At 42.9% G+C, this 67,033-nt stretch overlaps 5 protein-coding genes, 1 long non-coding RNA gene, 3 other non-coding genes and 1 pseudogene across 12 annotated transcripts; 4 read left to right on the forward strand and 6 right to left on the reverse strand.

Moving 5' to 3' along the window:
- Positions 1–2,318: 2,318 nt before the first annotated feature.
- On the reverse strand, positions 2,319–7,594 carry LOC127753146 (polyamine oxidase 1-like). Its single transcript, XM_052278615.1, has 10 exons — positions 7,415–7,594; positions 6,863–7,115; positions 6,026–6,172; positions 4,810–5,068; positions 4,022–4,165; positions 3,693–3,842; positions 3,054–3,311; positions 2,753–2,834; positions 2,565–2,657; positions 2,319–2,483 (listed from the first exon to the last, which is right to left on the reverse strand). Exons 1-9 carry the CDS (start codon positions 7,527–7,529, stop codon positions 2,578–2,580), a joined length of 1,488 nt encoding a protein of 495 aa, XP_052134575.1. The 5' UTR covers positions 7,530–7,594; the 3' UTR covers positions 2,319–2,483; positions 2,565–2,577.
- An 18,237-nt stretch (positions 7,595–25,831) lies between these two features.
- Positions 25,832–29,852, reverse strand: LOC127753367 (pentatricopeptide repeat-containing protein At5g64320, mitochondrial-like). Of its 3 annotated transcripts, none has more exons than XM_052278845.1 (4): positions 27,631–29,852; positions 27,474–27,558; positions 26,223–26,315; positions 25,832–26,137 (listed from the first exon to the last, which is right to left on the reverse strand). In XM_052278845.1, exon 1 carries the CDS (start codon positions 29,822–29,824, stop codon positions 27,764–27,766), a length of 2,061 nt encoding a protein of 686 aa, XP_052134805.1. In that variant the 5' UTR covers positions 29,825–29,852; the 3' UTR covers positions 25,832–26,137; positions 26,223–26,315; positions 27,474–27,558; positions 27,631–27,763. The 3 variants fall into 3 exon arrangements, with proteins under 3 accessions (XP_052134805.1, XP_052134803.1, XP_052134804.1); XM_052278843.1 differs by having other exon boundaries at positions 26,223–26,350; XM_052278844.1 differs by having other exon boundaries at positions 25,832–26,315.
- Positions 29,853–32,860: 3,008 nt separating this feature from the next.
- Positions 32,861–32,959, forward strand: LOC127753556 (small nucleolar RNA SNORD96 family). Its single transcript, XR_008012613.1, has one exon. It is a non-coding gene; the product is annotated as a small nucleolar RNA SNORD96 family (small nucleolar RNA).
- Positions 32,960–33,094: 135 nt separating this feature from the next.
- On the forward strand, positions 33,095–33,190 carry LOC127753599 (small nucleolar RNA SNORD96 family). Its single transcript, XR_008012654.1, has one exon. It is a non-coding gene; the product is annotated as a small nucleolar RNA SNORD96 family (small nucleolar RNA).
- An 88-nt stretch (positions 33,191–33,278) lies between these two features.
- LOC127753555 (small nucleolar RNA SNORD96 family) lies at positions 33,279–33,372 on the forward strand. The gene has a single exon (XR_008012612.1). It is a non-coding gene; the product is annotated as a small nucleolar RNA SNORD96 family (small nucleolar RNA).
- Positions 33,373–34,712: 1,340 nt separating this feature from the next.
- LOC127752434 (glutamate--tRNA ligase, cytoplasmic-like) lies at positions 34,713–38,564 on the reverse strand. Its single transcript, XM_052277776.1, has 7 exons — positions 38,387–38,564; positions 37,972–38,116; positions 37,466–37,556; positions 37,224–37,377; positions 36,057–37,132; positions 35,503–35,967; positions 34,713–35,206 (listed from the first exon to the last, which is right to left on the reverse strand). The coding sequence occupies exons 2-7, from the start codon at positions 38,106–38,108 to the stop codon at positions 34,988–34,990; spliced, it is 2,142 nt and encodes a 713-aa protein (XP_052133736.1). The 5' UTR covers positions 38,109–38,116; positions 38,387–38,564; the 3' UTR covers positions 34,713–34,987.
- A 4,870-nt stretch (positions 38,565–43,434) lies between these two features.
- Positions 43,435–46,193, reverse strand: LOC127752936 (uncharacterized). 2 transcript variants are annotated; one of them, XR_008012446.1, is made up of 3 exons: positions 46,099–46,193; positions 45,199–45,311; positions 43,435–43,715 (listed from the first exon to the last, which is right to left on the reverse strand). It is a non-coding gene; the product is annotated as an uncharacterized LOC127752936 (long non-coding RNA). The 2 variants fall into 2 exon arrangements; XR_008012447.1 differs by lacking the exon at positions 46,099–46,193 and adding an exon at positions 45,903–45,985.
- Positions 46,062–48,781, forward strand: LOC127752934 (uncharacterized; annotated as a pseudogene).
- Positions 48,782–49,681: 900 nt separating this feature from the next.
- On the reverse strand, positions 49,682–53,151 carry LOC127752935 (putative yippee-like protein Os10g0369500). The gene is made up of 3 exons (XM_052278387.1): positions 52,842–53,151; positions 51,837–51,945; positions 49,682–50,233 (listed from the first exon to the last, which is right to left on the reverse strand). Exons 1-3 carry the CDS (start codon positions 53,006–53,008, stop codon positions 50,150–50,152), a joined length of 360 nt encoding a protein of 119 aa, XP_052134347.1. The 5' UTR covers positions 53,009–53,151; the 3' UTR covers positions 49,682–50,149.
- Positions 53,152–58,394: 5,243 nt separating this feature from the next.
- LOC127752449 (scarecrow-like protein 21) lies at positions 58,395–62,266 on the reverse strand. The gene is made up of 3 exons (XM_052277818.1): positions 62,074–62,266; positions 58,957–60,695; positions 58,395–58,836 (listed from the first exon to the last, which is right to left on the reverse strand). Exon 2 carries the CDS (start codon positions 60,605–60,607, stop codon positions 58,982–58,984), a length of 1,626 nt encoding a protein of 541 aa, XP_052133778.1. The 5' UTR covers positions 60,608–60,695; positions 62,074–62,266; the 3' UTR covers positions 58,395–58,836; positions 58,957–58,981.
- Between the last annotated feature and the right edge of the window lie 4,767 nt (positions 62,267–67,033).

The raw sequence follows: 67,033 nt of genomic DNA on the forward strand, positions 1-67,033 counted from the left end.
AAAGACATCTTAGGTGGAGATGTGAGACCACTAAGACAATAAATCTGGACTAATCTGGACACATATGTAGATTCATTGTTTGAGTAAATTGTATTGCCGGTACACAAATTTATCAGGTGGGTGCAATCCAATGCACGAACATGTAAAATGCTCGTTTTGGCGCATGAACTTGTCTGATGCGTGCGGAGGAAGGCGAAAAGAACACTACATGGCTAATCTTATTGATTTAGGGGCTGATTAGGATATACTACGTAAATTTATATCTGAGAAGGTTGCTATCAGACATACACCTCTCCAATAAAAAATATAATGGGATGTAGTGATAGTAGAAAAAAGATAAAAAAAAAACTGAGCAATGATATGAGGGTTAGAAATATATGAAATTCATCATTTCCATGATGAAGGACAAAGTAGAGACCAAATTTATACGTATTGCATATCTTATGCATACTCACTACACGGATGCACGTCACATCCTAATCAACATTAGCTTCGTAAAATTAACATTATCAAGTTATTTTAGTCCTCGTTCGCACGAACTAGACATGTTCATGTACTGAAACGAGCATTTTACAAATTTATGTATTAAATCACACCCACCTAATAAGTTTATGTACCACCAATGTAATTTACTCTTTATTATTTTATGTGGTGTCACATCCTCACTTTTTTTTTTCGGAGGGAGTAGGCAAGCAAGTGTGACCTGATATGACTTTTGTGAGGGTCCACCAGTTGTGTTTATCTCTAACCTCCATGTGCTGGCCATGTTATTATGGAGATATATATAGTATATATTTCCAGCTGTGTACGATGATAACTAATTAAGCTTCAACCTCTCTTTAATTCCGAGGCATAAGTTGTATGGCCCCAATGAGTTTCCGTCACAGGATAGCAATTATTCTGACCAGCAGATCAGAAATGTCAGGAAAATAGCCCGGCGAATTTTATTTTTAGCCCGCGAAAAAACAATATCATGGAATACATCTGTACTTAATGCATCGGCCTGATTAGTGAGCAGCAAATTTCAAAAGTTCAAATCTAAAACTTAATCCTATAATTAATTTAAGGTTTTTTTAACTTTAATTAGCTTTTTGAGCCTCTAAGAATTATTTTATTTATTAACTACTCTCGTGTCCTTACCATGTGAAAAGCGCAACCTCATTGATGCGGCCTCTGTATATATATTGTCTGACCAGGTAGACTGAGCTGGATTACAGAGGAATGATGTTCAGATGCCATGTGCCAGTGACTAAGCCAAGCCATGCATATGCAAGTTTTACACCACATAATCTATTTTTAAATTGTTGATAATTAATTAATTAATTAATATTCCTGTTTATATATCAGGTACTTACTCCGTTTCATAATATAATACTTTCTAGCATTGCCTATATTCATATAGATATTGTCTAGATTTATTAACATCTTTATAAATGTGGACAATGCTAGAAAGTTTTACATTATGAAGTAGAGGGAGTAGTATCTATCGATAGATACGTAATGTACTCTTTATCGATTATTTCTCTTTTCTTTTCGAAATTATATTAATTACTTTTCATCCAAAGTGCTGCACAAATATATTATAGTTATATATCACTCTATAGGTGTTGTTGGGAACGAAGAGGTGCCGTAGAGCGGGTAGGTAAAGGCGCCAGCGAGGAGGGTAATGCACGGGCCAAGGAGGTTGTGGGTGGCACTAATGAGGATGCTGAAGATGGCGTCATGGCGAAGCAGGCATAGAGCATGGGTGTAGGTGGATAAGGATGCGTGGGTGCCCCGTTAGCTCGACTCGGTTTTATGGGTATCAGTTTTTTAACAAAATGTACCTATTATGGGTTCGTTGGAACATCTAGCTATGACAGCAGCAGCGTTTGCAGCTACAGGAGTCAGCAAGCTAGAAGGGCTGCAGCGCTACTACTGTGCAGCCACAGCCCAGCTAAACCGATCAGCCCCGTTAGATCAAATATACTGGTAGCATATACTTGCAGTACAATGTACCGTAAAAATCCTCTTTTCAAAAAGCCAGTACTTATAAGACTGGTGTCAGATTTATGGAACCAACACCTATAGTTGCTAAAGAGTATCGGTTTTTTTTTCATCCCGTGAAGATGTGAAATGATCAATAAATTCCGGTTTTAAATGAACCAGTATCTAAATACCTATTAGGGTTTTGCAGTAGTACGTGTGCCCTTCAGATCGGCTGATCAAGGCGATGGAGGTTCATATAGCTATTTCAAAACAGATAAAAGGTAGAATTATTGAAATATTTGTTAATTTTAAAAGAGAGATTCTGAACTAGTACAAATTCCCTACAATAATCTGCAACATCATGAGCAAGTACATATTATGGGCGCCTCTGAAAACAGCAAACAATCACTAGCTACCAGCTGATTGCTCAACAAAATAATATAACAACAGGCAACAAATATAAATGAAGAGGCATGTGTCATATCAGGCGACTCCTTATTACCCATATATATAACCTGTAACACAAAATGCAAAAGCTTTACAAAAACATATACCAAATAATTAAAAGTGGATGAATTGGGAACAGAAAATCATACCTTTGGATCTAAATTATTTATACTTTCCCTGGACAATGTATTTACATATCTTCTTCTGCGCACATTTGATCAAGATGTCTGCAGAGTCAATACCTAGAAAAAAAACAATAGCATTCACGTGAAAAAGTGCTGCAGATAAAATTTAAAAAGTCTAAAAAATCTAGAGCAAGAAATAACTTATAAATCACCTGCAAGATATGCTCCATGAACATAGCCATTATAGTGTTCGCTTGTGTGCTCACCGGTGAAATAAACCCTTCCAACAGGAGCCTTCAAAATTACAATGATACAAAACCAACATTTGTATTTCAGAAAATGGAATAATTGAGTACTCCTACTAAACAAGAAACTTTGCCAATGCCCGTGTCTGTGTGTCCAAGAAGATTTATGTGTCATCAGTAAAAATAATAAATTTGACATGAGAATTTGTTTCGATGCATGTCTAGTGGAGTAAAAATTTCTGAGCTGAGTTTGAACAGCTATATATACCCGAATTTGGTCGTATTCGTAGCGATTAACGCCAATGGGCCAGTTGGAGAAGGTGCCCTTGAAGAACCTGTTAGACCACCACCTTGGGACAAGAATGTCCGTCGCATCCGGCACTTGCTTTCCCGGGAACATCTTCCTTAGGACCTCCACTGCTTCGGCCCTAGTCTGGTTATCGGACTGTTGCTCGATCCTCCTTGACTCCTCGTCGGTGACAGTGACGAGCAGCACGTTTGATCCTGGATACTGCTTCTCGAATTGCTGAAATTCAAGCAACACATGCATATATACGTATGCATCATATATCGATCAGTTACAATATTATTTTACGTGATTAATCAGTTGTTCGATATACTCCCTCCCTCCAGATAATTAGTAATACTTATCGTTTTGAATAATGACATAACCTTCAAAGAGCAGTTTTTGACCACTATTTTTTACTATAGCATATATAGAAATATTAGCAAATATATATGATTTCATGGAAGTATATTTTTTAAGACTTAATTATCTACACATATGCATGGTCTCTATATTTCTAAAAAAACATTAGTTAAGAATTAAATTACTAAAGCATTGACTAACAACCTGTAGAAAGTAGCAAGTTGGTGCCTCATACATATCATTTCACTTTTTTAGTACCTGCCACACAGGGTAGTATCCTCTCCTGCCACTTGCGTAAAGGAAGAACTCCGTGCCTGGTCCTTCAGGCCAGAATCTCTTGGGGAACTTCAGGAAGATCTTGGTATAAACCGACATGTCGAATTGGTAGATAGAGACGATCTTCCATGCCTGAGTTATTAGCAAAATCATAAGTCCCATGTTTGTTTGGAAAACAACAGGCGAAATTAAGATTATTAATTATCGGATCAAGTTGGATCTGTTTAGAATAAAAGTAAGCAAGAAAATTAGCAGTCAAATAATTTTGGGACAAAGCTAATTAGCGGAGGGTGAGCTGATTGAGGACTAACGGGTAATTGTGGCTTGAACCGTATGAGATCCGTTTGCAAGACTCCAAGGCTGACCGACAACATAACATAGTCAGCCCTGTAGATCTGCCCATCCTCCGTCTTCACCGTGACGCCTCTCGGCAAGTATGTGATATCCCTCACTACCTAATAAAACATATATTGAAAATTTAATGAAATTAAAGCACGCACTTGCAAGACTGCATATGCATAACCCTTTTCTTTTTTGTTGGGACTAGTTCCATTAATTACCTTTTGAAATTAATATATAAAAATATATCAAAGTTGGGCTGCTTAATTTGGAGTAATCTATATTAAAAATTAACGTACGGATGCTGATATATACTCCCTCCATCCCTAAATGTTTAACGCCGTTGACTTTTTAAAACATGTTTGACTGTTCATCTTATTGAAAAAATTTAAGTAATTATTAATTCTTTTCCTCTCACTTGATTCATCGTTAAATATACTTTTATGTATACATATATATATATTTTTACATAAAAACAAAAGTTTGAATAAGATGAATATTTAAATATGTTTTAAAAAGTCAACGATGTCAAACATTTAGGAAGGAGGGATAATATATAGATAATATATATAATATATATATATATATATATATATATATATAATATATATATAGATAATATATATATATATATATATATAGATATATAATATATATATATATATATATATATATATATATATATATATATAGATATATATATATATATATATCTATATATATATATATAATATATATATATATATATATATATATATACCTTGTTGAGCTTAAGCCTTGGATCCACTATGGCACCGGATGATTTGTCAGTCCTAAGGTACTTCCCGGCGACGTGATAGACGACGGACTCGTAACCCCGCTGGTCGGCGACGAAGTGCACCTCATCGCCGAAGTTGTTGAACGTCGGTAGCGGCTTTGTGTTCTGCAGGCTCGTCACGCGCGGTGGCTCCGCGAACTCATAGTCGTATTTGCAATAATCTATCACCATGTCCACTGCCGCCGATGGACCCCAAGGCATGCTGTTACGTACGTACCATGCAATATAATTAATTAATATTTGTTCGGTAAATATTAATTAGCGCCAATATAATATGCAGCGAGTTAAAAAGAAAACAGAAAACTTAGACCTAGCTAGATGACGTATTCGTATTCGTAGGTGTCATGATTCGTCATGTGTACCGTGTATATACTCTCTCTCAGTTCCAAAATAACTTAACCTTGAGTATATAGAACGATAATGAATCTATAAGTGCTAAAGCTTTTCCAGATTCGATCGGTGTCTTATATATAGCATATATCACATGTTATCTTTTTTTTTTAGCAAGCATTTTGCTTGTGACCGTGTGTCGTTGTGCATTTGCGTACGTAGTCCGTTAATTAATTGCTGCGTGGATGCATATTAATTACTAGTACATTAGAGCAAGGATAATAATACAGCTAACTGCTTACTTATAGCCTATCTATCAGCTCACTCATATAGTGGTTAACTCTTCACTATAAATATATGGTCCACATGTCTATCTCACAGATTTTTTTATTCCTGTGTAGCCGGCTGTAAACTTACAGCCCGCTTCTCATCTCTCTCCTCTTTTCTCCCATCCACCTCAGCATTCAGCCTTTTTATAGCCCACTATTATACTTGCTCTTATACTCCCTCCGTACTCGTAAAGGAAGTCGTTTAGGACAGCGGCACGGTCTCTAAAACATAACTTTGACATCTTATTTTTATAAAAATATTTATTGAAAAGTGATATATGTATACTTTTATGAAAGTATTTTTCAAGACAAATCTATTTATATAATTTTTATATTTTTAAACTCAACAATTTGAGAGTTATTTATGATTTATATTTCCAAGGTTTGACTTAAACATTGTCCTAAACGACTTACTTTACGAGTATGGAGGGAGTATGTATGGAGATCCATGCATTTAATTTAGGCGCTGGCGTGTAGTACATGTTAGTTAATATACGTACTGGTCATTGAGACGCTGCATGGCCATGACGGACATGTCCTCGCTGCCGCTGGCGTGCAGTGATGCCGACAGCTTGCCGCCGCTCTCCTCCACCTCGTCCGCCCTATCAATGATCTTCTGCACAAACGGCTCCTCGTACAGCCCACCGCTGCACTTTTTTGTTTGTTTTGGCATTGCATTGTATGTTAATGAACGAATACGTACTCATCTTTTTTTTTCTGAAAACTCTTTTTAATCACTAAGTAAAAAAATAATTATTGTTTTGAACAGTACACTGTCTTCAAAAAATAATTTTAAACATTATTTTATACTATATATATAAATATCAATGTACTAGCCGAATACCTGTGCTTTGCTACGAATATAAGAAAATATATTATAAAATTTGAAATAAATAAAAAAATATGTTTTTCATAAAATATATTAATTAGCCATACTCCTTTTGCTATAGGGAATATTAAACTCAATTTTATTTTTTTTAATATAGCTGTCCATATAAATTTGATTGTTTTTTAATATTAAGACGTTTAAGAGGCAACTTACAACGTTTTAGTGTGAGTAGTTAGGATAGCAGATTCACTGTCACCACTATTTTTTTTAAAGTAGTACAGATATATCATTTTGTTGAAATATACTATAAAATTAATCTATACATATGGTCTCCATGTTTCTAAATCAAATATTTTAGAAGTTATTTGTTGGTAAAAAAATTTAAAAGTTTGACATCAGATTTACATATCAAAACAATAATCATTTTCAATATATATATATATATATATATATATATATATATATATATATTCCCCGACGGCAGATATGGCGCAGTGATTTAACCCACTTTTGCTTGTAGGTGTTGTTGGCGAGGTGGTCGTAGTCGGAGTTGAAAGTCCTGAGCTTTAGCTCGTCGTTGACAATGGTCCAGATGGGGTTCATCTCCTTGCCGGTGACACCCTCCACCCAGTTTGCCCCCATCTCCACGTCGACGCCGGCGAAGTTTGTCTTGTGGATGCGACCGCCGATGCGGTCCGTCGCCTCCAGGATCACGAAGTCGCTGATCCCGGCGTCCGACAGCCTCTTACCCGCCGAGATCCCTGCATATATATACATATACATATATACATGCCGTGCAAAAAAAAAAAGTTGCATGATATATATACCATCAAGTTTTTAGGTTTTCGAAATAGTGTAACGAAAAAATGAGTACTTCGAATCATTGCTATTTGACTCGGACTTATTCCGAAAAAATCGAGGTATTAATTTGTTCTTTTGAAACCGATGAGCGATGATAGAGTATATCGCTGCGGCCGGTTCAAAAAAAAAGACACTAGGAAGGTAGTAATATTGCATTAACATATAGAGCTAGCTATAGTTTGGAAGTGTAGCTTTTTACCGGACATGCCGGCGCCGACGATGATAACCCGAGGGCCACCGGCGGCGGCGGCGGCGAGGGACGAGGCATACTGTGCTACGAGAAGCACTAGAGCTATGGCTACGGAGAGCTTCATCTCTCTATCTCTCTCTCTCTCTAGATCTCTCGCTCTTAACACAGTTGCTTGCTAGTAAGCCTAGTTAGGACTGACGAGGACTGAGCATTAGGTGTAACACATGGGATCTATTTAAGGACGCATAAAGTTGCATAGGAATTGAATAGTTATTAATATACTAGAAAAAATACCTGTGCGTTGTAACGGGTGAATGCTATTTTAATTTTATTATTGTTTTATGGTTTAGCTAAGATGAAAAAAATGTCCGTGTGTTACAACGGGTGAATGCTATTTTAATCTTATTATTGTTATAGATTTAGCTATGATATAAAAATCACTGTGGGAATTTGCTTAGATATTATTTAGAAGATCATGATATGTAATTAGGAGTTTGGCTTTCATGCGAGTTATTCTAAACACATTTCTTATACGACTCTTTTTTATTTCCAAAAGCAAACGAACATAAAATTCGACTAAAAACGGATATATATATATATATATATATATATATATATATATAATTAATGTTTATAATGTCTTCAAGTGGCCACCTACATGTGTTTGCTGGCCTGCTTAATTATCCTTAATGCGTATGGTCAGTTTTGGGTGGCTTAAAGTCAGTCGCCGGAGACAAAACACATGTGTGCATGCATCCACATGCATGGATGCAGCAGTTTAATCCCATCGAATCGATCACCGCATCTCTTGGGTCTTATATATATATACACTCTCGTTTCAGTTTATTGTTGACAGCGGCCCATGCAGTCGCTCATTAGTTAATTCCTCCGTTTCACGATGTAAAACTTTATAGCATTACATATATTTATATAGATATTAATGAATCTAAACATATATATGTGTCTACATTCATTAATATTTATTTGAATGTGGACAATACTAGAAAGTCTTATATTGTGAAACGGAGGGAGTAGCTTTACATATTGCTAATGCTACGGATACCCATAAAATTATCAGTGCTACTCGTTGTAATTCATATACCGATAGGAAACCAAACTCTCGCAATTAGGTCGTACCGTCCTATAGTACCACAACACGCTGGAAAGGCTACCTGTCTGCTGCTTCTGATCCCAATTAAATACATACTTGTTCCATTTCAAGATATATATAAGACGCTATTATCACTAATATAAAGATCAAAAAAAGTTATCATTCATGAAGAAGCCAGTTTTGCACGTGCTATAGATGAATGATTAAAATAGAGAAGTAAAGAGAGATGGAAATAAAGACGACATTATAGTTAACGTTAACTCAAATTATACAATATAGTTAACAATTGTACATACATATTAACTTATATATCTTTAAATGCCCTTAGCATCACCAACAGACCACCAAAATTCAATCCCCCTAGACCTTTTTTTTTCATTTCTAATAGGATTTAAGGGAGAAAAATATCACCCCCTTTAATAAATAGTCTAATTTAACTTCCGAAAATTAGATGAACCACAAATAATTAAACTTCCAAACAAAATCGATCCTCTTTTCGTACTCCCGCATACAGCTTCTCCTCCTAACGCACGTACGGCGGCACGGGTGAACTCGGCAATTAGAAGCGAGGGCTGCTCTCGATACTGTACAATGAGTATGCGAGGCACTATATAATCTACGACTACAATGGTAATACTAAAAATATATGCTCCTACTTTCCCTGTAAATTTTACAACTTACCGCTCGAACTTCTTAAGAACCAATCAAATCTAAATAAAAATCAAATTAAGGTGAACATTTCCAATAGAAAAAATGTGTAACCCACACTATTATGGTAAATTTTATTTTACCAGTAGGAAAACACGGGTATTCAGCTAGTTACATGCACATAGATTATGTGATGTAATAACCATTTATTTTCTTTAGTTTTTTGGAAGATTATTGTCGGAGGGTGAACTCCTCGAGCGGGGGACCATGAGACCCCTCCTTTGTTAGTTCGACCAGGGGCAGCGGGTGAAAGTTGAAGAGATGGAAGGATTGGAAGGAATCGAGGGGGTCGGGCCCTCGATGAAGGTCAGACACTAGGGATTTATTTAGGTTCAGGCCGCTAAGAAGCGTAATACTCTACTCCCGTGTATGATGATTTTTCTGAGCTTACAAAGTCTCTGAATCTCTGGTGTACAAGCTAGGGCTAAGCCTTTTACCTTTCGAACCCCCTCTTCACTGGATATGGACCTCCTTTTATACTCTAAGGGGTTCCCACATGCACTGTGAGTGCCACCTCGTGAAGAGGGAAAATATTCTCTACATTAAATACATGTCTTGTGCCTTAACCCGAAAGTCGTCTGCATGTCGGCTGCTGTGCGGGGCCCTTTAAATCATGCCGGCTGACACGGGTGACGTAGGCTGACACGGGGAGAGCCCTCGTCATTTACCATTTAATGGAGGAGGACTTGGGGACGCGCATGCACCATGAACACGATATCAGGCACGTACAGAGTGGTCAAGATGATTCCGGACGGTTGAGAGGCGCAGAGCCTCTCATCATCGTGATGGGACGGGGCATACCTGCCGCACGCCGCCTGACATACGGCTAGAGCGTGCGTGGCTTGCCACCATCCCATCTGTCATTCGGCCGGTCACGTACTGGTCACAGGCTGGTCAGACGCGTAACACGCCACATTTAATGCGACGTTGTGCGCTCGTTCTGCCTGCGTTAAATGCAGTTAGGTGGGCGCTGGGGAGTGTCCACCTAACCTCACTTGCATGGTGGCCACGTGGTGACCGCTAGGAGGGGTCGGGGCAGCCCGACCCCTTGGGCTCGGAAGGGATAGCTGCCACCCATCCACAGGCCCGACCCCCTAGGGGGAACGCCACATGGATGTTGGGTGCGGCTTCTTCCCTTTAAGCTTGGTACCCCAGGCTCACACTCACCGACAATTATGTACTCGTATTATGTACTCTGTCGGTGCCCTTCATCTAATTAAACTAGAGAATGATGTAGATTTGGACGATATTATACATTTGTCTGTGCTTTGTCCGTGTGTCGGGGCATGATTCAAAAGTTTTTTTAGAGTATTTAATTATCATTTTGGAAAGATAGCGTCTCAATGGTTATATAAAATGCATTCACTGCAGGCAGCTGACAGTAGGAACACAATCGAGATGCCATCTGCTATGGAACAAAAAAGAAAAGCGTGCTCTCATATATATGATTAAAACCAAAATACAATGTTTAAAAAAAATACAAAATAACCACGTACTACTAAGTACTCTTGATCCATTATAAAATAAATTTATTTTGTGATAACTTAGGTTATCCAGATTCATAACTATAAAATGTGTTGCATCCTATATATTTTAGGTTTATCCTATTTCAAGGTTTGTGTTTTATAAAAGAGAAAGAGTATAGTTATTGATTGATTGATTGATGTGACTTGCTAAATCATGTGCAACGTTCTGGGTCGCGTTTTCTTAGCTAGGGGTATGTTTAGTTCACGGTAAAATTAAAAGTTTGGTTGAAATTGGAATGATGTGATGAAAAAGTTGAAAATTTATGTGCGTAGAAAAGTTTTGATGTGATAGAAAAGTTAAAAGTTTGAAAAAAAAAGATTGGAACTAAACTCGGCCTATGCAATGAGATCGGGCACATTTTCTTCGGCGACACGCCGTTCCAGTGCGTACTCGATCTCGTGAGTTGGCGCATATATACCTTACAAACTCGCCATGAGTTCATATCTTTACTCGAACAAACTACGGTATACTTCTGCTAATTTTTGAACATGTGTATATTCCTTTAAAACCGGTAAAGAAAAAGCATATTTTACTTTTTTGTTTCAGAAAAACAACACATATATATCCCCTTTCAACCGCACGAGCACGACGGTCAGCCAAATGAATATGATATTATATTCCCAGCAAGTAGAAAAGCAAAGATCTTGATGATTACGCATAGTGGCAAAACAGATCTCCGCCGGCCTCTTCAGTTTAATTAATGACCATTATTCATTTTGTTTATTTTTTAGGAGATTATTTACTCGTATTATTAATTGAATTCAGCTTGCGCAATGTGCACTAGCTGGCCCACTTTTCTACTATACCAGTGACCTTTGATCTAATTAAACTAGAGAATGAAGTAGATTTGGACGATCCTTTGTATTCTCTGTGTTGTGTCCCTCTACTGTCGGGGCATGATTCAAAAGTTTTATTTTTTCGAAAGATAATGTTGCAAAATTTAAATAAGCTGTATTAATTAAATCTATACGTCGCACTGCTGGCAGTGTGTGCCCACGTTGGATGCATGCCATCTGCACTGCAAGGAAACAAATTAATTTTTACTTCTCAGTTCTAAACAAACTTAACCTAGAAAAAGATGTAACTCTTTATAGTACAATGAATCTTTACACTGCGGATCACATCTCTTACTAAGTTAAGATTTTCCTGGGACGGATGCATGGAGTATAGGTCACAAGGGAACAAATTAATCAAAGCACAAATAGAATGTACAAGACGTAAAGGCACATAACAGCATATCAAGATCTTTTGTGAAATAATGAAAGAAGTAGGAAAATACAAATTAAGATGCATGCAGACGCATCATGCATAATTATGGATGTAAATAGCTAACTTGCGAATTCAGTTATAGATTAAAAATAGTGTATAAGTGAATTTGTGGGTTAGCCACTTTCCTAATCGCTTGGTTGAATTGCTGGCCAGCCTGGCCTGGAGCCTGTGAAGTCTTCATTACAGATTAATTAACAGAGTTATCAGTCGTACTTTGGTATCGTCTTTTTGCCATAATTAACTGGCTCGTGCATAGATCGATATTAATTAAATTAGCCGATCCCGTGGCATGTCCTTTCGCTCTCCGCTAGTTAACCACGTACGTGAGTTCATTGGCTAATGCCTCCAGTTTTATTTTAATTGACGTTTTGGACAATTACACGGTTTACAATATATATCTTTAACCCTTATTTTTCTATTATAATATACATAATAAATAAATGCATATTTACTTTTATTATAGTGCTTTAAAAGATAAATCTATATATGTTGTTCTAGTTTCTTTAAACTAAATATTTTTAAAGTTACTGATGGTTAAAGTTATAAAAGTTTGACCTCAACCTTGTTCAAAATGTCAATTAATATGGAACCAGAGGGAATATGCCCAACGCGGTGATTTGGGGAGTGGTCTCACCTGTCCGAGTTAACTCGATACTATCCGAATCCGAGTTTGAATTTGAATCCGTAAAAAATAATATGGGTTAGGATACGAAAATATTTATACACATCCATATGTTCCATATCTCTACTATTATAAAAATTAAATATGTTTCCGCGGTCCGTCATCCGTCTTTGAGTCGATTATAAAAATTGAAGATGTTTCCACAGTTCGTTATCCGTGTTTAAGTCGGTTTTAATTTTATGTTTTTATTTTAATCTATATCTCTTCTCTACAATTATAAAAATTGAAGATGTTTTTAACGGTATTTTGGTACGTCATCCGTGTATGAGTCAGTTTTTAAGTCCGCTTGCTTTTGAAAGTAGATATCCATATTTGAGTCAGTTATTAAGATCGTTCACTTTTGGTAATACATAAGGAATCATAGAAGAAATCTGTTAAAAAAAACTCGCATGCTAACTTGAGACGATCGGACCCCTAATTATAGCTCATGATTTTCTAAAAATATATATATATCGAAGCGAACTCCCACAGTGAATTTCATCTTAATTAAACCATATAACAATAATAAGATTAAAATAGACTTCATCCGTTGCAACGCACGGGCATTTTTTCTAGTTATAAAACATATATAAAAATCTATTATAAATATACCCACAAACATAGTTAAAGATTGGTATTTACGAGCTCACATGTAATATATTTTTTTCCTTGATGTATCTCTTTTAACACTTTAATTGTCTATTTATATTTAATATTTATGAATTAGAAATACAAATAGATATCTGTTTCCGAATCCGATTCAATGAAATATGGGATGACCGGATAAGTGATATATTATCTGGAACTGCCCGTACCTAATTCCAATTTTAAAGGAAAATATAGGTTAGGATATGAAAATGTCATGCATAATAAGACCGTACCCACCTGTTTTCACCCTGTGGAGGATCACGATCACCGTGCGGCTGATTTGGCCGGGAGAGGACTCAGGCGAGTAGATCCATCAGCAGGGAAAGCAAATCAAGCCATAGCCACCACGTGATCCTCGATGCGATGAGGCATTGAGGCCGCGAATGAAGAAGAGATAGCCGCCGCCGTGGTTTCCTCTCTGACGTTGCGACCTCCTCAATCGTCGCCACCACAACTTTTTCTCCCGTCGTCACTGTGGCCTCCTCGAGCAAGGGAGCTAGCAGCAACCAGATCAGATCTGGAGGAGGGGAGAGCAAGAAAGGACGGCAGTGGTATCTAGTCGATTACCGGGCAGCCAGGGGCGGAGAGTGAAATGGACCAAATTTAAGTTCATTTTGGTGCCTTAGTTTATATTGAAAGAGTACATATATGGTGAAAATAGATAAACTATAGTTGAAAAATTTTCTTGACTGGTTCCTGGGCACCCCCTCTCTAACATGTAGCTCCGACCCTGCTAGCAGCAGCAACAATCTGGAGAAGGCCGAGACGCCGCTGTGGGCAAATAACACTACTAAAAATGATTTTTGAGGACAAACCCTCCTTTGTCTTCAGCCGGACTAAAAAGAGTTCTCAAGAGGCTCGCATGTAAAAGGAGTTGATAGCGATTCGGTAAAGACATGCATGTGAAATTGAATTTTTGAAGGCGGACCTCTTAATAGGCCCGCATCACCCAACTATATTTTTTTTCCTTCTCCTCTATCTCCATCCTACCTTTTTCTCTTCCCCTTAAGTCTCTCGGTCCCTTTTCCTCCCCTTTTGTTGCCCCTCCTCACACATTCCACTCACACCCGATGACCGGCGACATGGGAGATGTCGCCGGGCGATGACAACGACGAGGAGAGGTGTAGTAGGAGGCCACCAACCTCGAGCGGATCCGGCAGCAGCGGCAGGTGAGGTGCCAATTCGCTGCCACCAACCTCCCCATCCTTCATGGATCCGGTGAACATGTAACATCCCGATTTTTGCTACATTTTAAAAACCCAATTTAAATACAAAATCTATTTTCAAAAGTTGGTTCTTATTTGAATTTTGGTTTGTGCCATTGAAGATCTCAAATCATTCATCCAAATGTGGCCATACACAATCCTAGAATTATTGGAGTCCACGGTCCAATTACAATCTATTTACAATTCCAACAATACTCTCCAAAATTCAAACTCTGATATTCCTAGAAATTGAGAAATATCATTGTTCCGTTGGGCTGCCCCTTTCTTTTTTCTTCGCTTAGGCCAGCCCCTTCCCTCACCTAGGCCAGCCCACCTCCCTCTCCCATTCCTGGACGGCCCAACTCAGCCCAGCTGCCCCCTCTTTCTTCCCCAGAATAAGTTCACCGGAGGTCTCTCAACTTAACAACGAGATTTTTTGAGATCTCTTAACCACAAAACCAGAAATCCCCACCCTTAAACTATACAAAACCGTTCACTCAAGGTCCCTAGACAGTATATATGGGTGGTTTCGTTGACGTGGCATCCTAGTCAGTAAAAAAAATATTAAACAAAGCACATGGGACCCACATGTCAACTGCATATCTTATTTTCTTCTCTTTTCTTCACCCTGTTGTTGCTGCTCCCGTCCCTGCCCCGACCGCGGTACACTAGATCCGCCGCCGCTGTCGGAGTCCTCGTCGTTGCTGCCGGCTGGAGAGCGTGCTGTTGGGGGAGGTCGCGTCGGACTCCTCGTGTCCTCCTCGCTACAGATGCCCCCCTCGTCGTCGTCGTCTCCGCCGCTGGCGCTGGCCGGTTCACGTCGATCCCCCGCAGGAACGGCATCTCGACGTCGTGGCACTCCATCATCGCCGTCATCCCCTGACCTTCATAAGATCCATGCACGAAACTGAGACGCCAAGGTTGCAGCATGCATGCATGCACGACGTTGACGTAGTCCGTCCATCTATACTCACCGGAGAAGAAGAGGCCGGCGCCGCCGTTCAAGCCGCATAGCTGCTGCGGCTGCGGGCGGCACCACAGCGCGGCGGCGGCTCGTCGGCTGCACACAAAGGAAGGCTCGGGCGAACCTGAGCCCGGGAAGCGCGCACGGGTGAGGTCCCACGCCAGGTCGACGCGGCGGTCGCCGGTGGCGCAAAACCGCCTCGTCCCGCGCTGCCGCCAGAGGAGTTAGGGACGGACGCGGAAGGCCAGTGCCTCCTCGTCGGGTGCGGGTGCTGGTCCACGAGGGCACGGTTCCTGGAGTCCGACTCCGAGCACGAAATTGTCGTCGCGCTGGATGGCGAGGCGGAGGCATCAATGCTGCTGCTGCTTTTCGCTCAATCAGATGATTCGATCACATTCACTGCTACTCGAGATCAAGACTTGGTACTACTCATCGATTAATTAACTTGTACTCAAGACACTGATACTGATCAATCAATCAATCAGTGGTTAGTGCTCGTTCGATATAGAAAGGAAAAAAGCGCAGGCAAGAACGAGGAGAGGACGGACAGGAGGTTGCGTAGCCATTAGAAAAGGAAAAGAGACGGGAGAGAGAGAGATTGCGGTGATGGCCAGAGATGCGGAGGATGGCGATGGCGAGAGGGTGCGGCTGTTCATCGGCCAGGTGCCCTGCAGCATGGCGGAGGAGGAGATCCTTGCCGTGGACCGTGTCGCTGCTCGCGCCAATGACGCCACCGTCATCCGCTACTGCGCCGCCGTACGTGTTCACATTCCAAAGGTGCCTCCGAAAGTCCGGATGACGACTTGGACCGCCCCGCCATTGCCGCGGAGCCTCGAAGGCGGCCACCGCGTTGTGCACGGCGACGGATAGCGCCGTCCTGTCGGGAGAAAGGTGGCTGGGCCCCACGGGAGGAAGCATGCCGCCATCGCCGCTCTGCCCGCCGCTGGCCTCCTCACTGAAGAAGAGAAGAGGGAAGAGAGAAAAGAGAATAGAAGGAGAAGAAAAAAATGTGCAGCTGACATGTTGGTCCCACATACTTTTTAAAAAAATTTTGCTGACTAAGATGCCATGTCAGCGAAACCACCTATATATACTGCCTAGAGACCTTGAGTGAAGGGTTTTGTATAGTTTAGGGGTGGAGATTTCTAGTTAAGGGACCTCAAAAAATCTCGCTGTTAAGTTGAGGACCTCCGGTGAACTTATTCCTTCTTTCCCACACAGGCAGCTTCACATGCCCGCCACTTGTTCGTCGAAATGTTGAGGCGGGCGAGCGACGCACCGAGTCGCGCTGCACAGGGCACACAGCGTAATGCACTGCCCGAGTTGTGCTGCATGACGTCATGCCGCTCCACGACGAATCCCGGACACACCTCCACCTTCCCGCCCGCAAAATCCGACTTCCTCGCCTCCTAGTACACCACTCATGTTGGCTGATGTGGCTGGCATCATCACGCCGGCCCCACTCCGATGCCGCCCAAACTGTAGCCGCACGACACCTCGCCCTCGCCCTGTCTTTTTCCCCGTTGTCCGTGCCGCACCAACGCCGATGCACTCGGTGAACCGCCTCGCGTTCTCGTGCTCCAGCTCCCGCAGTCACGCGTCCACGCCGAAAGTGTGAGCCGAGCTCATGCCACTGTCGCCGCCCCTATGCCACCATGCCCACTTCCTTCCCCTAGAAGCCACCCCATCTCCAGCCCATTCCAACAAGGATTTTGGCCAAAAAATTCATCTCTAGGTCACCCACCCCACAGTGCTGGTACCCCACGCCTTGCTCCTCAATCTAATCCCCACGCCGCTTTTCTCGACTTTTCATCCCCACGCGCTGATTCTCGTCAGGCCGCCTCTTTCCTCTCCCCTCTCCCCTCTCCACCTCTCCCGCGGTGGCGGCGTCCTCGACGGCGGAGGCGGCGCGATGGCCTCGGCGGCGGAGGTCCTCAAGGTGGCGGACTCATATCTAGACGGACGGCGACGCGACGGCCCACGCGGCGGCTCGGCCACCACCGACGTCGACGTGAGGCAGCTCCAACCGACGGCGACGCGGCAGCCCACGTGGCGGCGGCAGCGGCTCGGCCGACGACGGCAACCTCGGCGGTTGCCTCGTCGTCCTCCGTGGATCTGGAGCAGTGGCACAACGTCCTCGGGCTCGTCTTCGGCCGGCGCGGCGTCCACGGCAATCTCGAGCGGCGCGGCGTCCTCGGGCTTGTCTCTGGCCGGCGCGGTGGCCTCGGCGGCGGAGGTCCTCGAGGCAGCGGCTTCCTCGGGGCCGAGCGGCGGCGGTGGCGTCCTCGGCACTCCCTCCGCCGTCCGCTATGCCCTCGCCTTCCCTCTGCTCCAACCGACGGCGATGCGGCGGCCCACATGGGGAACAAGCGAGGGAACGACCTCCACAGTGCAAGAAACGGCAACACGCGCCCTCGATTTCGACGAGATAACTCGTCGCCCAGTTAGGGGGCGAGCAACCAAACAGAGCTCCGCGTCCTAGTGCCATGCAAGCTCGAATCCGATGTGTCGAGCTGAAGCACCGTCCATGGTGTTGCACTGTGAAGGGCCTTAGATCCACCTCGAACCACCCAATCCTCCACCCTTCGCCCTTCCAAACATCGCCGCCACCCTCGTACTCCCAAGTCGGTCCGTAGCGCGCGGACGAGCACATTGTGTGCGCTCGACGCTGCGCCGCTCGGACCCACGCTACGACCGCTCCGCCCTGTACGCGACCGCCGCCGTCTCTGCTCCACCCTCCTGACCCAGCTGACCGCCCTCAACTCCACCGCCGTCAAAGCGAGGCCAAGCCAGCCCGTGCGAACTCCCACGGCCGCCTCTGCCTCCGTCTGGCTAGACAGTCACTGAGGCTGCCGCTGCCGCCCTTGCCCTGGCCCGAACCGCCATTGCACCAAGTCGGGCTCCCGCGTGGCCGTCTCCTCGAACGCCTCCTCTAGGACGCCGACAGCCAGCCCGCGTCAACTCCTCCCCACACCTCCTCTGCCCCGCTGCCTCCCTCCATCGCTGCGCCGACCACTGTCCACCGCCCTCTATCTCGACCTCGGTGGAATAAAAGAAGGGGATCTAGAGAGAGACAAGGACTCAAGGAGAGATCGAGAAGGAGAGGAGAGAAGAGAACAAAAGGGAAAGAGGAGAGGAATAGGACATTGACAGGTGGCATCCCGTTGGCCCCATAATCTTGCACAATAATTACCTCCCTTTTTCTTAATTAATCTTGCACAATAATTACCTCCCTAATCCCTCTCTATTGTATCACTGACAAGTGGGCTCCACCATGGTTAATTTCTGTTTAAACTCTCTTAATCTTTGAGTCACTTACAAGTGGGACCCCACCTTATCCACCCGGTCGACACGCACCCAGTCACCGACTGCCAAATCCGATGCGCACTGGCAGGCGGCCATGGACCGGTTCCACCACCACCACCTCACCGCTCCGCACAGCGGGTTCCACCACACCGACCTCTCCCAGCTGTTGAAAGCGGGCCCCGCAAGGAATATTCCTTTCCAATAAAAGAAACTTATTTTCCTTCCTACAAAAAATCAATGAAACTTCAAAAATTCATATCTTGCAAACCGTAACTCCATTTGACTCCGTTCAACTTTCATATTTTTTATAAAAATGATATCTATCTAATGGAAGTTCTATCTCTCACTGTTTTAGCTACTTTATTAGCTTTTGTGTTGATTTTCTCCTTTTACGCGTATAGTTGCCAAACCCGAGAACGGTCCGAAAGTTGTTCTCGATGAGGAAGAACCACCGCAGGACCAAGGCAAGCCACCTTTGACAATATTGCCTCCAATAGGTGGAAAATTATGTTGTTTGCATAGGTTACACATTAAATTGTTTGGCCTAGGTTGGCGAACGCCACCGGTGGACCTACCTATTAGTCGCACATATATTTTGTAGGTTATGGGAATAACATACCTTTGTTAGCCCTACAAATGATGCACTGACGTCTTACCCTACGGGTATGATCGCCAAGGTAGTTTTGTTTAGCCCTGCTGCGATTGTATTGTCATGTGGGCACAGCCTAGGTGGCGGCGGGGGTGGCCTCAGCTGCTGGCAGCGATGACGTCGCGCCCACCCGAACCAGGCGACGCCTTGAGGGGTAGGAAAGGTTAGGGTTTGCCTAACCGCACCCCGCCTCCCCTACCTTAAGTCGGCTGGGCCAGGCCGGCCCATTAGCCGCCCACGCTAATGGGCCACCACACCCCCCCTCCCCCAAACCTGCCGATGGGCCAGGCCGCGCCCGCACCTCCCCACCTCGCCTCCATGGACTGACAGTGGTGGTGGGCTGAAACCCACCACCCAATTAGCGTTCATGGAGGCGAGGTGGGGACGCGCGGGAACGGCCTGGTCCATCAATAGGCGTGGGGGGGGGGGGGTGGCGGCCCATTAGCGTGGGCTGCTAATGGGCCGGCCTGGCCCAGCCGACTTAAGGGAGGGGAGAGGGTGTGGTTAGGCAAACCCTAACCATTCCTCCTCCTCGAGCCGCCGCCGCCGCCTGGCTTGGGTGGGCGCGACGCCGAAGACGAATGCAGCCGAGGACGCCCCCAATGCCATAGTGTCGCCGACGCCGCCACCCTGCACACCCCTCCCCCCCTCCTCCTGGACTTCATTGCTCCCTTTGCTCAGACCTCCCCCTCACTCGAGGATGGGGAACGGCTAGGCTTGCCACCGCCGCTTGTCTTGGCCGGGACATTGTGGACCCCCGTTTCTATAACAGGAATCATTCGTGTAAACAGTACCATTTCCCTGGATCAAGTAGTCTGGTACACACGAGTTCATAGCTGAAATACCAAAAGCACATACACGAGAGTCTAGTGCTAATTATTACATCATAAGCCCGCAGGCATTCTCTTAAATCATCGAACCGAGCAATCCGGAATACATCCAAAAGCAGAAATAGATGAGGCAGCGGAATTCAGGCAGCGGCATGCCATTGCCACAGGCAACGACCGTAACTAAGACCTACTGAGCGCCATCGTCTTCTTCTCCCTCCTGGTAGTAGGCATAGGGATCCTCCGAAGCTTCATCTCCCACTTCTGATTAATTTTATATTTGCAAGGGTGAGTACCAACCGTACTCAGCAAGCCACCACAGCAAGAAATGCACATGATAGGGGTATTCAAAGGATAGCTATGGTTCCTTTGCGCAAAGCCAGTTTTGTAATTCTTTTCGCAAGCCTAAGACCTAGCACAGACTAATCAAATTTTAGTACCAGTGTTCATATTAAACAATGACGGTTCTGTCCACCATCCATTGTGATCCCAAGGATAGCTTCCCGCCATCGAGTCGTTATGGTTTTCTGAGGACGTCCACATTCCCACCTCTCAGGAAGTGGCTCCATCAGCATAAAAATCATCATGCAATATCCCATCCCACACAAGTTAAGAATTTAGAGTCTAGCCAAGTGTAATACATGTCCCGGTGCTCAATAACCGCGAGCACGGCTATTCGAATAGATTTGGTTTACTCACACTGCAGTGGATGTATACTTTACCCGCACTCCGCAACTGCCCAACACATGAGCCTCGTCCCAACACATGAGACGCGTCACGGCAAAGCTTTTCGATAACCTCGCATTGGCAGTACCCGCTCCATGAACTTAAATCCTCATGCACTCTAGGTGTCCATGTTTCTAGCAGTGAGAGGAGTTCTGGCGCTCCCGGGAAAGAGAAGTCTCACACACATATTAAATTATAGTTCAAATTAAGTTCTCTCTCACACACACTCTTGGCAGTCCTACCAATGGCGACACCGATGTAGGGCACGCCTCTCGGCCCTACCTCAACGGCTGTCCCATCGTAGCGCACCTGCCTCACTCAGGGGTGAACCATCTATGCAGGGATACTGCCTCCGCTCGGCTATCTAATCCGCTAGGTCTATACCCATTCGAGAAGTACGGTTGTACGGGGGTCGTTTCATGCTTAACTTCATGGCTCGGTCCTTAATTGACCGGGGACGGTACTAGCCTTTTCCAGATACCACCCAAATCCTCCGTCCGCCCCAGTCGAAAATAGTTGTTTAGTTTTATTTTTTTTTCTTTCACAAATCATGTCATCAATATCATGGCAATGTGGCGCTCCTGTCTCCACATGCCGCATCTCAATTACCTTCCCAAAGGTAATTGCCCAAGCATATAGCATTTGATAAATATGAGTATGCATAATTCTAGAATAGCATTTCTAAGCAATTGTCATAATTGACTAGGGACTCATACGTAAACATGGTTACGAAGGAATAAGGGCAAACAATAATCAAGGCATGGCATAATCACAAGTAGGATGTTCATCATTGCATGCAATTTTATTTGTAAACAAAATAATTTCGCAATTGGGATCAACATGTTCAAGGAATAGTGATGACTTGCCTTGCTCAAGGTCTTGCGGGTCTTGGTCCTCGCTTGGATCCGCAACTCCCTCGGGCTCTACAAGTACGTGCGAAGAATCGATTTTGAATTCGGTTAGAATTCAAGTAAAATCCAAATAAATCCAAGTGGGAGTCGAACGCGTAAGTCAATTCTTTTATATTAACTTTACTATTCGCGAACTAAGGCAAACCCAATTTCAATTTTTATATCCTAAACTATTTTGCGGGTATAAATATTTTGTTGTCATAAGTTTTTAATTTAATCTAACCGAGCATTATATCCATATAATAGGTTAGAAATTTCTATCGCGAGCTAAATATCGGACGGAATCCTAGAAATATTATACGATTTAATTTAGCCTATGACTAAATGATTAAATATAATACACGGGTAAAATCCCTAGTAGTTAAATCCGAATTTCTACCGTGAATCGATTACTTATAGGGATTACCCAAAAATAATCTATAATAATCTATAAGAATTCATCTATTTGTTTAGTTATTATCTACATCTAAATTATTACCGTGAATTGATTTCTTATAGAAATTGCCAAGAATAATCCATAATTTATATTAAATTTTGCAATTCTACGACTATAATTAATCTATAATTAAATTCTAATTATTTTAAATTTTCTAAACTTCCCTAATCTCCCTCTAATTTCCTATTTATTTCCTTTTCCTTTTTCTCCCTTTCTTTTCCTTTCTTTTTTTTTCTTTCTTTTTTTTTCTCTTTTTCTCTCTTCCCCCTTTTCCTTTTCTTTTCTTTCTCTCCTCCCTCCCGGCTTCTCTCTCTCTTCCTCGGCTTCTCCCTTTCTCTCTCTCTCTCTCGGCTCCCTGCTACCCGGGGCGGCGACGGCGACCGGGCAAGGGGAGGAGGCGGCGGCTTACCGACGGCGGTAGCGGCGACGGCGGCGCGACGACGACACACGGCGCGGCGGCACGAAGGCGACGGTGCGGCGGCGCGAGGGCGGCGCGACGGCGACGGTGGCGCAAGGCGGCGACGCACGGCGCGGCTGCTCCGGGGCGACGGCGCGGCGGCTGCGAAGGTGGCGGCGCGGCGGCACGACAACGGCGGCGCGGCGGCGCGACGACAGCGGCGTGTGGAGAAGGGGAAAAGGGAGGGGAAGGGGGAGATGGAGTGGGGAAAATGGGGAGAGGGTGGAGTTTTATAGGGGAGAGGAGGGGAAAGAAAGAGAAGGGAAGGGGCGACGCGACGGCGGCGCGGCGGCGCGGGGCGCGAGGCGGCGACGGGACGCACGGCGACGGGACGTCGACGGCGGCGGCGACAGCGGCGGCGCGCGGCTCGGGGCGGGACGCGACGGGCGGTGACGCGACGGTAGCGCGGCGCGGCGGCGACGGGGCGAGACGACGGGCGAGCGGCGATGGGACGGGCGGGCGGCTCGGGGCGCGAGGCAGCACGGCATGGGGTGCGTCGCGGGGCGATGGGGCGGCGCGCGGCGCGGGGTGCAAGGTCGGCTAGGGCGGCGCGGCAGCGATGGCGACGGCGACAGGCGGCGATGGCGACGTCGGCGCGGCGGCAGGCGACGGCGCGACGGGACGGTGACAGCGACGGCGCGGCAGCGGCGGCGCGGGGCTCGGGGCATGGCCGGGCGCGTGGCAGAGAAGGGTCTAGGGCTAGGGACCGAAATCGAACACCTATGAGGCAATGAACAGTCATTTTTCCTATTTATCCCGATTTTAGTGTATTTTCCATATAAATTTGATTCAACAATTCCTAATTTTTGCATATATGCATTTTACTCAATATTTGTGTTATCTCAACTAATGAATTCACCGTAGATTAATATTACTCATATTTTATTTTTATTTAATCTATTTGAATTTTTAATTAGGGTTAACTCTTATTCCATCGTATTTTAATTGATCCAAATATGGTCGCGATAATATTTTATTTATTCCTATCCACACCTAATCTTTATTTTAGTTTATATTTATTTTACCAACTTGTTTTTATGGTTTATTCCTAATTAACTATTCTTTACTCACAGTTAATAAACTTCGAGATCAAATCCAAATAAAATAAGCGAATAGGATCGGCATGATGCAATTAATTTTTAAAGTTTTTGAAAATCCGTATTTTTAGAGTTTAGATTTTTGTCGGTCGAATTTTCAGGGTGTTACAAACCTACCCCCCTTAAATAAATCTCGTCCCGAGATTTCTTACCAGTTTTCGAATAGATGCGGGTATTCTGTCCTCAAGAATTCTTCGCTTTCCCAGGTGGCTTCGTCCTCGGTGTGATTATTCCATTGTACCTTGTACATACGCCACACTTTGCTCCTAGTCCTCTTTTCGGCTTCATCCAATATCCGGACCGGGTGTTCTGGATACGTAGGATCGGCATGATGCAATTAATTTTTAAAGTTTTTGAAAATCCGTATTTTTAGAGTTTAGATTTTTGTCGGTCGAATTTTCAGGGTGTTACAGACATGCCCGGTCTTGATGATGCGGCGGGGGTCGGGGAACAGAGGGGTCGGTGGAGGGGCGGAGCTCTCGCCGGAGCCCCATGCTGCCATGTAGAAGGGCGGGGCTCCACGACGTGCAGCGAGGGTTCCAGTGAGGAGGAACTCCGGCGGAATAACCGGTGTAGGTATGTGCAGCGGCGTCTCTGGTGAGTAGTCCGGCGATGGTGATGTCGCGGCGAAGATGCTTTGTCCAGCCGTGATGAGGACAGAAGGCCGTCACCACATCAGGCATCTCCTGCTGCGGCCGCACTCTCGCTGTCCACCCATGGGACTCGCAGTGATGCGATGACTCCACCAGAATTCATTCTGGTGCAGCGCACATGACGGGCACCATCAGAGGCCCTCGGTGAGTCGCGAGGGTGCTGGAGTCGGTGTTGCCGGCTCTAGTGTTCCTTTGGGCAGTGGCGCCATCATCATGGTGTTGTCCTCCATGTCCAGCGAAGCTAGGGGGAGGAGACCGAGGGCACGGCCGGCAATGCCCACACCACGGCCCCTGCTGCGTCGAGTACGGCGCACTAGAGCCCGAATGATCCTCTCAAGCTGATGCATGAGTTGACGGAGATGGCGAGCACGGATGTTGCGAGGAAGGTAAGAACCGGCATCGAGAGAACAGGATGTGCCATCTTACCCTCCACGTGCAGGTGAGTTTCACCGTTCTTTCTCGGTAGAGCGTTGCTGATAACGTATTAGAGTACAAAATGAATGAACAGTGAAAGTGTGAATTCCCTCTCTTTTCTTTGATCTCAAATGTCCCCTTTTATAGGGATGATTTATGTATTACATGCCTAGGATTCTCCTAGGATTTAAGGAGGTTTTAAGCCTCTAAATGTGGTTGTTATATGACACAAATTCTCCTTAATATGGCTGTTACAAGATTGATGATTCATTTGATTGCTGTCATTGCTGCGCTTTGATGAGATCAAATATGGCCTAATGATGGCTTTTGTAACAATTGCAAGCCAAGAGTGACAGAGAAGCAGCACAGATGACCAAATTTGCTTTCTTGAGGTTATTTTTGGACAATTTTGTCCATCCTCTCTCAGTGGCTACTATTGTCAATGTCATACTTAAAACAGTAGGAAATACAACTAGCTGCAAGGTTACGCATGTGAAAGGGGATTTTTTTTTTAATGGTAGTTGCCCTAGGATGAATATGGGCTGTCAATTGCTCTTGATCAAATGGATCATATTCTACTATACTACGCCGTACGGCCGTAGTAAAGGGTAGTCAGGATTTTTGGCAGTGAAGTTCATTGCTATTCTTGTAACTAAAGGTTGTAGATAAGTGAAATTTATTCTTCCCCGCAAAAAAAAAAAGAGAGCGAAAATTACTCTTACGAAAAGATCAGATACTAGAAATTAAAAAAAAATGCTGGGTTCGTATCTCTCTTATATAGTTTGCAACAAAGCAAGCTTCCTCATTTAGCTATAGCATCACTAAGTTACAAACATTATGATAGCAGAATAAATAAATTAGGCTATGGATATGCACATTTATTTGAAAGCTCGCAACCACATGTGTATGCTGTCATGAGGTTATCACAATCTTTGGCCCTGACGAATTGGTAGCGTGCAACCAATACAATACAATACAATTCTCTGCTAAGACTGTAATTCTGATGAGAGGCATTTTCATCTTCTAGTGTTCCCACATTTCCCTAGATCGTCAAGGTGAGTTTCCATTAAATTTCTGAAAAATTGCAGCCGTGGAGCAACCAAGCAGGAACAGGCCCAACGCAATACCCAAAGGCATTCTAGTTCCCATGACACCATTCCATGCTATTTTAGCAAGAAAAAAAATACAATCTAAAATGGCAACAGATAGAACAGAAACCCAGAAAATAACTGCAAGAAAGCAAGTTACCTGTTCGCCCCCCTGTCCTGGCCGGCGGCGAGCAGCACGCCAGCACCGCCCAGTCTTTCTTTCACATCGATCCTTCCCAGCAGGACATGATGGCTTCACACAGCCGAGCGAGTGTTAGAAATCATCTCCTGCCGTGCATACGCACATACCATGTATAGATAAATATAGTTAGAACTCAAAACGCTGATCATAATAATAGACAGTTCAAAAACACTAGTTACTAGTTGCTACAGCAACAAATTGTATTCAGTAATGATGCATAATATTTCAACCATCACTACTTTTGCGGCAAATACATCATCTTCGTTTTTTGTCACTGGTAGCATCTCCACTCATAACTAATCAACAAAAGATAGTAGCAAATGTGCCACTGGTAGCATCTCCACCCATAACTAATCAACGAACGTTAGTCAAGCAATAGCCTAGAACCACATGTAATCCTAAAAGAAGAAGAAACAGCAGATAGCAGAGAAGAGCAACCATGTTATGAGTATCCGGTAATGATCAGATGGGACAGGAATGCGAGGTAGTAGGGCGTGGCTTTGGCGGCTTAGACAATGAACAGCCCATGGTGATCACGGCAAAAGCACAGCAGCAGGAGATGAGAAAACTGAGAACAAGGGGATGAAGAACTGAGATTGATCTTGCTTGCTCTATTCATCTGAAATGGTGCCATTTATATGGCTTACATGGCTAAACCGAATGCTAAACAAAAGGAAACCAGATGCTATTTCAAAGGGATAAGAAATGCAATCTAAACGAAGCAAAGCACTGTGATCCAAGCACCCGATTACGCCTTCACTCGCTGTGCGTCCTTTCTGGCATCTGTTCCTGCACATCTGCTGGCAGCCCAACAGCTCCCGATGAGGCTGGCGCGCGCTTGCGCCTGCGGTACACAACACCCACTTACCCAGAACTGAAGCATAGAATGGATGTTGAACCAACAGCAGGACCAGGATCAATGGATAAGGAAACACCTCCAACCTTAGGAGCAGAATCAATGAAACTGGTAGACTGTTCTAATAAAATGTTAGCTTTGCATTCATTGGCCCTACTGCAATACAGATAGGAATCTGAGATGAGCTGAAAGATACATGAAAAGTAAGCATCTGCCATCTTAGGAACAAATTGATCTGGACCTATTTTCTCTTTCTTCTTTACAAAAATCAAAGGTATGGATGGTGGGCCAAGATCTCAACAGTCAGCACTATTGTTCTAATTTTACACGAGTTGAAATTTAAGGGTTATTACCTTTTGTATGTAAGTACAACTTGAAATTCTTGTCAGGAAGAATCTGCATTATTCTACGATCACCCACTGGACATACAGCTGCCATCTGTAGAACAATGTCAACAAAAGGGTTAACAGATGGAAAGTACACACTTTCAACAAGAGGGGAAATACATACCAGGTCACCGAGCATGATGAAATCAGCGATGAACACCATGATATGCCCATTTCATTTTGATCCAACAACGGATGCTACGGTAACTTCAAAAGCCGCAACAACCATCAAATATAACATAGAGAAGCACATGTTTCTAATACACTTCAACCTGGTCAGCCAAAATGGTAAGTGGCTTCCTGACAAAGTTTTGTACCATAATTCCCCATGTGCGCTCATTAGGTACTATTCCACCACTTACTGCCCTGTTTAGAAGAATAGCAGCATCATCAAGCAATCTGACTTTGCAGTGCCAACTAATGAGAATATTGTATGTAATAATATCAGGATGCACATTTTCATTGTGTAGCTTCTCTAGGAGATTGAGAGCGGCGTGCATCCATCCCATTTTGCATAATCCATTTATGAGTGTATTGTAAGTGACAATGTCAGGAGCAAGCCCTTGATTCAACATCTGCTTTGAGAGCTCTAGAGCATCACGTACCCTTCTCTCCTTACAAAGCTCACTGATCAGAATGTTGTATGAAACATTATTTGGCTTAATACCCTTTTCTGCCATTTCTTCAAGAAGCACAAGGCTCCGATCAACATTCCCATCTTTGCACATGGCTTTTATCAGTCCGTTGTAGCTAACAACATCAAGTGAGCAACCATGAAGTATCATTTCCTTCGCAAGTCTCACAGCATCCTGCCACCTTCCATCACGCAGCAGTGCATGAATGATTGTATTGTAAGTTATACCATTTGCAACAACACCCTCCTCAAGTAAGTTTTCAAACATATGTTCTGCTTCCTCCATCTGTTCATTGTTGCACAAGTGATAAATTATTGTATTATATGAGCAAATATCAGGGTTACACCCTTGACTTCTCATCTCTTGAATGAGCCCCATCGCCTCGTCCATCCTGCCATCCTTGCATAGCGCATATATCATTCCATTGTACCCTTGTGAATTCAAAGTCAAGCCCTTTGCTGACATCTCCTCCAGCAATGCTCTTGTGTCATCCCACATGCCATTCTTGCAAAAGGAATGTAGCACGATCGTGTAGGTGACTACGTTCGGAGCAAATCCCTTCTTCTCCATTTCTCTAAGCAATCGCACAGCGGAACCGATCCTTCCAAGCTTGCAAAGACCATGCATCAATATACTGTAGGTGTGCGCGTCTGGTTGGCAGCCCTTCAAACCCATTGTCTCATACAGCTCTGTAGCCTCTGCTAGCTTCCCCTCTGCGAGACAGCCGCCAATCACCGTGTTAAAGAACACGACATTCAGCTCCGGCACCCTCCCGAGCATTGCCCGTGCCTCATCAGCCTGCCTCACCCTGCACAGTCCCTGCAGGAGGAAACCATACGTCATCACGCCGGGCATGCAGCCTTTCATCATCATCCTGTCAACCAGCCTCGCCGCCTCGCGTACCCGCCCGAGGCCGCACATCCCACGCACGACATCGTCGAACGTGTTCACGTCCGCGGCGCAACCCATGAGGAGCATCTCGTTGAGCAGCGTGGCGGCCTCGGTGACCCCTCCCTGATCGCACAGCGCGTGGATCACCGTCTGGTAGAGCACGGCGTCGGGGACGCACCCGTGCCGCGCCATCCCGCGGAGCAGCGCGAGCGCCTCGTCGGCGCGGCCGAGGCGGCAGAGCGCCCGCGCGGCGACGCCGAACGTGAAGGTGGTGGGCGGGACGCGGTCCCTGTGGACCATCCGGCGGTAGAGCGCGAGCGCGTCGGCGTGGCAGTCCGCCCTGGCGAGCACTGACAGGACGACGTTGTAGGAGCGGAACGACGGCTGAACACCGAAGCGGCGGGGCAATTGGTCGAGCAGGTGGAGGGCGCGACCGGGAGGCAAAGATCGGAGCAGCGGGAGGAGGAGGGACTCGCGGAGTGGGAGGAAGCCGGGCGGGAGGGAGTCGAGGAGGGAGAGGGCGCGGTCGGGGTCGCCGCCGGCGAGGAGAGGGCGGAGCGGGAGGGAGGAGAGTGCCGGGTGGGAGGAGGCGTACCAGGTGAGGAGGAGGAGGGAGGTGGCCGGGGAGAGCGGGAGCGCGAGGAGGCGGCCGAGGCGGCGCGGGGTGAGCGGGCGGGAGGCGAGCGTGGCGCGGAGGCGGGAGAGGTCGAACGGCGCGAGGAGCTCCGGCCACGACGTCGCCGCGGCGCCGGCGGCGGACGGCGGGAGGCGAGGCGGGTGGTGCTCCGCCATTTGTATCGCTCTTTTGGGGTAGTGCAAGTTCAGTTGTGGCGCACATGCTCGATGCCTCAAGGTAGTACAAAACTCAGGCGAAAATTCGACGGAATTCAATGAAATTCTATGAATTTCGGTGAAGTTTCTTCGAAATCTATCGAATTAGCGATAACCCCCTATCTAATCAATGACGTAAACCCTAACGATAGGAGCCGTCTGATATTGTTTACTAGTGTTTGGTCGCTAATAATTGTGCTATTACCTTATTTATTCATCATTAAGTCAACCAACAACAAATACTATCAATCTATATACCTAATTAAAAAATATGTAAGACTCAGACACGTGACTCCTCCCTCCCCGTGCGCCTCCGCCTCCTCCTCCCTCCCCCTAATCCCTTCCTCCCGGCAGCCTCCATCTCTCTCACGATCAAAAAAATAGTTCGACCCGGCCTCACTACACGTGCTCCCCCTTCCCTCACGGCCTCTAGGGTATTATAATATGAAGGGGCAAATTGTAATTCTTCCACCACTCTTCGCCGCGGAGGGAGCTAGCTGTAAATGTGTTGCCTACATAGAATGTCATGTTGACGATCAGCTCGGGTCAAATGAGGTTTTGACGGACTATGGTTCATTAAACCAGGATGGTGAACTTATATATGTAATTTTCAAGTTTAGGGATCTAAGTAACACCTGCTCTCAAGTTTAAGGATCAGCCATGTATTTTACTCAAAATAAAATAACCTAGAACTGAATTAGAAATAATCTAACGTTATAAGTCTATATTTTGGAACATAAGTAGTAAATAATTTTTTGATCACTGTTCGAGGTACAAACAATGTTAAGTCCCTATTTGGTATAACTCCCGGTCCAAGATTTCTTTGAAACGGGATATTCCTAGCTTCACAAATCCATGATAATATTTAGTTGAATCTTTTTTTTCTATTTTAAATGAAATATAAAATTTTAAACCACTATAATTTAACATGTAAACTTCTAATCTAGTATGGTATAGAATAAAAGAGTAAATTACGTTTAGGGCCATCTTTTATCACCAAAGTTTCACTTTCGACTACCCTTTAAACCATCTCTTTTACTTTGGACTAGATTAGTTTGCCTTTGTTTCACTTTGAACCAACCCTAAAAACTTTTCTCGAGCACATAAATAACTTTAATCACATCAGCACTCATAAACTGATAATCTTCCCAATTTACATGTAGACTATTCTTTGTGAGATTAGAGGGTAGATGCAGCTAGAAAAAGTGACTTGGGTGGTCCAAACTGCAAATATTAGCTAGAGGGTGGCCCAAAGTGAAACTTTGGAAATAAAAGGTAGACAAAGTGCAATTAACTCTATTTAGAATTCTTTTATAAAGTTTTTACTAGAAAAATGCTCATACGTTGCAACAGGTAAACTAAAGTTATAACAAATATAAAAATATTAGATGATTAGGGTTTAGTTTTTATGTATGAGCCTTTAAAAATATATATTCCTCCAGAAATAAAGAAAGTAAAAAAAAGAAAAAAAATACCTCTTTCGACTCACCAACCTGCTAGGGCATTCGCACGCGCGACCCATGAAGCGCGGTAGCCCAGCAGTGCTGTGGCCTGAGTATGGGGGCTGACTCAACACGCGATCAATCTGAGCTGTTCAATTTGATGGATGGCTGAATTGGTTCCAACTCCATCAAAACCGCTGGTGCAAAAAACCCTAACCCCAGATTGAAATTTTCCCCTCCCCTCCCTCTACCACGGGCCACTTGTCCCCACCAGCGGTGCCTCTCCTCCTCCTCCGCTCCCTCTCCGCTCCTCCCCCTTCCCCCACCAGCGTGATCGCTCCCTCTCCATCGTGGGTCATCTCTCCCTACCGGCGGCTCCTCTCCCCTCCCCTCCCCTCTTCTCATCGGCAACGTCGCTTCCCCTCCTCAGCTCCCCCTCCCCCCACTAGCGCTCTCCCTCCCACCACCGTTGATCCCCTTCCTCCTTGTCGGGGTGCCGCTACCTTCCTACTCCTCGCCAGATCTGGTATGAGGCTCGTCGGATCTAGCCTTGGGAGGCGGTGATGGGCAGCGGTGGCGCAGCTCGACCGAGCACCGCTGGTGGCCAGTTTGCACCCCCTTCTCGTCGGATCTGACCTCGGGAGACGGTGACGACAGCTTGAAGGCAGAGGCGGTCCCACACACTATGAAGCTTTAGTTTTTATAAAATTTGAATTATCCATAGTGCAAGTGGTTTTAATTTTATATTTCAGTCCCTAATACTTTTCTTTTCAGTTCTTATATTATCTTCAGTTTATGTGAAGATCCAAAATTTACAATAAACACCCTAAAATCCAGAAAAAAAATTAGAAATAATTTTCTTCGATGACGGCGGCGGCGGTTTGACAGTGGTGGCAGCACGACGACAGGGGCGGCATGATGATGGCATCCCGTGCCCTCTCCATGGCGGGGGCAGTAGTCCGATGACGACGGCGGCGACTCGACAACGGCGGCGGGCCCGGCACGGCGGTGGCGGCCTCGACGACGACGGTGGCGAGGGGACTGCTGCTTCGCATTTGAGGACACGGTCTCTCCAATGCGGTTTCGCCCCTGTCCTCGCACGTCACGGAGCTTCCTCCTGATGACAGGTTCCGACGATGTTCGGATGGCCACGCCCCCCGTGGCTCAGAATCTCTGCGCTTGAGAGGTGAGACCGAACTGTGAATGGCTCATGGGCCGGCCTCTGGGCCTTCAGGTACACGTCATCCGAATTCACCACCACAGGGCCCGGCCCGTCTATCGCCATGACTAGCTAGGGTTTCAAAGCCTCCATATAAACTACTCGTCCCTCCCTCACTTAGCTCCGCACCCAAAGGTTACCGCCGCCGCCGCTCCATCTTCCGCCATTGACGAGCAGATCTGAGTTATTGATTGGGTCTCGTTTGGTTTTTTTTTTTCTCTCTTTTTCCTTTTTGTTCTCCGTTGCGATGAGTTTGCCATCGAGAAAGAAAGCTGAGTTCGTTTCTTCTGCCTTTTCACTTATTATTATGCCTTGGTGTCTGGCTGGCGGATTGGACGACGGTGATGAAAAACCGCAAGAAAAACACACCATCTTTCGGGGCTGATTTGGCGCCGCCGCGCGTGCAATGATGCTAATTCTGCAATTCTGATGTCCATTGCTGATCCGTTGCTACCAAGACTGTTCTTTCGTTTCTTCCTCAAGTTCTTGGTTTTTTTTTCTTCTTTTAAACTTTTCTTTTGTTGCTGCATACTAGTAAGAGTTAAGAACGAGTCCCACTGTTGTCTGCGTTGGCCAGTGAAGAAAACCTCGATTAAAAACACCATCTTTCGGGGCTGATCGGCCGCCGCTCGGCGGCCATGCTGCCATTCTGCAATTCTGAGGCCAACCCAATCTGGAGATGATGTTGGTACTACCATTGTAGTTATTGTTGTTTTTTATTTTTATTTGATTTGTTTTTCTATGGATTTGTCGGGGACCTGTGATGAAATCTGGAACCAAAAATACCATCTTTCGGGACTGATTTGGCTTTCAGCAGCCATGTTGTCACTTCCAAGATCCTGAGGTCTCACTGTTATCGACTTTTCGTACTTCATATTTCATCTAATTATTACTGCTAGATAATGCAATTCCAAATTGGAAAGAATGAACTGCTGATTAGTTTGCGCCGCTCCAATGAACAGGACTTGTGGATCTGTGAAAACCCAATGGACGTAGATGATGAACGAGGCATACAAATCATAAGTTTGTGTTAATATCCTTCAACATCCAAGTTATTATATTCATTGTAATCTTGAAGGTGAAATCAATCCAAAGCAGGGAAATATATGTCGCCAAGGATTATTGTTCATAGAGATCTGTTTTGAGGACAATACGCCGTTGCAAAATCAGGCGTGTAGTACCAAAACTTTGATGCATGCAATTCCATTCGCAGCCTATTTCCTGGAAGACCTCAGAACCTCGTTTGTGGCTGTAACTTCAAACTTATTTGGCACCTGATGGATTATGCCTATGTATATGTAGCAACCAGTATTGACTAACTTCAAACTGGTGTGGCAAACCTGATGGATTGTGATTATGTACTGCATCTGTATATATCAGTATATGTAGCAAGTGGCAACCAGTATTACATGTAATCGCAAGGTGTAATCAACTAACCAACATGTTCTCGTTAGCCTACAATGACTGACTGCATAAGCCTCATTTTTGAGGCATAGGCATTTCTAATGAATTCTCAGTTTCTCACTGGCATAAGAATCGGCATTTCAACGAAAAACAAATTGACCTTATTAAGGCTGCGATCGGCATTTGGTGTTAACAAATCCCACACATAGACTCATTAGCACATGATTAATTAAGTATTAGTTTTTTTTTAAAAAATAAAGGGTTAATATGATTTTTTAAAACAACTTTCGTATAGAAAACTTTTTTTTTAAAAAAACCACACACCGTTATGCAGATTGAAAAGCATGCGCATGAAAAAAAGAGAAAGTTGAGTTGAGAAAGAAGGGGAAAAGAACACAACATAAATCAATTAAGCACATATTTAGTCCAAATAGTACTTACATCGTTTTCATCGTTACAATGATTTTGAAGAGCCAACATAAAATGGGAGAGAACTTTATTAAAGGATAGTGTAATAATATGAAATGTGAGACCCAAATGTAAGTGTAGGGGATGATATAGCAATGAACATTTTATTTTCTAAAGGAAAAAAAGTAGGAATTTTATCAAATGAAATTTGCAAAAGTAGAAAAGATTTCTGACACAAAACCAACGAACACTGATATTAGATTCAGCAGTTAAATTCAACAACTGGAAACATAAAAGGGCATGTCAAGCAATATGGACCAGAAATGTCCTCAACTCAGTTTCCCAGAGCGGTATTAGTCTTCAAAAAATTCAGATGCCAAGCAATATCAGATATTAGTCTTCAAAAAATTCAGATGCTTGTATCTGGCAGTATGATATCGCCAAGCTAACACGTTGCCATCTAAGAAATGTTGTGTCTTTTTAATAACTGGAGCATGGAGCATGAGAAACATTAAACTGTGCACCAAAACTTAGCGCAAATCACCCATGACACATAAGCGACATTACAGTATGAGATGGGAGTGTTTCAGTAGAGCATTCAGGAATCTCTGACAACTCAACGACTTGAGAAGCTCATCAGAATCATGCCGCCTAGTTCAAACTGGCCTGCTGTCGACCATCAGGGATAGCGAACAAAACCACCGGCTTCGAGGATCTGACAAAAGGGGCATCACACCTGTAATAGCCTTTCCTCTCAAGCTGTATGACCTCCCCACGCAGGAGGTTCCTCATATTTGCGTCTCCTAGGGCCAGGGTTTCTTTCCGAGTGCATGGGTTCAGGTTGTCAAGGAAGTTCTCATCCTCCTCAAGCTGTACACATGGCCACAAACATAGAAGACATTCAGTGTTAACTCATTGATAAATGAACGAGTAATATAGGAGCTAACTCCAACCAAGAAATGGTTCACATTTTGCATGACAAAAGAGAGAAGGTTTAGTTCCACAATTTTTTTAAAAAACATTACTGTACAGGAAAATATGATATCCACATAGAGAAACTAGAGAAAAGATAGCATGTAATATCAAGTAAAAAAGACAGACTATTTGAGTTAAGGCAAGCAAGAAGCTTTCATGCTAACTACATCTAGCTGGAATTGCTAACTCACCTTCTTCTTGCTAATCAGGTAATCAAATTCCACCAATGAGAGAGGAACCAGATCATCTATGTCCGGAAGCCATGTAACCTTCAATTTTGTTGTCTTCACAGATCCCTCAAGATGTAGTTCTCCAATCAGTTCAGTAATTACTCCATTCTCCATCTTGATTTCTTTAATGATGGCATTTCCCCAGTCCATCAGAGTAACTTCCTCACCCTTGCTAATTGCAGATGCATCAGCATAATCTAGCCAAATTCTGTTTGTGAAGGTTGTTGCCTTCTTTCCTGCACCATCAAATTTCTTGTGCCTTGGCAAAATTCGAACAAATGATTTCTCTGGACCATTAGTAAGCCTGAAGATCACACGCTGATCTTTCAACACAGCAGTATGCCTTGCACAAACTGGGTCAATTATTTTCTTGTTGATTGTCCAGAGTTTATCCCACTCCATAAGATTCAAATTTTTCGAAGCACCCTTCAGCAAAGAAATGGGCATGCAATCAGGATTCATCATTTTCATATGTAAATAACACAAAGCAAGAGCTAACTAGCAGATAGTAATACCTGTTGGAGTATAAATTGTATCAAAGCCTCAACTTTCAAGCCACGGCGTACTATGCCTTGAACAGTGGGGAAACGAGGGTCTGTCCAATCTTCAACCTTCTTGTTCTGCACAAACCAAAGCAGCTTCCGCTTGCTAAGAAGAGTATAAACCATATTCAATCTGCTGAACTCATATATTTCTACTCTCCTCATCCCCATATCTTGAAGAATTCGATAGTATTGTGCATTCCTGTCATGATATTCACTGGAACGAAGAGCATGGGTCACTCCCTCCAGCGCATCAACGAATGGACAAGCAAAGTCATAAGTTGGATAGATCTTGTACTTTGAACCAATACGATGGTGAGGATCAGTGTTGCAACGGTAGTAAACTGGATCCCGAAGGGACTTGTTAGGATCCTGCATGTCAAGTTTACCCCTCACACAGCATTGCATACCCCTTTCAGAACCATTTATCATCTCTTTCCATAGAGACAGATTTTCCTCCACAGTATTATTTCTGCACTTTGACTCCACACCATCCATTCTCTCACTTCTCATTTGCTCCTTTGGTGTGTCATCAACATATGCTTTTCCCTGCTTAATCAGTTTTTCAGCCATTTCCATTAGCTTTGGAAAATAATTAGATGTGTATGTGACAGCATCATATTTGATTCCCAGGGTCTCAATATCTTTTAGGAGGTTTTCAACAAACTCATTGCTTTCTTTTGAAGGGTTAGTGTCATCAAATCGAACAATTAATCGACCTTGATATCTTTCTGCAAAGTACTTGTTCAAGAGTGCAGCCTTTGCATGACCTATATGGAGGTAACCACTGGGCTCTGGGGCAAAGCGAACACACACCTGTCCAAATTTTGCACCAGGGAGATCAACTTCTGGAGCTGAAGGATCCTTTGAGTCATTAACCTTTTCCTTAAGGTTTGGTGCAGGGGATTTCCCAATTCCTCGTTTCCCAACATAAGCAGCTATAACCTCATTCAATGTGTCTTTGTAGTCTGAATCTATGCCATTGAACCAACGGACAAGATTTTGGTATTTCTTTGATTTCCGTAGACTCTCCCATCGTTGACCAATCCCTGAAAGAGAAGATATACATCAATTGTTAGCGCACATTATGAAGCATAGGAGAAGCTTGAGAGTAGAACGTGAAAGAAGCCCATGGCTCACCAGCGAGATTTGACCATACAGTGATATCAGCAATCGTTAAACCATGACCAACCAGAAAGGTCCGAGACATCAAGTATCCATCAACAAATGAGCAGGCAACCTCAAATTCTGATCCTAAAAGGAAGGTGGGGGCGTATTCAAGCCATTCAACAACCTGCCAGTTCATTAACAACAGCAATTTAGAACACTAACAAAACAAAGATTATGAAATATGTTTTAGCAAGAACTTGGTCATAGCATACATGTCCAGACTCAATAGCATCTCGGCCATGGAGGCTTGGAGAGGATTGGGCAATGTACTCGAGAATAGGGTTGATACCACGGAGTGATTCTCTGTGTAGAAACAAAGATTCCCATGAGAAACTATCAGTTCCAGATGGTGAGTAAACCCAAAAGATAAAATAAAGGACAAGTAAAAGTAAAGTGATAATTTGGAAACTAAAATTGGTCATGTACTTCTATGTGAAAAAACAAGTACAGCACAGCCAAGTGAAAAATATAATCAAAACAATGATCATAATAATAGCCACTTGGAAAACACAAGTCAGCAATAAATTGCATTCAGTAATGATGCACAACGTTTCAAACATCATATTTTGCTAAAAAGAAAACAACATCTTTATTTTTGCCATTAGTAGCATCTCCACTTATAGCTAATCAACTGCAGATAGCTAAACAAATGCCTAGAACCTTATGCAATCCTACAAGAAGAAAAAAAAAACACATACAGAGAAGAGCAGCCACTTACCCAGAACTGAAGCATAGAACGGGTGCTGAGCCCGCAGCAAGACTAGGATCTATGGACAGGGAGACACCGGCAACCTTAGCAGCAGAAATTATGGAAATTGGCGGGCTGTCCTGAGAAAACGATAACTTCGCCTCCATCGATCCTACTGCAGTAGCACAGATACGAACACGAGATTAGCGGAAATCAGAAAGCCACATCAAAATTACGCACCATCTATCAAATCATCCTGTAAACAAATCAGTCTGCACTCGCTCCACCCCCCCCCCTCCCCAACTACCATGGGCGGATCTAACATGCCAAACATCAAGGCAAATTTCTAGAACACAGAGCGAGCTAACTAGGGTTAACGCAAATTCGACAAGAAGTGAAGTGCGTGGGTCGAGAGAGAGAGAGATGGGAAAGAGGAGGTGCTAACCAGGATGGATGCGGCGGAAGCGGCAGGAGGACGAACGACGGCGCCCCGCTCGCTCGCGGGATTGATGGGGATCGTCGGCGGCGGCGGCGGAGGATGTGCGAAGTGCTAACCTAAGCAGGGAGGATGGACGCGGCGGAAGCAGCAGGATGACGGATGGGGCCCCTCCTACCACCTACGGATTGCCTCTCTAAACCCTAAACCCGACCGGTGTTCGAACCGGTGAATGAATCCATCGATTGGCCGGTTCTTCCATCGGTTCAATAAAATAGTAAAATTATATATTTTATTTATATTGAGAATTTTGGTTTAATCAACATAAGATATATTTCTAAAATCATGGTAGCAACTAACCCAAATAGTCAGGTGCGCACGCATGTATATAGGTAGAGGTAGTAACGGGCCCAACTATTTTCCTTATAAAATTTAAGGGTTGGATCTAAAATACGATGTACTCACTTTTTTATACAGTTTTGGCATGAAAATATTTAAAGGTTAGGTAAGGTTGTGAAAGAACCCATATGCATTGACCGTTGGGGGTTTGATCCCTAGGCCACCCTAGTTCCTTTGGTTCTGCAGATAATCCGGTTTAAATGATTTTTCTCAAGTCAATTACATCTCTAGACTAGGCACTGGTTCTGTTTTTTTTTTTTTTTGTCAAACCCCCATTTCAGTTCGATTGTTACAACTAGGCTATTGGATGCCACTATTTTCAGATGAAATTACAAAAATGCCACTAGAGAAAGAGAGTAAATCTTTACAAATTGCTAATCACGTTGCCAACATGGAGGGGGCATGAAAATGACCCATTTGCCCTCGTTCGATCTTATTGTACATTGAGTATGCCGATAAAATGCACATGCAATATTTGAGCAACTATATACAAACATATTTACTAGCAGATCCAATAGGTTCATTGTACTTCAAATATTTGTTACAAATTTATCCTCTCATATCTTGTTCACATTACTAAAATTTTTGCACAGGATAAATCCATAAAAAAAATTGAAACATGAAAATCTATTCATATGCTAGTATATATAGTATACAATTGATCAAATATTGTATTTGTATGTTATTGGCACATTCAATATACACTGAGGTCAAACCAGGGGCAAATGGGTCATTTTCATGTCCATGTTGGCAAGGTGACATATCCTTCCACATATGCAAATTGGCAATTTGTAAAGATTCTCTCTCTCTCTCTCCCTCCAATGGCATTTCTGTAAGTTCATCCAGAAAAAATGACATCTCACGAGTGGTAGTCCGTAAAGTGCCAAATAATTAAATTCCCATCAGATATCAAGATAACTCACAAGGGGTCAGGAAGTCAGGATCCCCTAGGGCTAGGCCATTAAGGCGATGAATTTTTATTTTATTTTTTATAGGGTTAAGACGGTGGATAAATAAGTACATTTGGCCATGACCCGATTAGGCATGGCTCACCAATGGGCCATGTCGTGTCAGCCCACATGCTAAGGCCGGAGCCTAGACACAATCCAGTGAGATGTTTAGTTGTGTCGTGTCAACCTGGTACAAATGGTTATGTATGTTGTGTGGAGGCCCGTAACCCAAATTCGATATATACCAAGAAAAAAAAGGTGAATAGAGTCCGTTGCATCCCGCCGCACAAACTTCGGTAAAGCTCTAGCGAGGTCCTCCACTCAACGATATCACATTCCTCTTCCTCCTCATCAAACACTATCATGGCCCTTCGCTTCCTACTTCCTCCACCCCGAGCTAGTGAGGCCTCAACGACCGACACATTCAGAATGGGGCAGGCCGCTCCACCACGTTACCGTGCAGGCCTACATCAATGAGCGCCCATCATCGCTTCCTCTGCCTCGAGCCCCTGGCTTCCTCGATTCTTCCCTTCTTTCCTCTTAGCTCCTGCACGATAGTAGCTGCTCAACTGGTGGTTGTTGGCCGGCACCGGTCGTCGGTCGCCACCATGCCGCACAGCCCTAGCCGTGCTGTGCCATTCCTGGACCATGTCATGCTAGTTTGCTACATGCAATTGTCGTGTTGGCACGTGGGTCTAAGGTGGCGGCCCAAGCACAACATGGCTAGACGAGTCATGCCAACAAGACTCGTAGCCAAACGGGCCATGCCATTCTTGGGTCGTGAACTATAAATACACGCCCAGGCCGATATGGAAAGACCTGGCCCATTTACAACCTATAGGACGATTTAGCAAACTTATAGCCATTATTTTGTTTATACGGATGAGATCAATTAAGACACCTCATCGCACTTAATTAACTTGATTAGTGTGGAATTAAACGAAAACTACTGTTTTAAGATGTTCCCTTCCACAACAACGATTACACTCCATCCAACACTAAAAAATAATAATGCACTCTTTACCAAAATAACATGCAAGAACAACATAATCTAGAAAACATATGCATATTCCTTTTGTTTTCATTAGATCAATTTCAAGTAGTGTTGTCCGAGACAAAAAAAAATTTGAATATGCAGAATGAGGATAAACCGATCTCACGGGGATATACACATTTATGTTACTTATCTCATTGTTGAAAAGGAAGATACATTCTCACTAAATCAATACTAATTGAGAGAGAGTTAATTAGGAGAAATTAATCTCAACCGGTAGAAATAGAGGGATGGTTGACATTTTTGCAACTATGTCGGGTGGTTTTAGCATCAACTTTAGGGGATCCACACCCCACGAGGAGTCAGAATCAACTTCGAGCATATGAGGAAATATCCTCAAGGCACCCCGCACAACGATTTTTTCTTCCTTGTTAGGCACAATTATGCACGGATACTTAGCCACCTGGGAATATGAAACATCGATAACTTTTCTAACACTTTTTATTGATTCTTTTCTTTTCATAATTCCTGTACGACGAGCATTGAAAAAACATGTTCTAAGATTTAAAATTTATAGTATAAATATATGGAATTGAAGTTGCAATATATGGAATTCACGGTACACATTTTGATTCTTTTATTGAAAAATGTGGCACCAAAAAATATAGTTAGTCATGATTAATATTACTTGCCAGACTACCAATAAAAATAATCCAATCAAATTGTTTCTCCATTTGATTCAAACCAATACACTTGTCAGCTCAACGTGCCATCCTAAGGTAGTGTTTGGTTGCTGGGATGGGATGAGATGGGATGGGATGAACCCACTTTTAGGGGTGTTTGGTTCAGGGGTGAGTGGGATGGGTTGGTCCCTACAGAGGAATATTCCTCTCAGATCCGGGACCAATCGGTCCGGCCAAAACTGGCGGACGAACTCCTCCCACCTGGGACGAGCGACGGCGTGAAACCGCCGCTTTGCTCGCGCGCTCTTCCTCGGGAGACGGCGGCGGGCTCGGCAACGGTGGCGGTGGGCTCGGCGACGGCGGCGGTGGGGGGCTCGGCGATGGCGGTGGTAGATGGCTCGGGCGACGGCGGCGGCGGCGGGCTCGACGACGGCGGTGGCGGCGGGCTCGACGACGGCAGCGGCGGCGGGCTCGACGACAGTGGCGGCGGGGGGCTCGGTGGCGGCGGATCCGGTGGTGGGGAGGGCGGCGGCGGCAGATCCGGTGGTGTGGAGGGCGGCGGCGGCGGATCCGGTGGTGGGGAAGGTTGTGGCGATGGATCTGGAGGCGGGGAACTCGGTGGTGGGCCGACCGTGCGTCATCGCGCTTCTCCGCCCGCCCGACCGCGATGGTGGCCATGCTCGCCCTCCTCTCCACCGGCCTCTCCCTCTCCCTCTCCCGCGCGGACCTCGCCGCCGTCGTCGTCGCCGAGCCGCGGCTGCTCTGCGCGAAGGCCGACCGTGCGTCGTCGCGCTTCTCCGCCCGCCTGACCGCGATGGTGGTCGTGCTCACCCTCCTCTCCACCGGTCTCTCCCTCTCCCTCTCCCGTGCGGACCTCACTGCCGTCGTCGTCGCCGAGCCGCGGCTGCTCTGCGCGAAGGCCGACACCGTCCGTTGTCGTCGCCGAGCCCACCGCCGCCGACGTCGCCCGAGCCCGCCGCCGCCGCTGTCGCCCGAGCCGTCTACCGCCGCCGTCGCCGAGCCCCCCGCAGCCGCTCATCGACGCCATCAAGGAGGCCGGCGGCGACCACGTCCGGAGGTGAGGGCAGAGGCGGCGTCGGCCATGGTTGTTGCAAACGGCGTTGTCGGTGGTTGCAAATGGCGCTCATCCCATCCCTCCCTCGTTCCTTGAACCAAACAAAAAACTGGGATCGTCCTATTCTACAAACCAAACACCCGAATGGAATCATTCCAATCCTCAAATCAGGGATGGTTTCATCCCATCCCACCTAGTCCCAGAACCAAACCTAGTCCCAGAACCAAACACACGCTAAGAGAACTTTGAGAGAAATTAAGAAATAGAGGAGGTTATTCACTACCACACACATGAAGGAAAAATACTCAAATCCGTGGTATAATATACTCAAGTTTATCAATAGTTTTGTAATATTATTAAAATTTCATAATTTAACACAAATTTGTTCTTTACCACAGTGCAGGTAAAACAAAAAATCTATCCTGGAATTGTTCTGCTTTAGGTCCCTCAGAGTTATATTTTGAATTTCATTTGAGTCCCTCGACCATAAAATTAGATATAGAGAATCCTTCAATTATCAAAAACTAGTGTCAATCAAGTCCCTCTGCAGTGTTCACTAGCAATTCAGCACCCCTCTCTTCTTTTTCTTCTCATGTGACCGACATGTGGGCCTCACTCAACCACGTAGAACAAAATCCATCATGAAACCCAAACACAAAATGGACTGGTTTTGATAATTGAGAGATGTTGTATAGCCGATTTTATGGTCGAGGGACGTAAATTAAACTCGGCCTATAGTTGAGTGACTTAAAATTCTTGTTACCGAAATTTGGTTTGGTTAAAATAGTGAATGCATCAAAATTAAATTTTGTGTAGTACTGCGAATGGAAGACTATGAAATTACCATTTTTTTGGGTAGAGATTAGCCAATCTGCAGGTTGCAATCCAAGTTCCGACAGAAGGACGGTAAGCAAGAAAGTGAAATTAACTAATCCACAATAAAGTGTGTAATGAACGGCGCCATAAATGGCCAAAGCACTAATCAAATGTTACTAAATCCCTGGCACTTCATCAAATTTAGGTTAAAACCGTCACCACCAAAGTACCAGAATTAAAATCACAGTTTTCATCTGGGTTTGTTCTTACAATTGTTTTGGATCTACACAAAATATATACATACAAGTTGAGGTGTTCCAATGGCGCCAGATCTTTTTCACCGGGCTTCTTTCCACATCCTGGTCTTCTCCAGGATGGACTTGCCTTCCTTGTACTTCTCGTTCTCTTTGTATGCTTTCTCCTGTAGAGTATTATAGGTGCAAATTAATAATCCAGAAAAAAAATAGCAATGAGGTGACAATTGAATCAGTGTTAAGAGCTCAAGGAAATACTACTTTTTTTTTTAGAAAATGGATTAAAATCCGGCCTCTACATCCACAATGGATGTACACAGCCCTCAAGGAAATACTACTGTATCGAGACAATATGATAAATGAGATGTATACCAGAATACAAAGTTATCATGTTACTAGTAAGTATGATGAACAGGTGAGTACATGCCACGAACACATAAGTTCTTCCAGTTACAAGAAATTGAAGGAGAAGCTAGGACCAAAAGTAGCAGTCGCTAGGAGCTGAAAAGAACCTTAGATGCTCAACTTAGCATATAGGTGAAGGTAGCCAAATTCAGGGTTTAAACAAAGTGAATTTCATTAGAGATCAATTCAAGCAACTTTGTTAATTAAGCGCAAATATGCCACTGTGACTGCCAAATAATAATAATAAACAGTTATTGTACTCTCCTAACTGCTAGGATGGAACCAATAGGTACAAGAACAACGCAAAATGCTAAACGACTTGCAGAATCTGTGCCTTGAACCTTCATGGGACATAGGGCTTAGAATAGTAAAATACAAAATTGATCGGACGTCACAAAACATTATTTTACACAGAATCAAGGCAACTATTACATAGTTGTATAGTTCATATGTAGTTGCAGACTTGCAGTGATGAGCTAGATATCAAGGCAAACAAAGGGTTTACACAGAATCTAGAGCCACATATTCCACAGCAATGAGCAACTAAAATCTTGAGTAACATACAAGGCCACATTATTTTTCAGCACAGGAGACCCCACACTAGTATTTGCGAATACTCCTAAAGTTTCAGCATCAAACCATATTTTCTTAAAATGTTAGCCTCATCTATGAACTGCAAAACTAGCTAGACATTAGTCATTACACCTTTTTATTATTTTGAATGGTTATTGATTAAGTGTAGGTCTAATTTATATGTGACGTTCGTTGACTATAATTGACTGGTAGCAATCTAATAATGAATGGAGATAGCATGGTCCACATCCCATGAATAAAATCATAATGAGAACAAAATTACAAATCAAACTGAGGCAAAATGATATGGCTAATTCAAAGATCGGTGTGAAGGTAGCAAATAATTGTGACAGGACAATGAGCCTATGGAAATATACGAGAATTACTGAAATGAAGAAACACTACAACTCTACAAGAAGAAAGGTGAAATGAAGTATAGATTGGAGTACTAGTTTTCCTATCCACTATTGTCATCTCAACTCATGCTTCTATCCAACAAATTTCTGCAGAACGCACTACGAATTTCTCCACAGGAAGGCACATACGTAATCTGCATAAGGGGCAACTATTTTTTGATTTAAAGCACTACCAGGACTTTGCCTAGTAATTATATGTTATAAAAAATAAGAGGCAACTATTATATGATGGAAGCAAATTTTCAAGATAACCTACATATCTCCAGCCAAGAATTTGCTGACAATAGCTACAATAGATGTCTCTCACGGTATGCGCGCAGTCCGGTCATAAGATACCAGCCCTCATTAGGCCCTAAGGATATATTCACCCTGAAAAGTACAGAACAAAAGCATGAAAAATATTGAATACATTCTACAAATAAACTGAATACATTGCGATGATCCAAAGTCAATCTAGTAATTAAACAAACTGGTCCATATGTTAGGTGGTTTCTGGAAATTAGCTCTTGAAGCCAAAACTACATCAGTATTAAGCAATTAGCTCTATTATACAGTACATTGAAGAAATGGAGATGAGCTGGTATTAAGGTGGTCGATCTTTTAGAGAAATACAGGAGGAGGCTGAGACAATAGCATGGGGATCGTGGTGATCTTAAGCGATAAATCAAGGGAATGATCTGAACAAGACAAAATGCTACCAAGTTCCTAAGCAAACCACCCCAAGGAGGCAATGGCTGAGGCAATCATTCATCTAAACCGATGTGCATGTCAACAACAAAATCAAGTCGATGTCTGTTACTGCAACAGATTTACATCATGGCCTAATCGATTTGATATTGCAAAGCAATTCAGTCCAACATGCTAATCGACCCTGAACACAAATCTGCAGCTGTGACATTGCAATAATCTAAGAGAAGACCACGACTCCAATAGAATCCATGCAGATTGGCACAACCAAACCTTCTTTCCCCGAATTCCAGACAATCCAATCCCCCAAAATTTCTCGCACCCACGGCGATTTCCATTCCAAACCACCACGGCCAATCAACAGAACCTGCGGCCAGCCGGCCAAGAACCCAGGATCATCCAAGAATCGCTTCGCTAGGCACGCAATGCGCGAGCAAGGGGTGGAGGAGAGAGAGGAGGGGAGGCTCACATTCGTGGTTGAAGAGGTAGGCGCAGCCGAAGCAGCCATGGATGTCCCTGGAGAGGATGGCGTCCACGCGGCACAGATCAAAAATCCTTTACACTGATCGGAAATTCCGAAAGTTCATATCAGAAATTTCCGAAAGTGCAATGTCTCTCTCTCAGCCCTTTTCCTGAACTGAACATACATACCCTTTCACTTCTATTCTTGCACTCTTTCAGTTTTCACCGCCACCTCTCACTCTCCTCTAACTCCTCTCAGGCAGGCAACCTCGGTGGTGCATCGTCATTGGGAAACTCTCAGCTGAGCCGGCAAGCCTTTGCCGGAGTTCGTTGGCATCCTCGGCATCCACTTTCCAGCATCTTCACCAAGGCGTGTTTCTCTCTTTTTTGAGGTATTCTTGCCCCTTCTTTGCCCTGGTTCTTGTCCAAATCTTGATCTATGATTCTAGGGATTATCTTTCAAATCCTTTTGGTGAAGATGTTGCTATAGTCGTATAGAAACCTTGCCTAGAGTATCATTTGATTTCGTTGGCTATAAATCTAGATGTCGAGATTGTTTGGGCTATGTCTGAAAATAATGTATATTCCGATCGGGTCGATCTAAAATTCCGATGCTTTTTGGAAAATCCGAAGCGATCAGAAATTCTGATCACTTATTGGAATGTCCAATGTTTATAGACCAGTTCAAGCAGCCTTTATTTTTTTTATTTCAATTCTCTTGTCAATCATCTACTCAGTCATCACTCTCACTCAGTGTTCTTTCATGCTCAAGGGGGCCTTCAAGGATCAAAATTTCTGCTATTCCACTCGTTCCAAGGAGAGCTTCATGGCCCACACCAAGCACAAGACTTAGAATGGCAAGCGGCGACGGGTTTGATCTTCCTCCTCGGAGTCAAATGGTGATGATTTTGATTGTAAAGGGAAGGAGGAAACTCAAGTCGCAAATGTGGAAAGGGGTGGTGATTTGCTGCAAAGGAGGGCACCTAGGAAGCCGAAAGCTACCACCATTGGAAAAAGTCTTGCAGGTGCTAGTTCTAGTACCCAACCTGAGGTACAAGAGGAGATACCGACAATGGGTTGGGAATGTAGGGAGAAGGGTGCTCTCATCAGTCCTTTGTTCATGCACTTCCCCGCTCGAAGTGCTGAACATGTTCGCAACCCCATAGATTGGAGTGCCAAGACTAAGAAGGTGCAGATGATAAGAGTGGAGATCCCAAAGAATGGATGCCGCTCAGCCACCGATCCTCGTTTTTGGACTCTTTTCCAGCAAGACTTCTATGAGGCGGTTATCATGAATAAGTCCAACATGCAGTGGATTAATTGGAGAGCTGCTGCCTCTTATGGCGACCCCGTGATGAATGAGGTGATTGAGGCTTGTGAGGCCATGGGGATCAAGGATTTCATGAGCATGAGATATGATTGGAGTGAGGAAATCATCTGTCAATTCTATGCCACAGTTTGGTACCAAAGGAAATAAGAAAAAGACCATGCACTGGATGACACAGGGGGAATGGCATTGCATCAACTACAGTCAATTCGCTGCTCTTTTGGATCTCACCTTTGATGATGATGAAGACAGGGATTGGTTGCATGATGACAAGGTCTTGGAGCCTCATGAGGTTGACTTCATGTACAATCATAAGGTGGAGTACGACCCTGGGACAACAAAGGGTATGCTTCCTTTCTTTGCCTATCTCAACAAGATGATTCGCAAAACACTCACTCCCAAGGATGACAATGACAACAATGTCCAATCTTACACTCACAACATTCTTGCAAGGATGAGGGTTTCTCCGAAGAAATTTGATGTGTTTGAGTTCATTTGGGAGGAGATTCACCTCACATCTTTCACTCCTGAGTGGAGTCTTGGCTATGCTCCCATATTGATGAAAATGATTGAGCAAGTCACCAAACTTCGATTCTACAAGGAGGTGCACCACACTGGACTCAAAGTGAGGCTAGAGAAACCCATGACCACTCCTAGGAGGCCAAGGTCTACCACTAAAGCTGCATGTACTCAAGCTCCCTCCACTCCGACTCTCTCTTCTTCACTGTTGTGGAAAATTCTCAAGTCTATCTATAATGTGTGCAAGTCCAACGCCATCGAAGCCAGGAAGGGGCGAGCGGAATTGAAGAAGCAGCTACAACTTTCCTTGCTCCCCCGATGGCTCCGAGGTCAATGAAAGTGATGAAGAAGTGTTCGATGATCCCTTTGCCGACGAAGCTAGTAGTGGTGTCGTTCAGGAGAAGGAAGGTGTGGGACATGGTGATAGTGCTGATGATGGGCATGATGATTGACTCCATATGGCATTAGGTTCTCTCTCCAATTTTAATTTATCTCTTTTTGGTCCTCGATGCCAAAGGGGGGAGAGCCACATCTCTTTTCCATCTATCATTGTTGTTGGTCGGACAAATTTGGGCTTGCTTGTTGTATGAGACAATGTGTGTTTTTATTTCCTTAAGATTTGCTCAACTTAATGCATATGTGGTGTATGAAACTATGTGATGTAATGTTATTTATTGTTTCTATCCCATATGTGTGAATGCTGCTATGTCATGTATATATACTTTCAAGCAATCTTATGTGAAGATTTAGGGGAGCTCTCTACATGCCTATTATGCACAATTCTAGGGGAGCTAAACTTCTATCATTGGACCCAAAACCCTTTTTACATATATCTTTTTATTACATTCTAATCGAATTGTGATCGACAAAAAAAAAAGGGAGATTGAAAGTGCGTCTAGACCCCTAATTATTTTGGTAGTTAATGGCAATCGAATACGGAGGACTAACAAGTTTGTTGAGAATGTGCACAGTGAATTTAGCCCTTTCATGGTATGGAAAGATTGGTTTCAGCAAATCCAATTGGAAATGAAAAGTGTATGGGAAAAACTCCTATGGTAAATTTTTTCTCTTATTTGTGTCATAGGAAAAGCTCTACTATAAAGAGTGATATCACTTCGAAATCTAGCGTTGAAAATTTGGTGCTCAAATATGTTGCAGAGTTCCTTTCAAAACTTTCAAGTTGCTGGAATTTTCAATAGATCAGAATTTCCAATGTTATGTCGGAATATCTAAAATGACGTTCTGTAGCTCTGTTGAAGAAAATATCGGAATTTGTGATATGATCACACAAGTGGTTTAGTTGGACAAAAAGAAAAAATCGGAATTCCTGATATACACTTCGGAATTTCCAATATGGCCACACGGGGCTCTGTTGAGGAAATTATCGGATTCTCCAATGTGCTTGGAGTATGTTGTTTGGGAGTTATTTAGCAATGGATATAGTCAACAATTAGATCTATAGCTCTCAAGTATGTGTTTTGTGCATATTTGCATGTAGGTATGTCGTATACAGCTCGGCCAATCTTCAGGTTGCAATCCAAACTCCGACAGAAGAATGGTAAAGCCAGGTGAGCAAGAAAGTGAAATTAATTACTCCCTCCGGTTCTATAATAATTGACGTTTTGAACAAGGTTGAGGTCAAACTTTAATAACTTTGACCATCAATAACTTCAAAAATACTTAGTTTAAAAAAACTAGATAAACATATATAGATTTGTCTTTCAAAACACTATTATAAAAGTAAACATGCATTTATTTATTGTGTATATTATAATAGAAAAATAAAGTCAAAGGTACATTTTGTAGACCGTGCCATTGTCCAAAACGTCAATTAAAATGAAACCGGAGGGAGTACTACTAATCCACAGCAAAGTGTGAAATGAACTGCGCCATGAGTGGCCAAAAGCACTAATCAAATGTTAATCTCTGGCACTTCATCATTTTTCGGTTAAAACCGTTACCACCAAAGTGCCAGAATTTGCATCAAAAAGACAGTGATGCTCTCTACTTCTGTTGTCAATCTTCGTCCCCCCCAAATCAGACGCAGCTGTTTTCATCTCTTCTTTTGAGGGGGTCTAGTACTGCATGAGCAACTACAGCATGCATACAAACTTTGATCGCCGCCAAAGTTGTTGTTACAATCTTTGAATTGTTTTGGATCTACACAAAATACATACATACAGGTTGATGAGTTCCATGGCGCCAGTCTTTTTCACCGGGCTTCTTTCCACATCCTGGCCTTCTCCAGGATGAACTTGCCTTCCTTGTACTTCTCGCTCTCTTCGTATGCTTTCTCCTGTAGAGCATTATAGGTGCAAATTAACAATCCAAAAAGAGAAAATAAAACAATGAGGTGACAAATGAAGCAGTGTTAAGAGCTGAAGACTGTCACATCGAGATAATGTGGTAAATGAGCTGTATTGATGCCAGAACAAAGTTATTGCATTGCTAATACGTACGATGAATGGGTGAGTACATGTCACAAACACATAAATTCTCCCAGTTATGAAAAATTGAAAGAGAAGCTATGAAAAAAAAAACAGAAGTTAGCAGTTACCCACACGCAACTGAAAGAGAACCTTAGATGCGCAACTTAGCATATAGGTGAAGATAAGCCACATTCAGGGTTTATTAAACAAAGTGAATTTCAGTAGAGGTCGGTTCAAGCAACTTTAATTAAGGGAAAGATGCCACTGTAACTGCAATAAAAAAAAATACAGTTGATGTACTCCCTTAAATGCCAGGATGGAACCAATGGGTACAAGAACAATGCAAAATTTCTAAACGACTTGCAGGATCTGTGCCTTGAATCTTCATGGGACATAGGGCTTAGAATAGTAGCATACAAAATTGACTGGAAGTCACAAAACACAGAACTTCAGATGAGAAAATAGCTGTATAATGCAGTTATTACACAGGATTACTAGAAAACTACAGTTCATATGTAGTTGCAATGATGAGCTAGATATGAAGGCAAACAAATGGTTTATACAGAATCTAACCCAACATATTCCAGTTCCACAGCAAACAGCAACTAAATCTTTAGTACCATAGAAGGCCACATTATCGTGCTGGTAACATAGGAGGCCCCACAGGCCTACACTAGTGTTTTGTGGATACTATGTTTCAGCATCAAGTTGTATTTTGTTAAAATGTTAGTCCTCATCTATCAAATGCAAAACTAGCTACTCCCTCCGTCCACTTCTCGCTATGACTCTGGACAGATACTTTTCCAAATTCATAGCCGGAAATGCTTATATTTGGGATGAAGGGAGTATTAAACATAAGACTTTGTTATTATATTGAATGGTTATGGATTAAGTGTAGGCCTAACCTACAATAGAAAGCCTAAAACAAAGCATAATATTTTTGAAAGCTGAATTTGATGCACATTTATATGTTAAGTTTGTTGACTATAATTGACTGGTAGCATTGCCATTCACATCTGAAAAATAGACATCAATCTGAAAATTTTACATATCCAACTGAAGTACTGAACCAAGCATATTATGAATTTGAGATACATGCATATCCTATCAATTGATCGCAATGAGAATAAAATTACATAACAAACTGAGACAAAATGATGTGGCTAATGCAAAGTCTGGGCTAAGGTAGCAAATAATTATGTGATAGGACAATGAGCCTATGGAAATCTGAGAATTCTTTAAGTTGGAGTAGAAGGAAGAAATACTACAAGTAGAACTGTAGAAGAGGGTGAAAAGAAGCATAGAGACTCCTATTTTCCTATCCACTGTTTGTTCAACTCATGCTTGTATCCAACTTTTTTGTTTTCAGAATGCAACATTCTACAAGTTTCTCCACGGAATGCACATATCTAATCTGCATAAGAGGCAACTATTATATGATCATGGAAGCAAATTTCCAAGTTAACTTACATATCTCCAGCCGAGAATTTGCTGGCAACAGCTACAGTAGATATCTTTCACCGTATGCAGTCCAGTCATCAGATACCGATCCTCATTAGGCCCTAAGGATATATTCACCCTGAAAAGAATAGAACAAAAGCATAAAGATATTGAATACATTCTACAAATAAGCTGAATACATTGCCATGTTTCGAAGTGAAACGTTCTACAAATAAGCTGAATACATTCCCATGATTCGAAGTGAAACATTCTACAAATAAGCTGAATACATTGCCATGATTCGAAGTGAAAACTAGTTGTTGAAGCCAAAACTACATCAGTATCACAAAATTAGCTCTAGAATACACTGAAGAAATGGTTGAGCTGGTATTAAGGTGGTCAATCTTGTAGAGAAATACAGTAGGAGGTTGAGAAAACAGCATGGGGATCGCAGTGATATTAGGCGATAAATCAAGGGCAATGATCCGAACAAGACAAAATGCTACTACCAAGTTCCTAAGAAAACCACCCCCAAGGAGGCAATGGCAATGGCTGAGCCCATCATTCATCAAATCGGTGTCCGTTCCTGCAGGCAATCCAGAGGGGCCAAAGCTAATAAACTTGATACATTGAAGGCTTGAACAACATCCATTTGATACCGCAAATCGATTCACCCGAACATGCTAATCGATCGATCCGACCACAAATCTTCAGTTGTGACATTGCAATAATAATAATAATCTAAGAGAAGACCACGACGACAACAGCGATGCAAGCTAATTCCAGCAGAATCCATCCACATTGTGGCACAACCAAAGCTTCTTTTCTCCCCCATTTCCAGCAATCCAATCCCACATCGATTTCCATCCCAAAACGAAGGCCGAATCGACCACCGCAAGATCCGATTCGAACACACCCCCACCACCAACGAAACCCCCTTGGGCCAAAGATCATCATCATCATCATCCCAAGAACCGCCTAGCTAACACAAGGCACACGCAATGCGGAAGCGGGAGAGAGAGGGAGGACGCGTACACGTGGTCGAAGAGGTAGGCGCGGCCGAATCGGCCGCGGAAGTCCCGTGAGAGGATGGCGTCGGCGGAGGCGGCGTCGACGCGGCACCGGCGGCACTTGAGCACCGCCGACGCGGGGCCTCCCCCGTCGCCGTGCCGCGGGAGCAGCTCCACGAACAGCAGCCCCATCACCGGATCGACCGATCGAGGGGGGAGCGGGGCGGCGGCGGCCGGAATCAATGGCGAGTCGCCGGCTTCTTCTTCTTCTTCTTCCCGGAGGAATGGAGAATAAGCTGGTTATTACCGTACAGTTTATTGGACAGAGGGAGGTGGTGTTTATTTACCGACAAGTTCTTTCTTTCTATTACTGTCTGTACGTATATATCCGTAATTCATCCGTTACACGATATAAGATTTTCTAGTATTACGTAAATTCATATAATTAGATACTAATGATTCTAGGCATATATAGAAAACATATACATTGATAAGTGGATAAATCTAGATAACTAAAAAAGTTTTACAATATGAAATGAAATGGAGGGAGTAATATTTTGGAATATTGGATATGTTTGGTTTTATTTTCTTGCCAAAATAAATATTTTTCGAGTTTGGTAGTAGTAATAAGAAAAATATTAAATACAAATTACCAGAGTTTGGTGGTGGGAAAAAAACAAAGGTTATTTGGATTTTCTAGTTTTGAAATTTATAAGATTATAATTCGACTAATTGAAAAGATGCCGCTGCAGTATTTCTAAAATTGGATACATGACATGTTGTGCGTTTTTTTCTACCGTATTTTTAGACTAAAATATCACGTCTCCTACATCTCGTACAATCAAGCACCATAAAAAAATCAAATCGTATGGATCCATGCCGCTGCGACGAGCTCGTTGCCACCGCCGTACTGAGCTGCTGCCGGACACGCTGTCTCCAAGATCTCGCTGACGCTGCGACGAGCATGTCACGCTGGGAGTGGTCTCATGCACCGGTTCGTCGCCAGATGAGAGAGGAGGCGGGTGGGGAGGAGCGACGAGCACGCGGATCCAAGCCCCCTTGCCTCCGTCGTCATCGGATATGCATCGCCTGCCTTAGCATGGACATTGAATCCCGGAGCAACGCCCGACACCAGCAAGAGGCAGCTTACTGGGAGAGAGAGAGCTGCTCCTACTCTAACGAGGGAGAAGACAATCTTCGTCGCGTCGGATCCACACCACCTTCCTCCTTACCCGGACATGGTTGGATCTGCTGCGCTCAAACACCCTCGCCGGTCACGGCCCGATTTGCCACTGGCGAGAGCGACGCTAAATCCCAGAGCATCGCCCCCACACCTTCACATTCGACGAAGGCAACTACATCGGCCCTACCTGAGGAGCCCGAGAGTGCTAACTGCTAGGTTCAACTCATTGGAGGCGCGGAGACAGTGGAACTCGGCGACGAGGAAACGCGTGGGCGGTGGAACTCGACGATGGAGAGGCGACAGGGCGATACGGGATGGTAGACTCGCTTGTGTCGGCTACCAGCAGCCCCTCCACCTAGAGAGAGAAGTATGAAAGAAGGGGATGAAGAACATGGGAATTTTGTTCTAAAAAATAGAAAATGCTACGTAGTGGCATATTTTGAGTTCCTATGAAATTGTAATGGCATGGATCTAAATAGATAAATAATAGATAAATAATGATGGTATTTTTCAAAACCATGAAAATTTTAGTGGCATGAATCTAATTAACCAAAAAAATAGACTGATCATGTTTGGTTTGAGACCTAATTAACTCATTTCCGAACTTCTACCTCTTGTTTTCACGCACACACATTTACCGAATTGCTAAATGATGTGTTTATTTTTTGCAAATAATTTATATAGAAAATTTGCTTTAAAATTCATATTAATCCATTTTTAGAGTTTATTTTAGTTAATACCCTTCCGTCCCAAAATATAAAGGATTTTGGGTGGATGTGACACATCCTAGGCTTCGTATCCAGATTCGTAGTACTAGAATGTGTCACATCCACCCAAAATACCTTATATTTTGGGATGAAGGGAGTACTTAATTAATCATGCTCTATCTGCCACTTCGTTTTACGTGCTGGAGTAAAGGTTACTAACCCTCACTCCCGAACTTGGCCTAACCATGCTGCCATTGTTTTGAATATTATATAACCCTGAACCGATTAAACTACCCATCCGGATTTTAATCACATAAGTACTCATATTTATAATTAATTATTCTTTCAGGATATACGACACGTTGACAACAAGACGTCTGTTGTGGTGACTTCGTCAATCTATCTTCGTAGGTGTTTATATGGGTAGGGTGAAGAAAATTCCAAAAAAAATATTTTCTATCCTTGTTTTATGCGACAATTATATTATACATCTATCAATGTCATTATATGAGTAAATATGTATCTGTGTACCTTATGTATCACCGTATCAAGTTACTACGGACCTGTTCAGATTGGTACCATTTTAAACATATCATTTGTTTGGTATAATTGACAATCATATGACAATTAGTTTGCTGCCAACATTTGTAATATCTAGGGAATTTTGGCAACATCATATGTAACCCATTCTACATTTCTACTAAGAGCATATTTAAACTGCTACTAAAATAAACCTTATAAAAATTTGAAAATGCTAAAATTTTAATAGGTTGACAACATTATCAAGTTTTGGGTGGATGGACTAAATGTGATATTGCCAAAATTCCTTTCACATTACCAATGTTTAGTACTACCTCCGTTTCAGGTTATAAGACTTTCTACTAAGATTCATTAATATATATAAGAATGTGGGCAATGCTAGAAAGTTTTATAATATGAAACAGAGGAAGTAGAAAACTAAATGTAGTCATATGGTTATGAATTTTATCAAATAATTATATGGTTTAAAATGACACCAATCTGAATAACCCCTAAAACTTAGCAATATTGCAATGTTGCTAACTTGTCAAAATTTTTGCTGCCAAATTTTAGAAAAGTTTATTTTGGCAGTAATCTAAACATGCCCACATCTTAGCAGGTGGGGATTCCCTGGAGTTCACTCCAACTCCACCCGATGGATTTGATCAAATCTCAGTCGTCTCTATATAACAACGGTTGGGATGAACTAACTAATTCCCACTACTTTTTTTTCATCCTAATATTTGTAACAAATCAACAAATACTATATATCTAAAGAATATACAAACTGATTTTACTTGCATAACCTAGAAATTTCATGGTTCATCCACGATATAAAAATCATATTGGGCTTGTGGCTCTAATGTTTTAGCAATATTTTTATGTGTATATGGTTTATGCATGTTTACACGTACTAAATGTTTAACATAGTTTTATACATGACCATAGCTTCTTATTTGGAGAAGAAGAAAGCGTGCAAACTTTGTTAATGTTGTTGGCAGAAACATACTCATTAGGAACATAAAAAGAAGAAAAGGTAAGTAATTTTCATTCAAGCCACTGGTAGAGATAGCCTTTTTACTCCCGGTTGGTAACCCCCTATAGTCCCGATTTTCCAACCGGGAGTACGAATCCAGGACTAAAGATCGCTATCTTTAATCCCGGTTCAAATACTCGGGACTATCACGGTTGGTGTTACCAACTGGGACTAAAGAGAGGAATCTTTAGTCCCGGTTGGTAAAGAGAGGGTAGCGACAATGTAGATGGTCCTTTTTTTTATTGTTTTTTAGAGTTAGTCCCTATATTTTCTCCTGAATCTAGTGCCATGTATATCCCCAAATCCTTAATTCAAAGTAACATCCCAAATCTTAAGTTACTTATACACATAAATCAAATATATCACAAATCCTAAAAAAATACAAGCAAAACAAATACATCACAAATCCTAAAAAATACACCGAAATCAAATACATCACAGATTCATCTCAGACCTGTCACAAAATTATACATCTCAATCAATCACAAATTATTAAAAAAAAGGAAAGACGTCGGTCGTCAGACGAGAGGGCACGGCCGCCGCCGCGCGCGGCACCTTTGGCCGCCTGCCCACCGCCGGGCGCGCCCCCTCCGGCCGTCGCCGCGCGCGGCACCTCCGGCCGCCTGCCCGCCACCGGGCGCGCCCCTCCGGCCGCCGCCGCGTGCGGCACCTTCGGCTGCCGCCGGGCGCGGCCCCGCCGGCCGCCTGCCGGCCGCCGCTGGGCACGGCCCCGCCGCCCACCCCGCCGGCCGCCGGCCGGATGGGAAGGGAGGAGGGGGAGGAGGAGAGGTTAAGTTTGAGGAATTTGAAGGGAAGAGGATAAGTGTGAGGAAGGGGAGGGGATATGTATGTGTGAGGATGTTGTTGCGATTGTGGAGGAGAGGATAAGGAAGAGGGATTATATACTACGCATTAAAGATCATATTGATCTTTAGTCTCGGTTAGTATTACCAACCGGGACTATAAAGATGATTTTTAGTCCCTAAAGATCCTCGGTCACCTGACATCCTACTGACATGGAATGAACCGGGACTAAAGACTAAAGATCATAAAATAGCTATAGGGTTTTTAACCGGGACTAAAGATGATTTTTAGTCCCAGTTTTTTTGGAACCGGGACTATCGTGGTTTTGGGTCGACCTAGCAAAGATCGTTTCTCTAGTAGTGAGCATATGTGATTGAGGGAGTTAATTAATATAAGTTAATACGTGGCTTCATCTTAGCCATAGGAAACAATTGATGGCATGGATTTGGTCAAATCCACCTGGTGGAGTTATAGGTAACTCTAGGGGATCCGGACCCCATCTTAGCTTGGGCCAATTTTAGTTCCAAAACTTCCAACTTTTCCATCACATCAAAACTTCCCTACACACATAAACTTTCAACTTTTCCGTCACATTGTTCTAATTTCAACCAAATTTCCAATTTTAGCGTGAACTAAACACACCCTTGGTCATGGTTTTGTTTGGTGGAATTCTGCCTATGGTAAAAATTCAGGGTAGGTTTCTATTAACACGATCTTCAAAATACAGCCTTGATAGTCAACTTCTATTACAAAAAGCATATAAAAACTCCGATAAAATGTTATACTTTTGAGGACAAACTAGGTATAAAATTTCCATACATCTCTTTAGATGTTTAAAAAAGGTTTAGGTTTTAAATTTTGGCGACCAGATGGAGTGTGTCTGTGTGGTTCATCGCGACCATGATAGAGATTAGAGAAAAATGCATCTTGTGGAAATCACGACCAAGAGAGTATATTAAACAAAACTACAGAAGGATTTAGTTTAGACGATCATGTTGCATATTTCGCATTTGCGCAGCTAGAAAACTGCATAAAAGTATAATCAAGCGTATACACTTGGTCATTAGAAATAGCAATCAGCAAGATCAATCCTATTCTCCTTAAAAAAAAAGATTAATCCTATTCAACGGAGTTGTATAGGAAAAATTATAGCACTGCGATGGCCATCATGCTCCAGGCAGTCTCTCATCAGAAAAATTCTTCAACCTGAGCTATTTTCAAGCATGCAGAACACCATGCTGCTGCATACCAAAGGCGCACGCACACACAAAATAAAAATATATATATATGTACTAACTGCATGGTACAACACAGGTACACAAATACACGTGCCAGAAAATAGCATCATTAACAGACAATAATACTGATGTTATATAGCATTCACCCAAATTTACAAGCAACTACACAGGTACACAACTGACATAGAAAACTAGCAGCCAACTTGGGCCTGTCTAGCTTGATCACTGAACATTACAACATGTCAAACCTAAGAGCAAGAGCATCCAGCCTTGGATGCAATACCAGATTCCTATATTATACATATTTAGCATGGATAGAACAAGGTTACGACTTCTATGCTACGATTGTCGCACCAGCTGATGTTGAGTATCTCAGATGATCAGATAAGCGTTGAATTAGATGGATGGTGAGCATGGGGAGATTGAGGACTAGAGATATCCACAGTTATAGTTTGCATTATTCTACACCACTGCAAAGCAAAGCTCGTGTTACATCTTGCACCTGCAAGCTGGAGATGGAGATGTGATGGGACCTGCGAAACGATGGCAGTGTACAAATTAAGCATATGATTTCAGATGTAGGAACATGCAAAATAATTTAAGTACAAATCACTGGAAGATGAAAAATTGTGAGATAAAAACAATGCACGTACATGAGCTTCTTCTTCCAAAGACATGTCAACACCATGCAGAAGATACAACCAATACTCTATTCTTCCATCCAAGGTAAAGGACACCATCTCGCTCCTCAAGCCTGTAGAAGCTATTGTAAGTATGCAACAGCGTTTTGATGGTACTGTTCACCACTGAACTCAGCGGGTATGGCCGAAACCCTGCCATCGTTAATCTTGCCTTCCATTTTCCAAAGACCTCATGCCTCTCTACCCTCTCAGCACCCTCACATGCGATTAAATTGACAATGTCCCGCGCCACACAGTGTTGCTCTGCGCTCATCCGTCTCTTATCATCCCTTGGGAGAGCGACATCTATCGACTCAAACATGGCTGTGTAGTAGTCGAGAGTCTCCAAGTATCTTGGGAAGAATGGCCGTGTGTTTGTATTTGACTCCTGCTCAACAAGAGTCACCAACCTAGGGGAGAGGCTCTTGACCATTCTTAAAATCCTATCCCGATGGTTTTCTGTGCTTACACTTTCATCTGGAGTGTGATGCAGCTGATAGGCAAAATTCACAACAATAACTTCACCAACTCTTATATCAAGATGCTCAAGATAAACCTCATGGCTAGCAGCTGGAACAGCATTGAACTCAAAGGGCAGACCAAAAGACTGAGCAACTTTATACAATCTCATACCAACTATATCCAGTCCACCACCTCTGGCGTAAGCAGAATTCGAGTCATCTATACCAGTGATTCGTAGAAATGGTGGTCCTCCAGGCCTCGCTGCAAGGGCCTGTATTAATGTCATCCATTGACTCCCTTGTGCAATTTGGAAGTCAATTATGTGAACAAAGTTCTCTCCCTTAATAGCTTCAGCGATGGCGCCATTAGCTGACATATAACCAAATTTGAAGAATGGGCATATCTCGTAAAGAAGATGCATGTATGACATGAGCTCAGAGCTTGTAGGCTCCTTACACTTCAAGGATTTATATATCTTACTGCCAGAGGAAGAAAGTCTGGCAACAAGGCCTTCCAACATATAAGCCCCCAATCGTTGCAATGGATCACCAGAGACAGACACCATCTGACCTAACTCAGATATCAGTAGTTCTGTCAGCCGAACATCATTCTCGGCAACAGCCTTGCCACATGCTATGATTACTTGCTTCAAATCTCCTGTATTAATTCCCAGAAGCTGTCTCCAATTTTCTGGTGTTGCCATTATGTTTGGTTGCAAGGCGCTCTCAGGGCTGTCATAAGCTATGTCTAGCTCAGGCCCAAGAATTGCATTCTCCAGCTCCCTCAGTTTAATCTGGAGATCTGTAATCTCTGTGACACAGGATGCACTTGGAGGGGAATTGTACGTGTGGTCTGAGTGGCTATCATGATGAGACAGGGGGCTCCCGCTAATAGGAGAGATGCTGTGAGAAGATGCAGAGCTATGGGCAGGATGAGCACCATTTGCTGAGGATGATTCTAGAGTGCAGTACGGCGCTTCAAATGCTTGAGGGCTCGAACCAATCTTCTGTGACCCATCATCAGAAGAAGCGTAGTGAGCATCCTGATGATTTTGTGTTATATAGAACCTACCATTTCCCCCTGAAGGCACTGAGTTATTATAGTACGGCATTTGAGAATCATCTGAACATATATATGCATGGTTTGAAGCCCTAGCTGACATACTGGTGAAATCTTGTGGAATGGTACTCAACAGGGAGTTGATCCTGCCGTCCTTTTCACAAACATGTTCAGTATGTTGATACCATCAACTGCAATACAAACAAGATTGATCCATGTAAGAGACGGATACATAAGCACATTGTTAAAAAGGTTTTTTCATTTAACACCTAAGCTTCATATCGACTTCCACTATGCCATAGCATATGGTGTTCAACTAAAATTATATTTTGGAAAGTACGATTAAAGCAAACAGAATCAAGGGTATTTGTTCAATGGATTAGCTTTCAGCATAAGTTACATCTGAAATCAAGAAATCTTGTTAATCAATGAAATAGTTGGGACTTGGGACCCGCTTTGTAATAGATATGCAGGCATGGCCATCAACATATTAGCTATAAAAAGCAGCCAAAGACCAGACATAGGTCCCCAACATTATAAATGCAATTGGGAACCATTACAAACAAGAAGCATTTTTTCACATTACAAGTTATTAATGGCATGTGACCTCTTGCTTCAAAAACAAAATAAATAACCCATATAAGAAACTTAATCTTTGTTACCTAACAGGCCCGTTTGGTTCAAGCAAAGTAAGCTCAAATCATAAGAAACCTGCGCTATCGTGTTTATCTTTTATATTTCATAATTACGAAATCGTGTAACTATACAAAAGAACCACAATATGCTATTACCAAATTAGGGGAAAAGGGAACCATGTGACACAAGAAAGCTATCCAAAAGAACCAGTTTTGTTCAGAATTAATGGAAAGCTATCCAAGAAGTTGATTAACTAGAAACACAGCAACAAATGTCCCAAAAGTTCAGTTCTACTGGGTCAACTAATTAATTTCTGTTCCAATGGATCCGGCAGGATGCGAAGAAATTGGTAGGGCATTGATCCCATTAGGCTGGCATTATGACAACTTTTCGCTAGCAATTGAGAGATCAAAACTCCCAAACATGTGGAGATCAGAAAAAAAGGCACACAGGTCACTACTACTTCTGGTCAGAAGCAGAACCCCTATATGAAAAAGGAGAACCTAGGAATGAAATCATTGATGCTTAACTCCTGTGTATCTAACAGCAAACCAAACATAAATATTTTACTACATTAAAACATAAAAAATATACTAATATGATAAACCACCCTAAGACTAGGGTCAAAGCAACTAAACCTACCTCGTTCTTTAATCTCCCAACTCAAGGGTCTCACTTTCACCATAGGGTTTGGAGTCAAGATACACACAGAGCCAAGAATCCATGGCAAATTGATTAGAAGAAACGATTCACATAACAAACCAACAATCAGCAGCAAAATACACCACACACCCCTCATGACCCAAAATTAAGACGAACTAAATACTAATTATCACCACCAACCCCGGAGAAGCTACATCAATCGCACAACCCGAAATCACCCCCCAACATCAAGAACAGCAAGAACCGCGAGAAAGAGAAGAAATGACATACCATCCCAAGAAACAGGCGTCCTCGAAGCCGGCCAGATCCTCCACCGGCAACAGAGGTAGAGGGAGAGAGCAGCAGGAGGAGGAGGGAGGAGGAGAAAGGGGAATCGGGAAGGTAAAAGCGAAGGGAAGGAAGGAGGCGTGGGGGGTGGAGTGGAGAAGACGACGACTGCGGCTGCTTCGCTCGGTGACGGAACGGAACGGATGGATGGATGGTCTAAAAAAGACGTTTTTTTTTTCTTTTTATTTGTTGAAAGAAAAAGAAAAGCAAAAGGGAGAATGAACTGACGGCCAGACAGTTCGCCGCCGAGGAAAATCACTTTTTTATTATTTACTTTTATTTATTTATTTATTTATTTATTTCCACTTTTCGTTTTGTCCTTTATTTCCCTTTTCCCTTGAACGAAAAACTAATACGCGCACGCCACAATGCACACACTCCATGCTAAGCTACTCACTAATGCTTCCTCTTCTGACTCATGTTATGAGCGACAACTTTCTCTTACTAAAGTTCGGCTCCCGTAGTTTCTCCAATTCAGCATCAGCCGACGTTAAAATTTAAATTTTAAAAGTTAAATTTAAAGCTGATTTTAAAGTTTTTTCATCAAAAATTATTTTTAGCATTGGTATTTAAGTCGTCAAGAACACATAAGTTGATTTTGAAGTTTTTTCATCAAAGATTATTCTTCAGCGTTAGCATTTAAGTCATCAAAAACACACACATATATATATATATATATATATATATATAAGTTTTACCCATAAATTATTATTATGCTAATACGTATCTGGTCAAACGATGAGAGCCTTCTATTTTAAATCCCCCCTAAATATATATTGAAAACGTATTCACGTGTTTATAAAATTCAGGATTTAAGTCTTGTTGAGTGGCTATAACATTAATATTTTATTTCCTCTTTCGTTCTGGGAGTAGTATATATTTTTTTTCTGGGCATTTTTTGTGTTGCAGCGCAGCCGTGGTAATACGAGCGCGTGATGTGGTGGACTGGTGTGTGTATGTCGTGTTGCCCGTGTTCTGTTTCGGATGATGGCAGACAACGACGATGTACCCTGTTCAACCCATCCATCCACCACCATCACAGAAAATCCTTTTGCTTCAAGCATTTCCCTCTATTAATGGCATGCCGTCACTTCAAAACCGTATCTTGACTTATATGACGACGGCCATTTCATCGAATTGTCCAAATGCGTTTTTATTCAATGTGAGTTTTATAAATGACGAAACATGTTTTTTAAAGAAATATTAGTTTTCAAAAATCATGGACAAAGAAGCAAGTTTTTGTGTGAGTTAGAGACGGGTTTTAGTACCTAGCAAATATAAATAATGATGGGAAGCCGATGAAGAAAGTAGCTAAGTTCTAAAGCTATTCGGAAATGCTATCTTTTTTCGCCAGAAATATATCGGATTGTTAAGCAATACGTTTCGTAAAAAAAAATTTCTACATAAAAAGTTTTAAAAAATTAATTAAATAAATTTATCAAAGTTTATAATATTTAATACTCAACTAATCGGACGTTAATGTCCTATATTGTTTCATGTGGCAAAAAATCCCATCTGAATATCTAATTCGAACTAATTCTAAATGTTTTTTTAAGGGAGAACCATCAGACTTTGCGCATTAATTTCTATACAATCCAACACTATAAATACTAATTTGGAAAAAAAAAGACTTGTAATAATTGTTTATACCAAACAAACATTTGAACTCTGTTTTTTCTATAAAAACCGGTTGCTAGTACTGGTTTCCAGACAGAAAATATTTTTTTAGACACGACTAGGTTGCCACTTTTGATAGACATAACGGTTGAGCATGAACCCTGTTCTATTTCTCCTTTTGATATGTAACCATGGATAACTTACAAAAGAAGATGGATTTGATACATATTCAAAAACTAGAATCAAAATTAGTTTTGCCAATATATCGTCAGGGATCTACCGCCTGGCAGCCCTGGACAACCACCCGAACTCGTCGGGTGGATGTGGAATAGAATTTAAATGTTTTTTTATGAATTAGAAATGACGTTTTCATAGCAAACACTTGATATAATGAGATTTGCTTAGGATCTAAGGGCCCCTTTGAATTGGAGGAAAAACATAGAAATTTTAGAGGATTTCAATCCTATAGGAAAATTTCGTATGATGCCCTTTGAAACAAAGGATTGTATCCTATCTAATCCTTTGAAATTCCTATGGAATGGACATTCCTATAGAGATTTTGGAGGAAATTTAGCAAGAGTTTCAACCTCTTGGTAACTTTCCTTTGAGTCTATCTCTCTCATCCAATTCCTGCGTTTTTCCTGCAGTTGAATCAAACGGTCATTCCTGTGTTTTTCCTACGTTTTGCAATCCTCTGTTTTACATTTACATTCCTATCGAAATCATACGTTTTTCCTATTCCTACGTTTTCTCAATCCTGCGATTTAAAGGGGCCCTAAAACTTTTCTGGATCCACCCCTACGTACTTGGTCACCGTCTTACTTGTGATAACAAGCATGAGTAAAATATAGCCTCGGCATTCCCTGAAAATAGTATAACCTATGCTCATCACTTACCATCATCATCAATTGAATCATTCTCTCCTGCTTTTCCATAAACCTAGTATTGTAATGTGCAGCCAAGTTGACATGAAGAGCTGATCGCTAAGAAGTTGGGCTTCAATTTAAACCAAACCCCGCGCGTTGCTGCGGGACCAAACCCCGCGCGTTGCTGCGGGAGTTTAGTATGATAACGATAAGTAAAAATAATATGTAAGATAGCTAGAGTGCTTGACAACATAAGATTACGTAAGTTAACATGGTTTATGATAATTTAAATTTAAATAGTATATAAAATGATGATTCAAATGTAAAGGAAGATCATATGACTTTATAAAAGAAGAAAAGTATTGAGATAATTTGGACCGTAGATTAATCATCTAAATGCTAAATATAATTGAGGTGATATAGATTAATGAGAGAAGAAAATGAGAGAGATAATTTGGACCATAGATTATTCATTTAAGCACTAAAAACCAATTGATGTGATATAGTGATATAGCGTAATGAGAGAAAAGAGAAATGATATTGAGAATGAACTATATAGGTACATAGCATATTATAAAAATAATAAAGATATATATTGAAATATTACGTGAATTATGTGGGATGATGATTTAACATGCTTATATTTTAAAAGCTATAAAATTTAATAAATTATAAAATTATAGATAATATAGCATGTTTGTATGATGTTTAAATTTAATGATTATTAGTGGATGATGATATGGTATCTTTGCATGTTAATTTTTTGAAGTTAGTGTATTATAATTTTATAGTAAGTGAGGATCAGAGTAACCATTGGAGAAAAAACTCTCAGGTAGCCTCTGTATCCGCCTCCATGCCTTATCCCGACTGATATTCCTTCACACACGCTCGCCAAAAGTAGCGAAAGGTATTATCTCTTGCTACAGCATCCGTCTCTGCTGCACATCCAGAAGCAATTACGATTATTTTTCTTGAAATTCTCTCGTTACTAAAAACAAATTTTTCCTGACGGTCATTTCAAGTTTTTTCTGGCGGCCGACGCTACCGTCCACGACTAATGACCAATGAAAATACACCATTTTCACTTACGGCTACCAGCTACCAACGTAGATGGATTTTCATTGGCAGGCGACCTAGTCCAGCCACCAGCGAAAATGGTTTTGGCTGACGGTTAGGTTAAGCCAGCCTTCTGCGAAAAGAAGATTTTCACATGTTGCCGGTTAAAACGATCGCCAGTGATGATGTATTTTGGCAAAAAAGAAAAACCACATGCATATGGATGCTCATTTCCACGGATCAAACACGACATACAAATCAAAGCATCAACATCATCTCTGGTATGGAATATAAAATGCAAATCATCTACATCAAATAAATCTGCAAGAGAATGGGAAGATCATGCACACAGAAAAATTCACATCTAGCAACCCTAGCTCCCAAGCATCCCCAAATTCAAATCAAATCTGCACGGAGAACGGAACGAGCATGCTGGGGGACCTCTAAATGAGCACTCTAGATATGTGAGTGGAGGGGCAGCCGCTACTGTGCCCCTCTGCTGTTGCCACCGCCGGCCTCCTCCCCTCTCCCTCAAGCCAGATCTAGAAGACGGGGAGAGGAAGGGGAGGAGCGGAGAGGGGACTCAGGGCTCCATAGCCACATCGATAGTAACGGGAGATGAGCGGCGGCGGATCCGCCTCATTCCTTCCCGCCGTTGGATCTGCCGCCTCCCGCCTCCCATCACCAATGCTGTTGTGGCCGTCGTCACCGTCATCGTCGGTGAGAGTTGAAGGAGAGGGAGAGGGAGTGGTACGGGAAAGTATTTAAATAGCGTGGATTTGTTTCTCGAGCGGTGCTTGCTACTACCAATGAAAACCCAATTTTCGCTAGCGGGCGCTTAAGAGGTCTGCATAAAAAATGGACCTCCTAAGTGTCTGTCAGCGAAAATCGGTTTTCGCTAATAGCTCGTGACCCAGAATCCTCCATATATTTTTACAAGCGTTTATTTGTTTTGTTAGTCCGTCAGCAAAAATAAAAGAGTGTGATGCCATGAAAAATCGTATTTTAGTAGTGTCTTGTAGTCTTATTCATGTGTTTCTCGTTTATTTGTTTTGTAGTCTTTTAAAAGACTGGTGGTGTATGAGACCAGTATACACGAGTGCTATACTCACTGTATATGTGTTGTCTCTCACTGTATATGTGTTGTCTCTGATGGTTTTCTTCTTTTTCACCTTGATTCAAGTGAAAAACTCATGAACATCTTAGTTTTATTTGTAGTTTTTAATTGGTCACGCTGCACAACTTATAATTAATACGTGTTCTATTGTCAGGTGAAAATGCATTTAAGGATTTATGTCTCACTTTAGAAAACTACAACCCTAAGCATGTCTCTGTTCTTTTTGTTTCTTAAAGATGAAGCATTT

This window comes from Oryza glaberrima, chromosome 10 (assembly GCF_000147395.1).
Source record: "Oryza glaberrima chromosome 10, OglaRS2, whole genome shotgun sequence".
NCBI classification, from domain to species: domain Eukaryota; kingdom Viridiplantae; phylum Streptophyta; class Magnoliopsida; order Poales; family Poaceae; genus Oryza; species Oryza glaberrima.

Bases quoted from the DNA above. Each gene is read 5' to 3' on its own strand.
- LOC127753146 (XM_052278615.1), bottom strand. From the start codon at position 7,529: ATGAAGCTCTCCGTAGCCATAGCTCTAGTGCTTCTCGTAGCACAGTAT. The intron at 5,069-6,025 runs GTACGTATATTA...CGTACGTAACAG, and splicing joins ATGCAGCGTCTCAATGACCA to CATGCCTTGGGGTCCATCGG. The intron at 2,835-3,053 runs GTATATATAGCT...GTAATTTTGAAG, and splicing joins ACGAATACGACCAAATTCGG to GCTCCTGTTGGAAGGGTTTA.
- LOC127753367 (XM_052278845.1), bottom strand. From the start codon at position 29,824: ATGGCGGAGCACCACCCGCCTCGCCTCCCGCCGTCCGCCGCCGGCGCC.
- LOC127752434 (XM_052277776.1), bottom strand. From the start codon at position 38,108: ATGGAGGCGAAGTTATCGTTTTCTCAGGACAGCCCGCCAATTTCCATA. The intron at 37,557-37,971 runs GTAAGTGGCTGC...GTTTCTACACAG, and splicing joins GTTCTATGCTTCAGTTCTGG to AGAATCACTCCGTGGTATCA. The intron at 37,378-37,465 runs GTATGCTATGAC...ATGAACTGGCAG, and splicing joins ATGCTATTGAGTCTGGACAT to GTTGTTGAATGGCTTGAATA.
- LOC127752935 (XM_052278387.1), bottom strand. From the start codon at position 53,008: ATGGGGCTGCTGTTCGTGGAGCTGCTCCCGCGGCACGGCGACGGGGGA. The intron at 51,946-52,841 runs GTACGCGTCCTC...TATTCTTTTCAG, and splicing joins GCCTACCTCTTCGACCACGT to GGTGAATATATCCTTAGGGC. The intron at 50,234-51,836 runs GTAAGTTAACTT...AATGCTCTACAG, and splicing joins AAATTCTCGGCTGGAGATAT to GAGAAAGCATACGAAGAGAG.
- LOC127752449 (XM_052277818.1), bottom strand. From the start codon at position 60,607: ATGTCAGCTAGGGCTTCAAACCATGCATATATATGTTCAGATGATTCT.